The sequence below is a fragment of the Ricinus communis genome, chromosome 3 (genome assembly GCF_019578655.1).
Source record: "Ricinus communis isolate WT05 ecotype wild-type chromosome 3, ASM1957865v1, whole genome shotgun sequence".
In the NCBI taxonomy this organism is placed as follows: Eukaryota; Viridiplantae; Streptophyta; class Magnoliopsida; order Malpighiales; family Euphorbiaceae; genus Ricinus; species Ricinus communis.
The window spans coordinates 30,197,625-30,267,136 of NC_063258.1; the positions used below are offsets into that span (position 1 = coordinate 30,197,625).

Sequence of the window (69,512 nt, forward strand, 5' to 3'; positions counted from 1 at the left end):
AATCACATAATTCATCGCTCAACACGTGTATTTGTATAAAATAGTCGACTAGCATTTCATACTTCAATATTTATTTATCAGATACCTCTACTTGCTAAATTGATTATACATAAATATCGGAGTGCTGACTTAGCATATATATAACTCAAGGCAGACTTAAAAAATCAAAAATAAAATTTGACGCACTTTAATTTAATCCTCAATTCTTTTAAATGTCTTTTTTGATCCCTCTAAATATTTTTATTATTCCATGATTTATGTAATATTTCTTTTTAATCTCTATAATTGGTTTTAACTATTTTTTTATATTTTTAGAAAATAATATTTTTTAAAATATTTTTTAATATATATTTATTTAGGTGTAGAATTTTGAATAATATGTTTATTTGGAGAAAATTAAATAAGAGAGCAAAATATCTTTTACTTGTTTGTTTGCTTGTTTAATAACAAACACATTTTATTTAAATTTATACGTAAATAAATATATTATTGAAAAGTTTAAAAGTCAATAAGATAATTTAGAAAATATAAAATATTTAAAAAATTATAAGAGTTAAAGAAAAATCTTATATAAATTTTATGGAATAATGGAAAAAAATTTAAAGGATTAAAAAGTATTTTTATAAAACTATAAGGATTAAATTAAATTCTTGTTATAATAATGATAACTGCTTCAGCTATTTTTTTTTTTCAATTTTAAGTGTGCGTGAGTTACATACGTGTCAAATCAACACTCGAGTGTTTACATATTATTAATTTAATAAGTAAAAGTGTCTAATAAATAAATTGTAAAATATGAAGTGCTAATTGACTATTTTGTACCGATATAGATATTTAATGATATATTTTACCAAATGCCTAATATAGTCATTTTCTAAAGTTTAAAAATAAAATAAATAAATAAAACATAAATTGAAGTATCACTTAATTTGTTATTTAGTTTTAATGTAATTATAAAATTATAATTTAATTTATTTCAAGTTTTGAATTTTAATTATTCTTTAATTTAGTTATTTTTATTTTTTAAAATAGTAAATATATTATATTTTTTCTTATTTAATCAATATTTTTTCATTAGCATTAGATTTAATTACAGGTTAAATTATTCACTCAATTAATTTTTATAATATATTTAAATTTGCTTTTATATGATGTATATATTTTATAAATATTATGATTTTTTTACTATAAAAATATATTTTTGTATAAATATGTACTTTTATATATTAAATTTTTTAAAAAAATACATTAAAATCAATAAAAATAATATAATTATATTGTTCTTATTAAAAATAAAAATTAATAAAAACTGTAAATTGAATAAGTTAAGAAAACCAAATTTTTAATATTTTAATACAATAAAATAAATAAACAAAACATAAATTTAATAAAAAATTTAAAAAACGTATTTCTGATATTTCTTAAAAAAAAAAAAAAAAAAGCCTCTTTTAGGCCATTGGCTCGACAAGTTGGGGCGCAGATTGAAATTAAAATCAATTCTAATTAGCCTACTGCAACTTGAAATTTGAATAAATCTACATATTATTCCTGTGATAAAACTGAAATATAATTAATAATTAATAATTAATATAAAATTAAAATTTAAAAAAGTTTATGAGTAAATGAAAACCAAGTGCAAACTTAATAATTGTTTTATGATTAGTATTGTAATTTCAGGAGTTAATTTAGTTCATATGATTCTCTTTGTATAAATACTACCAGCAGCCTTTACCCCTGAATTGATTGAAAAGAAAGCCTCGGGTGTATCAAGAAAATACCATATTTTTACTTCTAATTTTAAGTTATTGATAAAATAGTCAAAATTCTCACATCTTCAACCCCCAAGAATCTTGCCACCCAACACTCCCTTCCCTTCCAATTTACCACATTCATTCAATCTTATTTTTCTTTTCTTTTCTGGGTTGCAAAACCAACTACGCCATTATTTTGTTTTTATTCGATCAATCATGTTGATTGTACACAAAAATTAAAAATAGAAATTGCAAAGAAAGATAATTTAAATTGTGTTTCACAATTGAACCATATATATTTACAGTTTTACAGTCAAACACATTGATAATGTAACTTATTATTATTATTATTATTATTATTATTATACCAGTTATAACAAAATTAAAATGACTTTAAAACATATCTTATCTTAGATAGACGAATTAAAAACGAAAAGAAATGCTAACAAATGCAAGGTCAATTCAAATCCAAGTCACAGGCATTGACATAATCCTCATGTATTAGAAAGAAAAAGGAAAGACGATCCCATGTGTACAGGTTCACTTGCGCTCTCTGTTTTCCCCGTTGGCCTGTTCCGTTAGAGTTGCGTTGCGTTTTCACAATTAACATGTCAGGGACCAAATATATAAAGGTTGAAAAATTAAATTAGATATAACTTTAGAAAGCCATTATATTGAGACGAAAACAAGAGATGGGCACAATCTCAAAATTAATTTGGCATCAACAACAAAGTGTCCACACTAATAAATTATTACATACGCGATGTGGTACCACCTCTACAGAATATATTCTTATATCAAATCACTTTATATCAATTTATTTAATTACATTTTTTCCTGCAATAACTTACATAAATTGAGATTAAATCTTTTTATAGTAAATGAAGTTTATTTTTTCATAAAATATATAATTATAATTTTTTTGGTTACCGTAATTAAGCAAATTTATTTAACTACCATAAATAGAAATAAAGGAGTTGCACTGAAAGAAAATTGTAGCTGGCACTTAATTTTAGCCATACCAACCTATCAATTCAATGACAATTAAGAAGACAATACGTAATTAGGAGGCGAATGGGATGCAGACCTGCCATGCATAATACTATCATTCAACGCTATCACAATATTTGTTATGGTATTGTTTATTTTAAAGGGTATAAATTTTATAATAAGAAATATTTTAGAAATTCTTTTATTTAAATTTAATATATTTTTTATATTATTATTATTATTTACTTCTATATTTTTATAAATATTAACAGTTTAATTTTTTTAATAATTTATATAAATAAAAAAAAAATAAAAGATATAAAAAATGCATTAGTATGCTCGCACTGCTTCACAAAATTTTGTAAACTAATGATAAAAGGTTTTGGACGATGATAATTAATGATAAAATCAGTGAAGATAAAATCCGAAATTTGGACGGTGAAGATGAAATGAAAAGCATCGCGGTAACGATGATAACGAACGCAGGGAACAGTAGGGTAGGCGAAAATTGACTTGTCAAAATAGAAAAATTAGAAATAGCGTAGGCAGCAGTGTTGGAGGGAATGGGGTGAGCGGTTAATTTTAATTAAGTGGTGGTGTGTTGTTTTGTTAGTACTGGTAGCTTGACGAGGAAGTGTGCGCGATCAAGTGCGTAGGTTAAGCGAATCTTCTCTTCTCTATTTACAAAAAGATGGATAAAAATAAATCAATAAAAAAAGGCGCACGTTAAGCCAGTAGTAGATGTAAATACAAAGAAAAAACAAAAACAGACCTTTAAAAAAATTAAAAAAAAAAAAAAAGAAGAAGAAGAAGAAGAAGAAGAAGAAGAAGAAGGAAATTTGTTTTGGAATCGTTAATGATCGATGTCGAAGATGAAACATCTACTAAGAAAATTACATATCGGCGGCGGAATCAATGACCACCAGCGATTAGCGGAGACGACGGCGGCGACTACTGCTACTCGACCGGTTGTTAACCCTAGCGCCGCGGCATCTTCTTCAATTGCGGCGGTTGAATCATCATCATCATCATCATCGCCGCCGCTAGCCGTGGTGGATGGGAGTAGTATTAGCAGTAGCGGTGGTGGTGCTGCGGATTTTAGTTTATTAGAAGAGGAGTTTCAGGTACAATTAGCTTTGGCAATTAGTGTTTCGGATCCGGATATGCGTACGGATCCTGAATCTGCTCAGATCGACGCAGCTAAGAGGATTAGCCTTGGTTGCCCTGTGTCTTCAGTTTCTGTTAGCGATGCTGTTAATCAGTCTCTCTCGCTGCGTTATTGGGTAAGATTGATTGTCAATATATATTGCCTCATTTTAGGTGTAAAAAAAAAAAATTATTTCAACGAGTTAAAGTTAATGTGTTTATTATTATTATTTTTTTGAAATCTGGATCTCATGCGGGTACGATTTGTATTTTCATTTCCTGTTGTAAATCAGTTTGATTCTGAATTTATCATTGGTTTATCATTTTAGACTCGCTTGGGACCTGTAATTAGTTGGCTTTTTCTTATCTTTTCCAGAGCACATTATGTTTTAATGTTTTGTAGAGAATTAGAATATATATTGTTTTGTACTTAAGTTGGAGCATTCTGATTGTGGAGCTGCTTAAACTTGGTGTAAACCTTAATTTTACCTTTTTCGCTACTTCATTTACTACAGAGGTATGATTGATTTTTGTGAATTGAGTTTCACTATGGATCTCATTTCCAATGTTTATTTTGCTCCATAGAAATTTTCCTTAACTGTTATGTGGATGAAGTGCAATTAAAATTTTTCTTGTTTTAGTTTATGTTTTATGGACTTATTTTGGCATGTAATATAGAAGTGTTCGGTGTCAGGAATATGATTAGTTAAAATCCATATTGAGCAGAGTAGTGAAATAGCTTCGATAGAGCTTATGGGAAGTAATTAATGACTGGCATTTTGAAGGAACATGATAGTATTTCCATGTGTTGAAAACATAAATCCGTCATATTTTCTATGTGGTTTACCATGCGGAGGCTTTCATTGGCCTCTGCTTCAGACTAGTTTTAAGCTATGATGCTTATGAGAACTGAAAGTGGTAATCAAGCATTTTATTGAATCTCTTCATATCTGTTGTATCAGCTCCTAACCTTATTTCAAATATCTTTTGTATTTTGTCCCAACGAAAAGCTCTAATATGGGATTCACTTAATCTGAAGAGGAATGGAAATTTAGTTGTTGACCAACAGGTTATGTAAAATTCGAATATGAGGGCGCGTATGCTTTTTCTATTTGTTTTGCATGTCTTTCAGTTAATTAGGAGGTTGGCTTTGGGAGGTTGCATACATGTAGATATTATTATGTGAAAGAATTTCTATTTGACCACACAAAAAATACAAAAGAAACAATCTAGGACTCGAGCTTTTAGTTTCATTCTTTAACCTGCTACTCCCTAGTGAAAATAAATGGATCACGTTTTTGACATTTTTATTAGAACTTTCCCTACCAAGTTTATGTTTATCTAGTGAAAATGTATTTGTTACCTATCCAATTAATCACTAATTTTCAAATGTGTTTCATGCAGAGCTATAATGTTGTAAATTATAATGACAAGGTGATGGATGGCTTTTATGATGTGTATTGCATTTCCTCAAATTCTGTCATCCAAGGGAAGATGCCATTATTAGTGGATCTACAAGCAATATCCATTTTGGATAATGTTGATTATGAAGTGGTATTGGTAAACCGCTTTATGGATCCCGAATTGCGAGAGCTTGAGAGAAAAGCTTATATCATGTCCCTGGAGCAACGAGTCTCTGACGGCTTGCCTTTAAATGGATTAATTCAGAAACTGGCTGATCTTGTTGTTGATAGAATGGGCGGTCCAGTTGGTGATGCTGATGAGATATCGACAAGGTGGACCAAGAGAAGTTATGAGTTACGGAATGCTCTGAATTCCATTGTTATTCCCCTTGGACGTCTTGATGTAGGACTTTCACGCCATAGGGCTTTGCTTTTTAAGGTTGTGAGATCTCTTTTAACTCATGGTAATAAATGAAACTGGCTGATTAATAAAGCTTGTGAACTCCTTGACTTAAAATGAGGCATCTTGTTTATTTCAAATTTTCAATCATCATAATGTAATTGCAATTTGCGAGAAACAGTTATTATCCTTTTCAACTTCTCTAGGTCCTTTCAAAGGATTATCTGCTCAAAATTAACTATTTCAGTCTTGTGGTGTTAGGTGCTAGCTGATAGAATTAATCTTCCATGCATGCTGGTTAAGGGGAGTTACTACACTGGTACTGATGATGGAGCTGTAAATCTGATTAGGATTGATAATGAAAGGTGATTGTCTTTTTACTTGATCTTTTTTCTTTTAAATTGTAATTTAGTGTTTAGTGAAGCATGTATTTTGAATTGGTGTTTGTAGTGTATGCTGTATATCGTTGTCAAATTAAGAATCGAAATTCTTATTTGTGAATAAAAAATCAAAACCTAAAATTTAATATGGATTCTTAAACCATTTAGCTATGATGTAGCTCCATGTAAAACAAACATGTAAATAAAAATTTGAGATATGTGGATCATTTCTTAGGATCATACGGCCAAGTCTCGCTTATAAAGTAATCAAGGTTTAAGTCCTCAACATGATCAATTCTCTTAAAATAAGAAAAGTTTATATAAATCAAATAAACATTGAAAGGCATATTTATATGATAACATGTACTATTAGTCTACCATTTATGTAGTGCAAAAAGAATTGTAAGCCTACACTAGGGTGGATCTTGGAATAATTGGGGAAGATTATAATAGGATAGAAGATGCAAATGCATGCAATCTTAAGACTTATTCAGTTAAGTTTACTATTTAGCTCAGTGTAGATTTTTGCTTTTTTTAATAATAATAATCTGACTTCAAATACTTGGGGAAAGTTGTAGTGGTTTCATTTACAATGATTTTGAAGTTAAATTGAGTGCTAAATCTTCTGGGTCCTATGAATGTGATAAAGAAAAAAATTGATTGAATCAGTCGAATTGTATTGATTTTCCCAATTCACTAGCAAACTGCTTGATTGGGCCATGATTCAAGTACATGGCATTTCACTATTCAAATTGCTAGGATAGGGAATCAAATCAAGTTGTAAGATTTGAATTGAGAACCATGCGGTTCTAACAACTGTGGTTCTATAAATACTCTATGTATGATCTTTTCGTATATATTGTGACCACAGCTGGATTCTGTGTTCTAACTTGGCAAACATTTTCATCATGTCTAAGGTGCACTTTATTAGAAACATTTGAAGAATATCTAATATTACTTTTTCAAGACATGCTGGTGCAAACTATCATTCTTAGTCAAATGTCAATTCATCATCATTTGTATACTTATTTCAAAAAAAAAAATTTGTTTTTATCTCTGCTGTCTTAATGTTTGGATCTGCTATATGTTATTCACTTATTCGCCTTCTTCCTAATAAAGTATAATGGGAATTTTCTTGTTGCTTATATGTTTGTTGCATTGACATGATGCAGTGAGTATATCATTGATCTGATGGGTGCTCCTGGAACACTGATTCCCGCTGAGTTACCCAGCAGCCATCTCTTAAACACTGGATTTGATGCGAGGGGCTTTGCTGATCTTACTGAAACAGCCAAACGTTCTTCTTTGTTACTTGGTGAAGAATCTAGGGATATAGCAGTTTCACCTCATCTGAATAGAGTTTACCATCTCGGAGCCTCAAGGACTGAAGAGGATTTGTTTCTAGGCATTAAAACAAATGAAGCTCACACAAGCCTAGTTGAGAAAAACCAAATTGAGACATTTGAACAGGAGTTTGCTAAGTTTTTCCCATCATCTCACAAACCACATCATAACTCATTAGGTACTGGAAGGCCATCATTGGCAGAAAACATTAAAGTAAAAAATGTCTCTAAGTATGTTATCTCTGCTGCAAAAGATCCTGAATTTGCGCAGAAATTACATGCTGTTCTGTTAGAGAGTGGTGCATCACCACCTCCAGATTTATTTTCAGATACAAACCAGCAGGTCATGGGTGAAGGGAAGGCTCTTGAACAAATTTATCTGAAAAATGGCGTAAATCCAGGTGATGGACGTTATTGTCATTTGGGTAAGTCATTGGCAAGGCATATGCAGTCCCATGAATCCTTGACTACTGAGGATGCACTTAACAATGGTAGATGTAATGCTGAGCAAGGATGGACTGCTGACAGGACAGCTAAACAACAGAGAGAAATGGAAGTGGAGTTCCTGAAATCTAAAGCGTTTTTGTCCTCTGATGCGTCAAGTGACGGACCTTTACTTGTTGAGAATAGAATCAAACAAGAATTGCAGATAGGTGCTATAGGTGCAGATACTATTCATAATGATCCACTAGTAATGGTTGGAAGGCCGATGCATGGGAATCAAATTCATGAACCTTCTTTACCATCAGCAGTTGACTCTTGTCAGTTGCAATCTGAAGATGCCTTGGACTGTGATGATGATAACCGATGCTTCCAAGAGAAGCTGGGGAGAAACTTTAACATGGAAACAGGCAAAGAATCTGCTATGAAGTTGATCGGAACGTCCAACAGTGCTCTGCATATTTCTTGCAATGGTTACAGTGAGAAAATTCACCCAATGCTGGGGGAGGTTGCTGAATGGGAAATCCCATGGGAGGATTTGCAGATTGGTGAACGTATTGGTATAGGTAAGAATCATTCTTATGGAGATATTCAACTGTGATGTTAAAAAGGAAAGCAACTGTTGGAGATTCATGCAATAATATCAGCTTTTGAATTTGATACTAGTGCTAGGAGTTCTTTCTGGCTTCCAACTTTTCGTGTAGCTGCCTTTAGAGTAATGGTTTCTTTAATAGTAGTTTTTTTTGTTCAAAATACTTACTCCGTAGAAATCATTCTTATTTTTCTGATTTGCAAAGAGGGGCTTCAGAGCTGACCATTGTGAAGGCATATATACTTCTTATATGTGGAAAAAAAATACTTAAAGCGGATTTTCTTGAGAGTGCATAAAAGTTGGATTAATTATAGTGTTATTATGAAACATGTAGTTTGCATTAGGACTACCAACTTCATGGTCCATTTTGGTTAGTCTTAAGTCATTCTGTACAGAAGTATAATTATGTATGAATTAGTGATTCAACTTTCTTTGTTTTTTCAAAAAGTTGGCCTCTGCATTTCATTCAACTTTTATTTTTATTTTTATTTTTAAGCACTACCCACATATGTCTGGGAATATAGTTCTTATTTGTTGACCATATGGTTAATGGTAACTGAATTTAAACGATTGCAATTTGAGAAGGGAAAGAAACTGAAATATTCATTTTACTTCCACTCGTATTTAAATCATTCATCAAAATTTGGAGTGATACCTTTTAGAGAGACGTGCGTGTCCATTATGGTAAAGCATATGTTGGTTGGTTGTCCCACCAAACAAGGCAGGCATGCTTGCAATAAGGTTAGATAATGCCATTGAAAGGCAAACCACCTTTTCTATACACGGGTTCCCAATAGGGTATCTATTTTGTTAAAGCTTTCGTTGGTATTCTATCTTACCCAATCTAATAGTTTGCTAAGCTATTATGTTTTTGGATGGTCTTGAAATCCCTAGTTGAGAAGATATGGTAATCCAGTTAACATATTAGTCAATGGCATCTCGTCATTTCTTGTTAAGCAGATATTTGATTTAATTTTTATAGATGCAACTAGTATTAGTGTGCTATATGTGTGTGTGTGACTGCTATGTGCTTTTTCAATAATAGTCTTATGTGATTTCAAAATAAAAATAATAGTCTTAAGTAACATATTGTGATGCAGGTTCATATGGTGAGGTGTACCATGCAGATTGGAATGGCACTGTAAGTTATATCCTTTAACAAAGTATAATTATTCAATCATAGGCATATTATAATATATTACTGGCCGCAGTTATGATAATATGTTTAAGAATTTTGGTGATACGGGCATTCTTCTTCTATATAGGCACATTAATTGGTTTTGAAATTGCCACGATTAATATTTATTGCATTTCTGCAATGATAGTGATCCATTATAGCAAGTCTATAACATCTTTGGTAATGCCTCTGCAATAAGTTTCACAAGGAATTATTGATTTAGTTAGCAAGAGCATGGGGCTTGCTGTCTGAAATTTTAGCTTATGACAGGAAATCTAATGGATTGACTATTTTATTTCTAAAAGCATTGTTGTTTATCTTGATGTCAAATAATTTTTTCTGCATGACAGGAAGTTGCTGTAAAGAAATTTTTAGATCAAGATTTATCTGGAGATGCATTGGTTCAGTTCAAATGTGAAGTAAGCACCTTTATTAGCTTTCTACGTTGTACACTTTTATATGACAACTGTCTGATCATATAATTGTGGTTTTTTAATAATTGAATTGACTCTCATCAATTGCTTTATGCAGGCTGAAATCATGTTAAGATTAAGACATCCTAATGTTGTTCTGTTCATGGGAGCAGTTACTCGGCCCCCACACCTGTCAATACTGACAGAATTCTTGCCCAGGTTTCTTTCTATCTCTCTTTATTTCTCCCTATCTCCCTTTCTCTCTATCACAAACTACTGGTGGATCTATGGCATGATTCTGTTCTTGGGAGCAGTTAGTTAGCCCCCATACATTGTTCATAATAGTCTTATTATGAGCTGAATCAATGTTATGGTGAAAGCTTTAAGTGTTATTCTTGACAAAGATTGTGAATTTAATCTTGGTTGTTCTCAGATTTTGCATGTTGATTTATACCCAATATTTATGCAATGTGTGATCGCAGTCAAATCTCAGGTCATTCTCTACTCTGCAGATCACATGTAAAAGTGTATATTAGTCTTAGATATGTAATATAATATCATTTCAAAGGAAAGTGAAGTCTAATGGTTAATAATGCAATTAGAGGTAATTGTAGGAGATGTTTTGGAGTTTCATTATCGTCCTAGTTTCTGCCTCGGAATCTTTTCAATGAAAATTAGTTGCCATCGTGTTAATTAATAAATTGCTTGCTTTTGTTCTTATCATGTTCCGTACTTATTGGTGTGCAGAGGGAGTCTATATAGGTTACTGCATCGTCCTAATCCACAAATTGATGAAAAGAGGCGAATGCGGATGGCTCTTGATGTGGTACCAGTCAGAATTTCTCTTCTGGTCATTTTGTTTTAGCTCATTCTATTTTCCGGCATTCTATCAAGTAAAATGGTCTTGTGCAGGCCAAGGGAATGAATTACTTGCACACAAGCCATCCTCCCATCGTGCATCGGGATTTAAAGTCTCCAAATCTCCTTGTTGACAAAAATTGGGTTGTTAAGGTTAAAATCTAAATTCTCCCTCTCAAATTATCCCCCAGCTGTGCTAATTTTTTAATGAGATCAGAGTTGACCTAAATTGTTTTTTTGCTGGAGGAAGTAATGGATATTATTTTCCCAAACATGCTTGCATACTTCTTTCCGCAGGTCTGCGATTTTGGATTGTCGCGCTTGAAGCACCATACTTTCCTGTCTTCAAAGTCTACTGCTGGAACGGTAAGACTTCATCATACAAGTCTGATGGGTTTTCTCTTATTATTCTCATATTATTCTTTTTAACCAAATAACAAGTGAGAACTCTGCTTTTGCACTGTAGCCTGAATGGATGGCACCAGAAGTCCTAAGGAATGAACCAGCAAATGAGAAGTAAGTGAAATTAACACTCATGCACATCATACTTGATACTGATAGGCGTGGCTGGACATGGCGTTTTTTTGGAACATTCACTGAAGCATGTTTGTCATACAACTGGAATTGCTCCCTTTCAGATGTGATGTATACAGTTTTGGTATGATCTTATGGGAGTTGGCCACCTGTCAAATCCCTTGGAAAGGCTTGAACCCGATGCAGGTTGTGGGAGCTGTGGGATTCCAGAATAAACGGCTTGAGATTCCAGAGGACGTTGATCCAGCAATTGCTGAGATAATAAATGATTGTTGGCAAAGGTAAGTTGTAGACTTGGCTATTATTTTCCTCACGAATTTGGGTATGCTATGATGATCAGCTTGGATTGCTTCTGCAGGGAGCCAGACTTGCGGCCCTCTTTTTCACAACTTATATCACAGCTACGTCACATTCAACGTTTACGTGTTGAAAGATCATAGCATACAAATCAAACAACAGAGTGACCGGATCAGTGCTACTGCAGTTTAAGTTGGTTCTCTGCTCGAAGAGCTGGAGCAACCACATAAGTCTCTTTTCTATTTGATGCAAAGTAAGAGAATTACTGGACGGCGATGTGTTGGTTCAATCAAAGTGGGGACTAAGCACAAGACCGTCAGTTCAGCAGAGCGGAAATCCTCATTATAAAACTGCACAAGTGCAGTGGAGGATATCATTGGAAAGTTGCTTTTAGTAGCATAAATAATTAGTATCATTAATCTTACTTGTAAGAAATCCTAAAAAAAGGAAAGTGAAAAAGAAAAAGAAAAAGAAAGAGAAAGAGAAAATAATTTTTCAATTTAATTTTCTTCTTCTGTGGAGGTCTTGTTTGGGTAAGCAATCCCAACTCCGGAATTGTATACATGTGATCCCTGCAGGTCATTGTGGAAAAGTAAAAAAAGAGAAGAAAAAAGAAACCAAAAAAAAAAAAAAAAAACAAGTGAAGAATTATCTTGATAAAGTGTTTATATTTATCTGATATTTTGCTTCTTTTCTTTTGGCAGATTTTTGCATTTGTTCTGAAATCTTGTAATAATTAACTGTGAATTCCAGTGTGGATTATTGTAGTTGCCTTTGTAAACTGAAGCAACAAAATTTATCAAACAAAAATCAGATTGAAAATGGTTTCTTGGTGCACGAATGGTTCTCAATTCACCAGACTACGTTATAGGGCCAAGTAGTTGCCTTCGTGAACTTGTCATCATCTAGTGGGCAGCTCACTATTTTTATCGATCTTGGCCATTGATCATGCGGCTAAGCACTGGAGTTGCTGTCTATGAATAAAGCGATGTGCATCTTATCAATACCTAAAATAAAAGAACGGAATATTTAACTTCTCTTTTTTAAAAAAAAATTTAGCAGTATCAACTTTCTCAAAGTCCAATTTGGATTGAACAGGTGATCAAAAAACAGAGTTAGCCATGGGAATTTTAGACCTTCACTTATCACCTAAACCACTTCCAATCTTCTTTTTCCCTTCCACGCCCAACCTCCTCTCACCAATCTTCCCCTTCTCTAAACCAAAATTTAACCAGCGCCACTGCAGAAACCTAATCCCTAAACTACCCTTATCGTCATTTAGAAACGGTAGCAACACACCATCTGAAACAGAGTGCCCTGTCCCACTAGAACAACAGCCCATAAACGAGTACCAGAGTCTCTCCACCTCCTTCCCATTTTCTTGGCCTGCTAGTAACATTGTTGAGTATTGCTCTCGTTTGTTCGTTACTGGCGCTTCTTTTGCACTATTTATCGGATTACCTGTTGCTTGGTTTGGTTCTGTTAGGCCAGAATCTGAGCCATTTAAACCAATTATTGCAGCTGCTTCAAGTGGGATTCTTCTTGTTAGTCTTGCTGTTGTGAGAATGTATCTGGGTTGGGCTTATGTTGGTAATCGATTGCTCAGTGCCACTGTTGAATGTAATTCTCTCTGTTTCTTTTCTTGCACTTCATATTGGCTATTTTTCATCTTTAATTGAATGATGGGCAGCTTTTTTATCTCTCTTTTGTTGCAGACGAAGAGACTGGATGGTATGATGGTCAGGTACATAAATTTTTTTAATCTTCCTTGGATTGTTCCATGCGCTTTTCGTCACTTTTTCTATGCCCAGATGCCATGACGAAATCTAGCGTTGGCCTTTTTTAGCTTTTCTTTTAGCAATTCAACTTTAAAGCCAATGCCATCCTACAAACTAACCAAAATTAAATCGATGGTTTGGATTTGCCATTTGTTTCAATAAGTCAATGCTCTCCATTTGTTGTAGTATCATCAAAGACTTGTGATTTCTCAGACCAACAGACATAAGGCGATATCCGAGTACACAGGCCGAGCAGTTGCGCCATTGGACTAGCCCATGAAAGTAGATTGCTTGAGGTGTACATAAAGTTGGTTCTAGATGCCACTTGACCAATTGTTTAAACCCAAAAGAAAAAATAAGTTATTTACTGTGATTGTTGAATGTTCCCCACTAGATTTCCCTTAAAACTGCACAACAAACAGTTGCGCAAATTTAGGACATCCAAGTAACTTCAAGAAAATGTCAGAATGGATTCATGTGTCTTGGCTGGCTAAGTTGTAGGGTCCAGAATGCAGGCTTGGTTCAAGCTTCTTCCATATTCCCCACACGTTAAAAATAAAACATTGTTGTCAAGTAGATCTAGTACTTACATATATATTGCATACTTGTTCTGAAAATAAATTGAATCTACTAAACAGATATGGGTGAAGACAGCTGAAGTTTTGGCACGAGATCGACTTCTTGGTTCGTTTTCAGTAAGTGCATTATTTTAGAGTGTTTTCCGTTGCTATTGATAGTGGAGAATTTGGAGACTAATGGCCTCTTTCTATCAAGCTAAGGAAATTAACAATAGAACTAATTGAAGTTCCTTATTTTCTATTTCTTATATAGGTTAAGCCTGTACTGAGCAGATTAAAGTACACTCTTCTAACTCTTGCAACCTTATTACTTGGATGTGTTGTTCTCTTCATCAATATTGAAGGAGCACAAAAGGGCGTATATGTAACATCTGAAGCAACTAGAGATAGAACTATACCTGGAGTTTACAACGATGATTCAGCCAGATCATTTGAGCCAGATGCATTCTGCGGTGAGCCAGATCTTTCATAGTTGCCAAAGATTAAGCAGTTGTTAATACTTTGTATAGGTTAGCATAAATTTATTAGCTTATTCTAGCTACATATCTAATTATGTACAGGTTTACAGGTGGCCTGCGGCCATATCTTGCATACTGTAAGATATTCTTCCATATGGTGGAAGAATATTGTGAACATATTGACAAGTGAAATAGCATTGAAATTTACTCACCTCTCTCTTGTTTGTCTTCACGTCATAGATGCTTTGTCATGGGTTGCCATTCAATAGAGTGGGCTACCTGGATTCAGGTTATGTGTCTTGATTTTGGAGAAAATGTTAAATAAACTCAGTTTACCAAGTCATCTATAGGTAAATTGAATTAAATATTGATATGTCATAAGTGATGTATTTGTATTGATTGGTTAATACAAATGTAATAACTAACAGATGATACCACATATGTTGTTGCACAATTGGTTTTATCTACGAATCATGTGGTAGAGTAAGAATTTCTCACTAATTTGATTAGCATAATGATAATAAGGCATTCTATGGATAAGTTACAGACCTTCGAGTCGTGCAGAACCCTTTATCCTATGTGTTAAGTGGGTTTAATGTATGTTGTGGGTTGATTGATGTGCTATATCACGGGATGAAAACTATATCTAATCTTGGGGGTGGATTGGGTTATAGACTTCAGGGATGATTTGCTTCTAATCTATTGCTTGAGATTATCAAACTATCAAATACCATTCCATCTTGGTTGCTAATTTTTATTTTATGGTTAAAGGTCCCACGGGCACAGACCTTTAGTCGTGATTATATATGTAAAAGTATAAAAAGATATGATACATTGTATCTATTGGCTTTCCCCTTCTTTTAAACTATTCGGCAGTTGATATGAACTTGACAATATGGAGTGATTATGAGTTCACTCCTGCTAACAGGCATGGATACAAACATGGGAAACGATATATATATAAAAAATATAAATGATGGTTAAACCATTAGGGTTTAATTCCTTAAAAGATGGCTCGATAATCTGTGGCGTCATGCGCCGCCAGCTTACAACTGCAGCCCACCTCTCGGGATAGGCCATTCTGTCTGAATCCATTGTATGCTGCATTCTTTTTGTTTTTTCTGGTAGAACTCGGCAAACATCATGGAGCACTGAAAAGGCTGCAATAAGAGGGGTGTGGTCGAAGCAGACAACCCATTTTGTTCATGGGTGTGCAAATAGCTTTAATATAAAAGCATGTCTGGAGATATGGGTTGAAACTTGTAGATATGTCCATGATGGACCAGGTTGGATTCAACTGTCTTTGCAGGCATGAGCTTTGTCCTATCAGGAATCTTACTAAATTTTCTTTACTATATATTCATTCTTTGCCTACGTCAATTCTTCCATCATCCAATCAATATAGTTGGTTATCCAACACGTCAAGAAACAGAAAAAGAAAAGTACCCATGAGAAAAATTTTGATACTTAGTGATCTTAGTCTTTTCTTTAAAAAGAAAATTTGTCAAGATTTTTGGAAACTTTGATTCTTTTATACTAGCAGATCATTGCTTTAATTTTAGATGATAAGGATTGAAATTTCGTAACAATCATGTGAGCCTTTAGACCGGAAATTGATACTTTATTTTATATTTAATAAATATATAATAAATTTTTTATATTTTTTATTTAATTGATATTTAAAAATAAAAAACTTAAAACTATTATTGCTTTAATATAAATATTTTATTAGATTTAAATGAAATATTTTATTTTTTTATATATAAATATTTTTTAAAATACTTTTTATTATAGAAGTTATACATTTTAAATAAAGAACATCATTGGAAATGCTCTTATAGTATAATATATAATTGTTTTTGAGAAATGTAATCAGAAATAAATAAATAAATGATTAATTTAATGAAATTGTTTTAAAAATAGAGGCGGGAATCCCCAATTTTAAATTTCTAGGAGAGTATCCATATATTCATTATATAATCTTGAGTCAGACAACCTTTTCGTTCAGATAAAACACCAAACATTGCATTTCACTTATGTTTTAGATTTCTACTTTTTCTTATCCATGAAAAATGTTAGTAATTTTGTAGTTTTCCCATTTTTCTCAGTCTTCCTTTTCAAGTTAGTATTTTGAAAAATAATATTAAGTTTTCAAAAGTGTTTTTTCAACTTTAACTTTTATATATATATTTTTTTGTTGAATTTGAAAAACTATTTTTGTAAATTACACTCTTTCTTCAAAATTGAATTTAGAAAAAGCAGTAAATAAATTGTTTTAAAAACTAATATATTAACTCAAAAAATTCATATATATTTTTCAATATTCAACAATAATTTAAATACATTTTTAAAATGAAATTTTGTTAGATTTTTTCTTTTATCAAAGTAGCTTCAAAATACATTTGCCATTGAAGATTAAATGGTTAAATGTAAATTTAGATTATTTAACATGTGCGGTTGAATGGTTAAATTTTATAAAAAAATTTTAAAAAAATAAGACCAAAGTGTGTTTAAGTGTTTGCTTTATTTAGATGTATTTAATTTTTTTATCTTTTATTTTATTTTATAGTGTTTTGTACAATAAAATAGACAATACCAAATTAATTAATTATAAACTTTACAGTATAATTTTATTAAAAAATTTATTAATTTCAATAAAAACTTATAATTTTTGTTAGTTTTTAAAATAAAAAAAAATTAAAGCCTTTTTCAAATTAATTTAATAAAATACAAAAAGAATTATATTTTATTTTATTTCTAAAAATAGCAAATAAATAAAAAAAATATTTTTATTTTTCATTTAAAATTTTCTTAGATAGAAAGATGATCAAATAGCAATCCTCCTCCGTGCAATGGTTGGGCAGACAGAGCTGCCCATCTTTTTTTCAGACACTGCTTGCTCGGTATATTTAGACGGTAATTAACGCATTTCAAGTCAAAAATATATGATTAAATCTTGGATCCTTACTTTTTTAATAATTTATTAGGCTTTATATATTTAAAAACTATTTATTTTCATAAGATGAAATTTAGAAATTTATAATTTATTCTAATAAAAAATAATTTTTGTTCATAAAACTGTAGATTTTTTATTATTATAATTTAATACATAATTAAAATATAAAAGCACAAACTGAAATTTATTGAATAGTTTATAAAATTACTTAAGGAATTCCTATTTAAAAATAAAGGGTTGAGAAAAGTATCTGTAGAGTAAGGATGCAAAAGAAAAAGATCTTATAATTACTCAAACACAAAGTGGGGTCCACTATGGAAAGCTAAACGCAGGAATGGTTCAATGCACCTTTCCACAGTAACAACATCAATATTAATATTTATATATATAATTATTTTCCATATTTATCTATTAAACGCCGACTTATATTATTATTTTTATATGTGAAAAGTTGAAGCATCCAAATTCACCGCTATAAAATCAAAATCAAACCTAAAATCCCAAGATTAGAGCTTTTGTTTATTGCTCGTTACAAATCAATTGGTAAAGTTTATTATTTTTGGTAAAAATATAATATTATAAATCACTAAGTTTTTAATCAATAAAAACATTGTATTTAATAATAACATTTTTCCTCAATTTAAGATTATAATTTCTTTACCCATTTTAAATTAACTTACTTTTTTAAATTTGTAATTTAGTGTTCTAAGAAATATTAATATATCAGTTAAAGATTTATATTTTTTAATTCACGTATGAGTGAATAATTTTTGAACGGTGAGTTCTAATTTCGCCACTGCCATTAAAGCAGTCTTCTTCAATCTTCAGGCTGCGTGGGTATCTCTGCTTCTCTACACACCATGTACACAATCAACAACGCTCTTAATAATACCCACTTCATCAGAAAAAGCTTTCTCGTAATTCTTATTCTCTGAGTTTGTGATTTCTTGTCAAGTTCTTTTTCCTCTTCTTTTATCTTTATACAGCCCAATCTTTTGCTTCCTCTGCAAATCGCTTCTCTTTAAAGGTAAGTATACATTATTTCTTTTGTTTTATTATTAATTTCTTTTTCGTGTTAGTGCATTAAATGATCTTTCGTATGTTATGAGGAGTCTTCTGGGTTCTCTTTGATTGCTTATACAGTGTAAGGTTCACTTACAGATATGGAAACTTTAAGGCTCTCTTATCTATTTTTTTTTCTTCTCTCTTTTTTTCTGCTGCGAGTCAAAAAATCCGGTTTCCCAGCTACTATAAAGGTAGAGCATTTGTTTGGTTATTAGGTAATTCTGTAGAGAAAGTTGTCTGATTCATCGATCATCTAGCTAGTTTTTTTGTTTTAGAGTCTATCTGTAACTAGAATTGGATTATATGGTTTGTGCATTTGATAAGGCTTTTATTTTGCACAGGCTGTTCTTTTTCTTGAAAAGATATATTAGAATTGGAAAATGACAATGCTGGGCAGCATTTGCATGAATCCCTTGAACAAAAAGCTTCTTTCTTGCTTTAGAAATTTCTAATTTCCGTGGAGAATTATTATTTGAATGCTCTAAATTCACCATGCTTTTAGTTAAATGGAGATCTTCTTGCATGCAATTGATTTCTATCTAAGACAGAGGTAGCTTAGTATAGAGTTAGGATCATTATGTTTCTGGTTTTTCAAATTGTAAAAATCATTGTTTGATCATAAGTAGAGATCAGGAGTTTGAATTATGCAGCTTATATACAAAATGGAGCATTGGTTCCATTTTTGTAAATATTGTAATGATTATAAATAGGGATTTCTTTCTTCTATACGGAATGAGATTATTATGGTTCTAGTTTGATTTTTTTATTCAAATTTTCACTACCCAGTGCTATCTGAGATAGAGTGATGTAGTGAGTTGTTGACTTTTACTTTGAAATTGCAATTTTAGGAAGGATTGTTGTCTGTATCTAGATGGTTTGGCTATATTTGATCTTAGAAGATTTTGTGCCTTTTTCTTTCCCCAACCCAATTGGAGGAAAAAGGATACTGATACAAGAAAATCTTATATTTGGTATGTATGCAAGATCTAGTTTCGAAATTTCCCAATTTGAAATTATTTAGCAGGAACGTGGACTGTGTTCCAAAATTTAAACAAAGAAACCAGTCAGGTAAGAGCAACGAGAACAAGTAATGGACTCAAGGCTCGGTATCAAAAAATTAATCAATATTATAATTGACATATTGATAATGTAATGGATCTTAGTCTAATAAGTAGATTGTAAAGTATTTATGCACTGCAACCCACAGAACAAGAAAAGACTATTGGCCATGCTTATCAAGAGAAATGGAACTGAAGATGAAGTAATTGGATGTGATGTGTTTTTAATCTTTTGAATTAATGCTGTATTAATAGGTATTTTAAATTTAGTTATCACCTTATGTGTATGCAGAGTTTCCTTTTAGAAGGGACTAAGCTGTGTGTTTCTCTTTACTTGATTAAATTACGCAGGTCTATTATGTCTGAGGGTGTCGTTTGATTTATTATTGACCTTTCGCTATAGAAAGTGGCTCAAAGCCATATGCCGCGTGGAAGATTTCCAGTAATGGATATAAAAGGAGCTTCTGACGTTGAGAATTTGAAATCTGCATCAGGATTTCAGCATGAATTTTGGCCACTGGATGAAGTTGATCTAAGAAAAGCAAAGTTTCCATGCTGTCTAGTTTGGACTCCACTCCCAGTTGTCTCATGGTTGGCACCTTTCATTGGGCATGTTGGCATTTGCAGGGAGGACGGAACTATCTTAGACTTTTCTGGATCCAGTTTTGTGAATATTGATGATTTTGCATTTGGTGCAGTGGCTAGATATCTTCAACTTGATAGAGAGCAGGTATAGATCATGAGTGCTTCCTAGTTCACTCTGTTTGTTCTCTCACACACGCATGCAAACTTGCACTTGCTATTGTTAAAGTTGCCATTTATTTGAAAAGGTAATATAGACATGCAAATGGAGGGACTCAAATAGACATTTATTTTCTTTTTAGTCAAAATTAGATATTGAGGAGCCCCCTTGTCTTCTCAAAATAAGATGGCAACTCAAATGAGATTGTGAATGTATAATCTAGCACTTGTTCCTCATTCTTTCATCATTGCTTCATGAAAGAGATGCTATTTGTTTATCTGTTGACGATTTTGTTGTTGTGATGCTTGGGTTGTTAAATCAGTGTTGCTTTCCTCCGAACTTAACTGGGCACACATGCAATCATGGCTATATGCACACGGAGTATGGGACTGCCATGACATGGGATGATGCTCTACAGTCGAGCATGCGCTACTTCGAGCATAAAACCTACAACCTGTTCACTTGCAACTCTCATTCATTTGTTGCCAACTGCCTGAATAGACTTTGTTACCACAGATCAATGGATTGGAACATGGTAAGTGTGGCAGCACTGATACTGTTTAAGGGGCAATGGACTGGCTGGAAATCAGTAATCAGATCATTCCTTCCTTGCATAGGGGTGCTCTGTCTAGGTATTATTTTAGTCGGCTGGCCCTTTTTAATCGGGCTGTTGTCGTTCTCCTTTCTCCTTATAGGGTGGTTTCTCTTGGGTAATTACTGCATGAAATACCTGTTAGAAATTTAGTAATTGTTGAAACTCTGTTTTTGGGTAAAAGCTGAAACAGTGTATTCTTTGCTCATTTTTGAAGTGTTCATAATACATTAATGGCATCATGTACTGGAACTGATTATAGAGTTGTTTCTGAAACGAAACTGAACAATTGACTAATATGGTAATTGGCCCCTTTTTTGCACGAATTTATGAATTCTACAATTTGATTGTTAATCGGACTTTTGAGCGACCATGCAAGGGGCAGTGCTTGCACATTTCAGCCAATCAAGCATTTACAGGACTCATTTTATGTTACGGACACAGGCGCCAATCAAAAAATGCCTTTATCACGCAAGAACAGAAACGTTTTCTCAGAATTGTGTTATCAGTATCTAGAGACTAGAAACTGATCTAATCTTCTTGTTGCACATACATTCTACTGACAGAAAAGCAAAGTTCAACAAGTACCATAATAGCTATTCTAGCCAACTACACATTATGCCCCTGCAGAAGTGTGATTAGGGAGATGAAAATTGCGATACATTATGGAGATCAAGTGCTGCAAACGGGCAACCAGCATTACTTGGCTTATTATTGGGTCCTACATTTCCGAGTATCTAGTACTGTATACATATTGCCTAGAAGAGAATAACGTTGACAAGAATTACAGAAGCTTATGTTACTCGTGTGAGATAGCTCACTGTGGATCATCTTCCCTGCTCATGTCAAAAAGGTTTTAATGCAAAACGTTGCCTCTTATTACAAGACTTCAGGGAGATGCAACTCATGCTCCATACTTGGGGGCCTTCCACAGCTTAAAGGCAACTTCATGGATAAATCTGTCAGCCGGTATTACAAGATTTACACCATGCTGCAAAAATGGAGCTGAGCGTCTTACAAAACATACTACTAGAATAATCTTTAGACATGCAACAAGGAGATATATTAAATGGCGTTAAATGACTATAATAAGAGATTTATGCAAGACTCTGACAATCTAAATTGTACCTCTTTAAATTCTTTATAAGAATATGTCTCTGCAGTATCCTTGCGGGTTACAGCATGCTGCCATTGAGCAATTAGCATCGGACAATGGTGCCTGCTGATCTCAAGTTAGCTGTATCCATAAGAATATGAAAGTATTGCAAGAATCAGCTATATTTTATTTCTTACCTAACATTATCCCGCAGCTTTTCTCCTTTCATTGTGTAACTTTGGCGAGGAACAAGCACGGAAAGATCAGAGTTCATTTCATCTTTGGAAACCAGAACTGATAAATTAGTACTGTCAATCTTAGAGGCATTCCCATAACTCATCACAAGGGACAAGTGCAGGCGAGAACCAATTTCTGAACCAGGTTTTGCATTGTACATTGTCTCTTTAACCATAGAATTGAGATAATGTGCATCACATTCAGTAGCCTCAGAGCTATCACTATTCAATAATTCACTAGCCCCTGTGTGTAAAATTACTAAATCAAATTGACTTGCCTCAATTGTTTTCCCTTCTTGAAAACCAAGCAACTTGAGCAATTCAGAGGTCAGATCCTCAAACGATGATTCATAGTGTGACTTGTGAGTTCCATTTAAACATTTGAACGACAATACAGTGAATCCAAGCTTACTCCCAAAAGATTGCAAAGAGGGGTTGTCTGTAATTATAGCAGCCTTCATTTCCATGAACCTGAATGTGAATTGGTGTTATCTGAATGAAATTAGAATATACTTTTCTCACTGATAATAACTATCACTATATACACAGACACATACAGAAATATCTACATACTGAAACTGCCAATACCTCTGTGATATGGTTGGTATCAAAGTACACTTCTCATTACTCTGAAGTACATCAATAACACGTAAGTATCAGTAAACCTTATCAATAGATAGCACTGTAGTGTTGTTTCTAATAAATATTTAGAAATATCCTACCATTTCTTGATATGCGTCGTATGCGTCCACCAGATGTGCAAATTCCCTAACTATCCTCTCATTTTCACTTTCTGCAATCTAATTTCAAGTAAGCTCCAACATATATATATATATATTTCACTTTCTGCAATCTAATTTCAAGTAAGCTCCAACATATATATATATATATATATATATATATATAAACAGGAGGTATAAAGATTCAGTGCAAATAAAGCACTGAATTCTGGGTTGTAAAATATTGGATTAAATTGTCTAATACAAGCCTAGAAATGAAACAAAAAAACAACGCCTCGATGCTACTGTACAAACATATTTCTACTTTAAATTTCATCAACAGAATTGTTTGAACTTAAAGGACCCATGAAAGCTATTTTCCGAATCAACACAAAAATTATTATGAAAAAAGTTGTGAATCAAAATCAACCTGAAGAAGGGGCGTTGGGGAGGCTCAAAAAACCACAAGAAGCTTTGGAAGCGAGAGAGTGGATATGGGTGTGGGATTCATCGATCAATTGGGCTAATCCGTCGCCGTATAACACTAACGCTCTGCTTGGCTTGTCCGCCATTGCACTCTCCGACTCTCTCTCTGTGTATTTCTTTTTCTTTTTCTTAACACACTCCGGAGTAAAACTGAAAGAGAATAAAAGGAAGGGAATTTCATATTTTAGCAGGCATTTTCCATTTTAAAGGTCATTTTAATTTGAGAATAATATTAATCTATTAATATTCTCTTCAAAAAGAAATAATATAATCTATTAATATTCTTTCAAAAAAAATAAGAATCTATTAATATTATTTTTATAACAATGTTTTAAAAATCCAATCAGTAATTAAATTGACCAGAGTCTGGCTATGCATTCAATCGGTATTGAACCATTGATCTAATCTATGTGATAAAATATTTATTATAAAAAACAAATTAAAACAGTAAATCTTGTTAGAGAGGCAGATAAATCCAGTCAAATCCTTAGTTGATTGGACTCTTAATTCTTAAAGCCTAATCGCACAAAACAAATCGCTAATTCCCAGTTCAACTAATTGAACCTATTGGTTCGATCTGTTTCAAATTTTAAAACATTACTTATTGAAATAACCAAACAAAAAGAAATAATTGATTAATATGAAGTCTTTGAGATTAACTCATAACTATAAGCACATTTTTCTATATTTTATATTCAAATTAGTAAGTCTCTGAATTTCATATGTTTGTTAACTATAAAATCCTCTGTTGGTCTTAGTGTTAATTAACTAAAAAGTTTTAAATTTTATCCTTAAATTTAATATTATTAAAAAATTATATTTACCAGTAAAATTTTTTATTTATAGGGTAATTTACTGGACAAAGGTTACTCCTTAAATTCAGATCACATTACATTGAGATTCAAATTCTAAAAATAAAAAAAAAAATTATATTATAACTCAAAAATATATTTAATCAAAATCTAAAATTTAAAATTTAATTTTAAGTAATAATATAAATATTAATGAATGAAAAATATTTTTAACTAATAAAAAATAAAATTTTGATTTAATTGTTATAAATTTCTAAGTCTTATAATTGTTATTAAATTTAATAAATAAATTTTAAAATTTAAATTTTAATATTAAATTTAATTTTAACTTTCAGAAAATTATTCGCAAAAATTTATGCGAATGAATCCAGTTTGATGCTATTTGTTTTATAAATATTTTTTCCCTATTTAAAGGAAGATTAGTAAATTAGAAAATATACAATACAAAATAGTTATTTTTATATTTACCACAAACATAAAAACACACTTAATAAGTAAAACTCACCAAATGTAAAAACATAAAATAATTTAAGTTCAAGAACTTTCATTATTGAGAGTTAATCATGTTAGCAATTCAACTAAACCTTCTTTATAGACTTTAATCGTATTAAGCGCAACACAAAAACAAGGTTTCCTTTTATTGATAAAGTTCACAAAAAGACCAAATGGAAGTCTAGAATTAACGGCTATATTCTATTGTCCTGAGCTAAACAAATAATTTTCTGACAAAAAAAATAAAAAGAAAAAGAAAAATCAACCGTTATTTAGCGTCGGTAAATATCAAACAATCTATATTCTTAAAACAAAAAGAGTTAAACGCTCCACTAGTATAAGCCAAATAAATTAGTTAAAGCATCCGCTTATCTAAAAGATAATTAGCAGTGAATTCTAATAATGAAAAGAGTCAAAAATAAAAGTAAAACTTAAATTTCAAGGTGGAATGGTATCAAAATAAATTTTATTTGGCAAACTTTTAAGTAATTTATTGTAAATGACAATTTAATAGTACAACAGTTAGCATAAATGCAAATATCTGACACGTAATACTATTGAAATCTAGGACAAAAATTAATCAATAAATGTCCAATCAAAATTATGTATAAAGCCCGTGATCACAACATTCATACAGGTTTCTGGTTTCTCTCAGCCTTGCTTTTTAATGGCTTTTGCTTCATGGCAGGGACGGTTCTATTTGTGTGGTAGGAATCTTTGATCGCCTTTTTCTTTTTTAAAGGAACTGCCACAAGTTTTTTATTACTTTAATTGTGTGGCTTGTAATTGCCTAACTTTATTCTGTCTCTATCAAGAAGGAAAACACACGTGTATGGCTACTATCCAGTGATCGAATGGGTATTGCTATCTTGTCTCCAAAAATTGACAGTTTGAGTTAATACTAATTGCCGATTAAATTACTAATGGCAGACAAACATATGAATGTAGTCAAAATTTTGTGGATATTACATAATCATTCTCGAGAAGTAAAAAGAGACTAATTCACAGCTGTCCAGAGCCCTTTTTTTGGCTGGAATGCCTGGACGGTGGCTTTCTCAATTTAGAAACGTTTTTGCAGGCTGTATGTATTTGTCTCCTCTTCTAAGTAATTATACTAGCATCAATTATGTTCCAGAAATAAAATAAAAATACAAGGCATTACTTAGAACTCTAGCTGCACAGTAATTTATGTGGAAAACATTTCACCATTATTATGATGTGACATCACATAAATTTCAATTATGTATGAGTTTAAGAGAGTTTATAATAATATAAAATTATATAATATTGATTGAAAAATGAGTAATAACTTTGAAAAATGCATTTCAGTGCTAATTATAAATTAAACTGATTCCTAAAATATTATAAGTAGATGACATATTGCCCAAATGTGAAAATTTCGCACTAGATTCAGCAGCTTTAGTTTGCAGGGAGAAAGCCCAAGGCTAACAAATGCAAAATTTTGAGGCAATAGTAGAAGCTTTTTTCTCACTGTACAGATGGGTGCTCAATTAATTCAATAAAATGAAATGCTATACTAAATAATTGACGGATCAATGATAAAGAATCCGTGATCTTCGAAGCTATCACTCTTCTCTTGCTTCTGCTAAATGAGAGCATAGACAGCGGAAAACAGTTCTGAATCTTCTGACATGGATAAAACCTTCAACCAAAATCCTTGGCTGACCGCAAAGCGCGGTTCTTTATGTAAACAGTGCCTTTTTAAACAACTTGTTTTATAAAGGCTAGGGAAAGCTTGAGATTCAATCTTCAACCTCCGTGTGGAAAACAAAACTTGGGAATACAGTGGTTATGTCCCTGCAGGATAATTATTGCATTAATGGTCGATTTTACAGTTTTAAGTAAATGTAGAGGTCAAAACAGCATTGTGGATTCAAGTAGGATGAAATTAAGGAAGCGCATTGCTTACTTTAAATATGGAAGGGTCATATTCTTCAACAGAGAAGGATGTTTTACCACAAAAGCTTTCCATTCATCTTTGTTAATTCTACCATCCTTGTCAGCATCGGCTTCTGCAAAAGTCTGAAGGGAGATTGAAGGTGCTGACTGCTATGAGTTAATTGATACAGAAGATTCAACAAGCACAAGCAAAGAAAACAAAATTTAACTGCTTGCCTTGTCTATAATATCATCAAGTAATTGGTCCGGCAAATCAACATTGGATTCCATCAAAATGGCAATCACCATTTGCCTGACCTGAAATCATTTGGAGGACAGTCAGTTAAAACTCTTGGTACAAATAACAAAAATCATGTTGCTTGTTCCTTTCTGGTAAAAATTGCTTATGAACAAAAATCAGCAAAATATACTCACTTCTTCTCGCTCAATAAACCCAGTTTGTCTCAAATCATACAGCCTAAATGCAACTGCATAAATTAAAAGGCAGAGAGGTGAAATAGACCGTAGAGGAAGTAGCTGTGTGAAACAAATAATCATTAGTGAACTCTTACAATCAATTTTTTCTTCCATAGGAGTACAGGGATGAAACACATTGAGCGCGTGGACAAATTCTTCAAAATCAATGACACCATTTCTTTTCTCATCAAAAAGATCGAAAACCTTTTATGAAAAGAAAAGGAACAGAAATGACAAAACAATATTAGGATAAACATCAAAAATAAAATGCTCGAAATCCACATTATCACTTATTTCCAAAAAGATAAATGAGCTATCATATATAATCCTGAGCGCATAGTTTTTATCATTTGGCTTCTTTCGCATATCTGTTAAGGGAACTTAATTTCTATCAAATATCAGCACTTAAATACATATCTCTACGTGTGTGTGTGTGGCCAGTTCTTATTCACATCCCTGAAATGCATTACTTATTTCTCTCAAATGAGAGCTTATCAATAAGAGACAATCATAATCCATCAAATGCTAGTACAACTGTCAGTCACATTTCAAATCCCATCCCCTTGTTTGGAAAGCCTAAAACTGCATAAATTTAATCCAATGGAACTGTATTTAATCAAATCTCATGTTTGGGAAGTCCATATTTGCTATAAATCAATTCTAACAAGTTGAAAATAACAAGCATTTTAAAAGAATGAAAGCGTACCAAAATTGTAATGCTATTATACATGATTTATCCCAAACAAAGCCATCAAGATCTCAACTGGAGAAACGATGTTTACAATCCTCACACATTTAAAGAATAAACAGAAATTTTCCAGTTCGTTACCCTTGCCAAGAACAGATTCTCGCCGTATGGAGTTTGGAACAATGCTAATTGAAGTTCTTCCTACAAATTAACAAACACAAATGTGGCAGTAAGTTACATACCACTTGAAATACCACAGGATTCTTTCAAGTATTATAATAATAATAAATGACATCCAAGAAATAATTAAAATTGTCCAAAAATTCCTTAAACAGAAAAAAAAAAAAAAAAGAGAGAGAGAAGAAGAAAATTACTTTGTGAATCAATCCGTCGTCAATTATAGAACAACTCAATTTCTTATAGAGCTCGTACAATGCCTCCAGTTCGTTAACAGTAACTGCATCGTTACCATTTAGAAACTATTCGCTAAAAAAGAAAATTTAATCCAAAAGCGAGAGAGAGGAGATAATTACATCGAGATTCATGAGAAAGGCGAACTAAATCATCGAGACGGCAAACAGTTTTCTTAAAGCGAGGTCGATAATCAAAGCAATTACTAACTGCTATTATCAAAACCTCTATTAACGCAGCAAATGGAAGTAACGCTGCGCAGATCCGCTCTCCAATTGACAAAGAACTCGATCCCTGCAAATGTCCTCAAAATGCACATAATTATCAAACATACACGAAACACTTTAATAATAGAATAGAAAAAGAAAATAACTAGAACATACAGAAGAATTGTTGGAGAAATCCATGAGGACAATTCATGAGAACTAATCTATTATCTCTATCTCCAGTAGCGAGTTATTGGTGAGCAAAAGAAAGAAGTAGCCAAATAAGGTGACATTGCGTAAAAATATTGTGTTTCTGGATAATTGGTGAAATGATGTTAGCAAATTATGGTTTACAAGGAAATGGTGGGTGGAAAATAAAGAGGATAGTTGTAGTTAACACGCTCCTTAAGAATACGAGGTAATTTGGGGTTGCCGTAAATAATTTTGCTTTAATAAAGCCTAATATATTAATTGGCACCTGTATTTATCAACAATACTTTTTAGTCCTCAGGACTTAAGTTGGACTTAAGTTAGAGACTTCTTAAATTTTCATAGAGTTAAAAGTATAGGTCTTACGGTGGCTCATCTAAACAATATCTCCCCTTTCTATTTATAAAAATTAAAATCTAAAATTATTAAATGAATAATAATATAACTTAATCGTATGCACTATTAAATTTGAATATTAAATAAATATTATATATATATGTATATAAATTTAAATTTTATATGAATTTATATATATACTAAAAATAGAAATTAAATCGACTTAAATTTAATTGAAACCACAAACTTGATTAAGAAGGTAATTGATAATTAGATTCTATGAAATTAATAAATTAAATATCAACAAAAACAAGAAATAGAAATTAAAATTAAGGAAAAAACACACTATAATAATGCAATTAAACTAAGAAAAGTAATATAAAAAAAGATTAAGCAAAAAAATTAAAATCTAAAATTATTAAATGAATAATAATATAACTTAATGGTATGCACTATTAAATTTGGATATTAAATAAATATTATATATATATGTATATAAATTTAAATTTTATATGAATTTATATATATACTAAAAATATAAATTAAATCGACTTAAATTTAATTGAAACCACAAACTTGATTAAGAAGGTAATTGATAAATTTATTCCAAGACAACACGATTCTCCTTAACGCCTAAACTATTTATTTTTTCCATTATAAGGAGGCCAAGAGCCTCAGAACAATCTAGTACTACAAAGTCTAGAAAAGGATACACCAATCCCATATTGGTTCATCAACGCAACAACGGTACGAGAAGGCACTGAAAGAAAATGGCATTGGCAACCCCAGACTAATATTGATACCCATACTGGCTATGTAGTCAGCACAGCTACTTGCCTTGCCTCTCTGTAGATGTGTTTAACATGCACCGCCCAGTCCCAGGAAGGCTGCAAATGGTTGGTTTCTCTAATTAAAAGCCGTAACCGAAGCTGCAGCTGAATTTCTTTTGCTGCTCAATCAGAATTCCCACCAAAACTTTGTCCCCAAGCTCAACGTGCCTACGACCGCCATTCCAAGCCACAGGAAGGCCGCGAACAGCAACCCAACATTCAGCTGCCAACAACACACTGCACAAATACGAATATTCACCACAAGCTCAGAGTCCCAGGCACCCTGAACTTGCCATTACTAGGTTGCACATCAGTGTTATTTTTCACGCATTCAGCAGGTGGGAGGATTCCAGCATTAAGTGTTATTTTAATTGAATAATCACACAATAAGTAAATTTGACAAAATGACAAGTTCAAATTCAATGTCGAGATATCAATTATTTTTGCTATTTAATTGTATACCGACTTAATGATCGCAGAAAAGATAAGGCAGCACCTAATTAATTGTCAAACTTTTTGACTAACATAAACAATGCATAATATTATTATTTCATGCAGATGAAAACTCAAGTGAAATTATATGAATTAAATATTTAAGAGCATGAATAATCACCTATAATATGAACCTGTAAATTCTTGATCCCAATATTTAACTGGCATCACTACCACGCTTGTCAATAATGTTAATTAAGAATTAACTGGCCACGAAACACCTAAGCAAATAAAATAATTAAATTGGCCGCTAAGTACCAATAATGACATGCAATCATTAGATCGAAATAAGGATAGTAATTTTATACTCGGGGAAAAGTGTAAATAACACCTAATGATTAATTATATAGCAAAAAGTTAATCCACCTGTATCATTTTGGAAAACTCTATTTTTTTATTTATTTTATTTTTGAAAGGGTTAACTACACTAACTATTTTGGTGGGTTTATTTTAATAACTATTTAATTAATTTTAAATTATATTTTGTCAAGTGATAACCCAAATTTTTGTCTGTATCATGCAATAATCTAATAAATTTGAGATTATAAATCCGGACATACATTGCTCATCAATCAATCAGTCCCTTGATTATTAAATCACAAGGAGTAGAGATAAAACTATAATTATATTATTTCCCATCTACCAGTCAAACCCTTTTTGTTGTTAATTATCATAAACAATTATCAAATTGATAAAACTTCAAATTCCAATCAAATTCTCATTCTTATCAACATTCTCTTTTCAAAAGACTGCCATTTGCATTTCACATTGTACATCATTTTTATTCTCACATTCAATTGTATATTTAGCATTTATCATTTAATTGTATATTTAGAAATGACTCTCCTAGGGCAATTGTTGTAACCCCCTATTTTTGCCAGGACTCGGCTTGGACGATCTTTGAGCTAAGTGATTGTGGTTGAAACCATTACATTGCACCTAAAGGAGCACCTTCTTTGCCATGATCAAGCTTCTTCATTACGATCCTCATTTTTCTTCATAGTTTTGCCCTTCTAAATCCGACGAAACCCACAATATTAGAGCTATCATTTTTTTTTTTTTATTTAAGGTTATATTCTCCATTATCTAATACTTAATTAGTTATATACTTATGTTTATGAGTAATTATAATCTGAGATTAAAAAAGTAAAAAATTACTCTAATTAAAAGTTTTTCAACTGTTAAAATTTTCTCTAGTGATTAAAATAAAAGAAAAATAATTTTTTCTTCAACATATTCTTTAAATTTTTCATTCAATTTTTTCTTGCATCATACTGTGTTGTATCTTTTTCTTAGCTACCAGTTTTACTGATGGGAGCTACTTGTTTGTGCTAATTTTCATTCCTTATTTACTATTTATTTGTATGCACTAAAAATAGATATTTATATATGTTTCGTAGTTGGTTTATCTTTTTTATTTTAGATTATTTATATTTGATTTTTTATTTATTATAGAAGTTTTTTTATTCTCTCTTATAATTGTATTTCAATGTTTAAGTTTTAGAAAATATACTCATCTATAAGTTTCATATAACATGGTGGCTCATTAAAAGACTAAAATAATATATTTATCAATCTTAATCTCTAAAATACTTAGTAATTATATATATAATTACTGAAAACTTCATACAATTTAAATGGATAAATGGCCAAATATCTCTTCAAATTTGTAGCTTAGAATCAAATAAGTTTATTTTTAACTATTTTAACAAATATGTCTAGGACTTCTGTTTAAAAGCTAAATAAATCCATACTTTAAAAAAAATTATGAACATATTTACTATATTTTTTATTTAAATTAATTAAATAAAATAAATTTGAACAAATATTAATTTTTAATATTGAAAACTAAATTTTTCTATTTTTATATATTAAAAATCAATTTTCTATTTTATTAAAAAATTAAAATTAGTAATTGTTTTGTCTATATTTTACTAACATCATCAATTTTTTGAAACTATCGTCAACACGGTTCTCATTAATTTTATCGATTTTGGTTAAAATTTAGATCCATTTAGCTTTTAAATATAAATTATAAACTATTTATTAAAATAATTCAAATTAGTCCTCGAATACAAATTCAAGTTTCAAGAAAGTATTTCATCCCCGTCCTAATTTAAACTCCGTAAATGAACGATGTACGTTTTCTTTGAATAAATTTAAACTCAACACCTCAAAATTTTGAAGCAAGTCTAACTCACTATGCTAAACTCACAAATTTAGTGCTCTTAACTAAAGAAATCTGTCTGTTACAAACTATGACACTATGACTTGCCTGATTGGTTATGAGCAATGATTCTATTAAATTCCTCGTCTCTTCTTCTACACACTGGACACTTGTAAGTCCAAAGGTATCCATGACGTTCCCAGCCATAACAATCACCGCCGAGTGAACTTGGAAACTATGGTAAGCCAATACTCTAGTCTATATTGTATTGACAGTCGCCACCATTAAGCTCTCGCATTCTTCATCGCTATATTCGGTCTCGCCAAATGTCGTCTTCAACCACCGCCGATTCTCTTACTCTCCGTCGGAATCGTATCATCTCAAGCAAACTCTATTTCGACATCCCTCTCTCTAAGGTCATTCTCGTCCCTATACTGACAACTCCTCTTTTTTTTTGGAATTTGCGATTGAGTTTGTTTCTGTTAGTAATATTTATGTATTTCTTATCAAACTCAACAGGTTCCGATAATTTACTCGCCGGCTTATGATATATCGTTTCTTGGCATAGAAAAGCTGTAAGAGCTTTTATTAACTATTTTATTATTATAATTATAATGATTTGTTTTGAGTTAGGTTTTTGTTTGGTTTGTATTGCTTTTTTGACTTGGAGTTAGTAAATAAATTAATATTGATATTATGTAGACATCCATTTGATTCGTCGAAATGGGGCCGTGTATGTCGATTTCTAGTTACGGAGGGTGTTTTGGACAAAAATAGTATTGTTGAGCCTCTTGAAGCTTCAAAGGATGATCTCCTTGTGGTAATTTCTTTATCTGTTGCTTTTAGACATGGCTGTCGTAATTAGTAATTTGTTGAAAGAACAAATAAGTGATGTAGGGAAAGAGCAGAGCTGATTTATGCTTGGCTTGTTGTTGCAAGGCGAGTGATGAAAACAGGCTTGTTGATGCAAAATTATTGATGATAATGGATAAGGGTGTGTAACAGATGTTAATTATTTGATTCTTAATTATCTTGAACAGGTCCATTTGGAGTCATACTTGAGTAGTCTAAGGAGCAGTGCAAATGTTGCCACAATAATTGAGGTGATGTGCTGATTCTTCCTTTTGCCTGACTTCTTCTACTTGATTACCAGTCTGTATTAAATATTACGGATCTGTTAGCATGAAATGTGTCCAATCAAATATCTCAAGAGAAATTTTAGCGTGGTACAGTTTTTAATATGAGTTTTAGTTTTTTGAGATGAATACATGTTTGTCATGTGCTTTAGTAGTTTTATAGATCATGCAGCTGCAATCTGCATGCCCTCTTTTTAAGTTGCTGATTTAGAGTATGATAATACAGGTTCCTCCAGTTTCTTTATTTCCTAATTGTCTTGTGCAGCAGAAAGTTCTTTTCCCATTTCGCAAACAGGTTCAATCATCATCTGTTTCCTATATGTAAATACAAGTTTTTAGTCTCTGAGAATGTTCTGATTTAATTATACTTCAGGTAGGAGGAACCATCTTAGCAGCTAAGCTTGCAAAAGAGCGAGGATGGGCCATAAATGTTGGGGGAGGGTTCCATCACTGTTCTAGCGGAAAGGGAGGCGGATTTTGTGCTTATGCAGACATTTCGCTTTGCATACATTTTGCCTTTGTCCGGTTGAGAATATCAAGGTAATGAATGCAGCTCACATGAAATAGAGACAATAAACTTTTTATATTGGTAATTGAGCCTCCAGTCACAATTACTTCTGATGGATGGCCTTTTGTACTCATTATCTACAACAACTTACAGGGTGATGATAATTGACCTTGATGCGCATCAAGGGAATGGTCATGAAATGGATTTTTATGATGACAGTAAGGTTACATACTTTTCCTCATGGTTATTGAGTTTAATGTTCTTTCTTGATTTGACTGATTGCTTTTGATGTTTTTACTGGAAGACCGGATCTATATTCTGGATATGTACAACCCTGGAATATATCCATTGGTAAGTTGCATATGGTCAAACTTGGATTATTCTTTTCTTTCCTCCTTTTTAAGAGATATATATGCCTATTCGTATGGCTTTCATTTGTTTCAACATCACTGCTATCATCAGATAAAAATGATCTGTTTACTCTGTATGACTGTTACTCTATTGGTTCTTACCATTTGATTATTTCTTTGACAGGATTATGAAGCCAGAAACTATATTGATCAGAAGGTTGAAATAGCGGTAAGCTTTCTATCTGGGTTATAGTTTTTGTTTCTTTGTTCTTTCCATTCTTGTTCCAATATTTTATGTTATTTCTTCCTGTAATTCAACAGAGTGGGACCAGAACAGATGAGTACTTGAGGGAACTAGATGAAGCGCTTGAGGTATACAGTTCTACCTGCTTCACTTCAGTACGCTGTGCCTCCTATTAATGTTTTTTCCATCTAAATTGAAGATGAGCTTCTAAATGTGCTTTTTAACAAGGAAATCCTATTGACTAAGAGAAGCACTCACGTGCCATGTGCAGTTTTTATCTTCTCTACTTTATCTGCCTTAATTAGGATTTAGGTGCTTGTCATTTTTCATCTGGCACCTCTTTGCCGCATTTGGGGCCTGGAATAACTTCTGTGTACTCTCATATTCTTAAATGCGATATATGTGATATGGTCTGCTCCTACAGTATTTTCTTATTTTTTAGTTTAAATGCTTTCAGTATGACAAGTTAACAATTATTTGATGTGAATAACAGGTTGCTGATCAAAAGTTTGATCCTGAGTTGGTGGTCTATAATGCTGGCACTGATATCCTAGATGGAGATCCATTAGGCAGGCTAAAGGTACTAACATGTGTATTTGTTTCTACTGAAAACAATGATCTAAATTGATCTACAATCCTTGCTTTTATTTTTTCTGGAATAATTTCAGCAAGTAGTTCAAGGAGATGACTTGTATCAACTGTATCGATACCATTTCCTTTCCAGTTGTTATTGATGGAAGTGTAAACATGTTAGATGCAAAAAAGCTACAAGTTTATTAGGGTTGAGCACAAATCAATTCAATACGGTTATCATTAAAGAACTAACACCATACCAAACTTTGTTCATTTTAAAAGGGCCCAGAACCATACCAGATATAAATGGCATATTGAATCAATTTTTCAATTAGGTACAAGCCGATTATTTGGTGCCGTTCTGTTACTTGCACAAGCTGGTTAAATTATTTTAATAACTTTTGTTTTGAAGAGTCATTTAATAATTATTTTTTTATCATATAAAATAAAATCGGTTTCACAATTCGGTCTTGCTATGGTTTTGGTGTGATTATCGCTAAGTAACTAATACTATATCATAATAGTAAAAATATTTTTGGTTCGATGCGGTTCGGTACTAAAATTTTCGATTCTTTCTATTTTGGTATTTGTCAGAGCAGTTTTCAGTTCGGATTGGAAAATCCAAGATCCGTGTTCAGCCCTAGGTTTAATATTTGGTGAGAGGTTAAAAGGAAGAAAGACTCTTGGAAAGGAGGCACTTAAGCTTATGATGTTGCTGATTTCATACATGGAAAATTTGCAGTACCCTGTTTTTTCTACTATCATAAAGGATACTAAGCAGTGATGAAAACTTTATTATGTTTATGCTTGCCTGGTGCAGATTAGTCCTGATGGAATAACTGCTAGGGATGAGAAGGTTTTCAGGTTTGCCCGTGAAAAGAATGCCCCTCTTGTCATGCTGACATCAGGTCCTGAGATTTTCCTAAATGTCTGCTAATTAGTGTCTACAATATCAGCAGTTGTGTGCACCTTTTGTTTGTGCTCACTTAGGTGTCTAAAGTTTTAACTTCCGCAGCCTGTGAATTTAGAGGCTTGGCTCTTAGCAAAGGAGTATCTGTTAATCTTTGTGCTTTTTCTTTTGCCATTTGGCGGACTGAGTCTCAGTCACTTAAACTACTCTGCTTTACTCACAGAGAAGTACCCCTTTGTTACATCCATCATATAAGGCAAATTAACAGTTGCTTGAATTGCATAATGGTCCCAGAAAATTTATTTCTTTATTGGACATATGAAACCTGAAACTTTGCAGAGGCACAGCACTTGGGTCCTTTAGATCTACAAGCATCTTTGCCATGTGTAGTACGTTGAATTGGCAAGTAGCTGGGGTTTTCACTAGTTCCTTATTTTCTCTGGAAAGAAGTAACATTCTATCCAGTGACCTATTAGGTTTCTTTTGTAGCTGTGAAGAGGAAATGAACCTCTCTTCTTTTTATCTGTCGGAATAGATTTGAACACTGCGGAGTTTGTTCTGTATCATTGACTCAGTAATCTATTTCTGATTCTTATGTTCGACTGATTATATTCAAATCTTTAGAGCTTCTTGGATTTGGAGATGACAGTTTGATTTCTTTTGCCCCTTATTTTAATTCAGGTGGTTATATGAAGACCAGTGCCAGAGTTATTGCAGATTCTATAGTAAATCTCTCGAGAAAGTGCTTGATTGATCTAAACAGTTCCAGGTAAATATTGAACTGCTTTCTCTTTTTGTTGCTTTACTCATGAGAGGCTAAATGGGCACAGCTAATACTGGCATAGATTTCTGGATTTTTGTCTGTATAATGAGCCTGTTTTGCTCACAACTATTCTGATGGTTGTGAGAACATAAGTAGGCAGCTAAAAAGAAAAATGTGTCCAGCAAAGTAGGGTCTTTTACAGAGAACAGCATAATGTATATCGATCAGTTTTAGCTTGTAAGCATGCTGTAATCATCCGAGTACATGGTAAAGCTTCACTGTTTAATTTCAGAGAGAGTCATTGCTATTGATCTCATTTTTCAAACCTAGTTTAAGTTGTATCAGTAACAGCGAGTATTTTGTTAGTACAAATAAAAAGTTTGGGAACCGTGGTGAAACTTAGTGGTGAGTTTATCAATAATGACCAAGACGAAAGCCAGATTTCACAACTGTGCAGATGATCCAAGAAGCCAAAATGCAAGTATTGTCTCAGCTGTGATGAAGCTTTGTCAAAACTTCCTCCCAAGTATTTCGATATACAGTTGCATAAACTGAAAGGAACGCGATGGATGCTTAGTGAGCCAAACACTATCTACTTTGCCTTGAAATGTTGGCCCAATAAGCTGTTAAATTTGGGAATTATGATGAAACCATGATGTTAGAAGATGAAAAGGACTTTATGAGGTATTGATTTGAGAAGAGGATATCAGCCTAGTCCGTCAAGATTGGAACGGTAAATTCTTCATCAGAACTAGAACAGAAGCACAATGAATATAAGGTAGCTGGTGCCTGGTGAGGGGTTGCTATCAATGTCGGCAAAACTCAACTCGAGGGTCCTACAGTGGTATTTGGTTGCAATTGAGTCAATGATGCGCCAGCTTCCAGTGATGCATATGAAATTATTGCTACAGTGGTATGGATTAGCTCTCTTGCCTTTGGTAATGGGTATTAAAAAATAAAGATAGTTCCTTCGCAAAAGAAACGATAATTTACAAGATCAAGGCAGAGAAGACTCCCTTTCTCTATCTCTGTTTGGACTTGAGGTATTTGCAAAAGGAAGTAATATAAATAATTCAAGTTAAAAATAAGAATAGAACAAAGACAGTTGGTATGCAAGCCATAGTAGAAAATCTTCAATCTGACATCGATCAAGATCATATGATAGATCTCAATTCACCTCTTTAATTACTACTACTACTACTCTATAAATACTTCTCTTGAATAAATCCAGAGACTTTTGTCCTGATGAGATTGGCATTCTGTGATTTACCCTATTTCTTTATTTTCAAATGGGAACTAACCCCATGACGAACCAAACTCCACGCAAACAAACAGTCCTTCTAAATGTCATTTTTAATTTATATTTTTCCAGAGACGTCCAAAAAGCATTTTCAACATATGTTTAGAAATTATTTTCATTTCAGCAATAAAAGAAATTATTTCCATTTACTCAAAAGGAGTAAAGGTAGCATGTGTTAAATAAAAAATAGCATTATTAGCAATCTAAATTAGTAAATTGAATTTATTAAGGAATTTATTCCCTTTGCAAATATATTCAAATTAGAATAGAATTCATTAGCAAATAAACTTTTTATATTTAGAATGTTTAATAATAACTAAAACAAATATTGTGTTTGAATACTTTATAATTAAACAAATTAGAGAAAAGAATATAAGAAAAAAAATTAGATGAAACGGTAAAATTTTAGCTTTATAAAGTGTAAAATTATAGAAAGAAAGATTTATTTGAAAATTTTATTTATTTTGTTTGAATTTAATTTAATGTTAAATAATTTTATAAATTTAATTATATATAATATTATTTTGTTATTGTAACTAAATTTAAAATATTACATTTACAGATAAATTTTATAAAATTTTATAAATTATTTCAATTAAATTAATATGAATATTAATTTTATATTTTTATAATAAAAATAAAAAAATAATTATTTTTTATTGTGTAGTTTATCCGTTGGATTTTTCTATAAATAAAAGAAAATTAATTTCAAATTTTCTCGTCTAGAATAAAAGTAATAAAGAAAAGCAAAATTACAGTATAAAAAATAATTGTCCCATGTCAAATCGCACTGTCATCTTCCCATTTAAAGTTAGTTGGTAAACCGTTATATGACTACATTAACAATTATGAATCTAAGACGAAGTCCCTCGTCTTAAACTGAAACTTAAATGTCCCCCTCTTAATTACCAAAATATATAGGGCAAAGTACAAAAAATAAAACCAAATATTTATGGACCTTATTCCATCTCATAATACCAAAATATATTGTATAAGCATGTGAGATGTTTCTATTTTTATGCAGTAAGGGATCAAACATTCATCAGCACCATGAATATGACCAAACAATAAGTATAATATTAAGTATTGGTTAAATCATTGTCTCTAATATGCAATACATTTGGTCTGAAATGTGGCAGTGTTTTATCGGAGACGACTTAGCATCAAATATCATTTGAAAAATATTATTTATTTATTATTTTTAGATATTGGAATAAAGTTGTGTTAAAATCAGAAACAATCAAAATTAAAGTTTGCTACAAATAAAAAATTTCACTCTAATACAATAAAGTTGTTTTTATAGAGTTTTCATATTACTATAAGAAAAACCTTTAAAGTATTAAAAGGGACATTATGGTTTTACTTTTTAACAATTTTGTGATGATTTTAAGTACTTTTAAGGTTTATTAATTCGTTTGTTAAAAGAAGCTGAAATGATAATAATATTGCTGATATATGTCATCAACACTCAACAATAATTATATAACAAAATGGTTTTATTTTGTAGTTTCTCCAAAAATATATATATAAACATTCAAAGTTTTTAACCTTTTTATTATTATTATGTCATATAATGAATTAATTTTTAAAATTATGAAAAACACCATTAGTTAATTTTTTATTTTTTATTTTATACAAAATTGATAAAAAGAAAGATTTACGAAACTAAAACCCAACTAAAACCACAACAAAGAAAATGACATAATTTCGTGGACAATAATTGCGGTTGACGTATCTAACCTTGTGCGGGCTACAATTAAGCAGTTGAAAGCCAGGCTATAGCTTAGCTTTATTTTGCTCGATTTATTAAGACTCTATTTTGACTCTTCTCTTCTTCTTCCTTCATTTGGTTTCTCTTTCTTCTCTACTTAGTTCACTGCTGCTCTTCGTCATTATCGAGAGCAGTTAATATATTTTATTTACTTTTGCTTCATTTTACATTTGTCTAAATCTTGCAATGTTGATGAAAACTCTTTTTCTTCGCTGCCTCATTCTGTTTCTCCTGTTTTTCGCTTCGTTCTCGCTTGCTCACGAACTCGCGGAGTCAGATCAGCTCGAGCTCACCAGCAACGATACAGCTGTCTCAAATGCCTCTCTATCTAAACTTAAAGAAGGCACTTTCGCTAAAATCATTGACGATGCTCTTCAGAGAGAGTTTCCTGAATCTGAAAATGAACAAAACGACGGTTCTCTCTCTTTCTCTATTTTTCCTTCTTTTTTTTTTTTAATCTTTTAAAATTTTCCATAGATTACTAACTTAATTAATCCAGCTTAATTGAAATTCTGATAACTTAAGTTGTTTTAGTTTTGATTTTGAGATTTCATTTTATCTATTTAAACTTTCAGGTTAAGTATATCTTTTTGTACTGTATTTAAGATCTGAACGACTTGTAAGGATGCATTGACTTCGCTGGGCAGTGATTAATAAAGTTTGATTTTGAATCTAATTATGAAGTGAAACGGAGTATTGAATTTGATTCTAGAACTGAAAATTTTCAGATAACGATTTTTAGTTCTTAATGCTCTAACTGATGCTAAAGCATATACAGTTTGCAACTGCAAATCTAAAGTTAATAACAGTCTAGCAATTTAATTTTGATAGGTCTGACCATTCTCTTTCCCACTTCTTTCTTATTTTGCAGCAACTGATTCTGGAAGCTTCAATAACAGTGTAGCTGAGAAACAGGTCAGTGATATTTCTTTTCAAATTTTAAGTAACAGTGGCTATGACACGAAAGATTGAATTATGACTGTAAGAGCATAAAATAAAAAGTGTATAGTTAGTGATTGAGTTACTTTGTAGGTCCGAGTTCATGTTTGACAGTTTATAATGGTTTTAGTGATTGAGTTACTTTATAGGTCCGTGTTCAAGTTTTCACAGTTTTTAATCTTTTAACTAGAATTTTCATTGTTATGTTTAATATACTGATCCATTCTTCTGACATATAAGCAATTCGATTTCTGATCTTAAGTCCTGCTACATTGAGATATGCTGGCACTGATTCAGTGTCTTGTCTCACTTTGTTGCTATCATATATTTGTTCTTCGGGGAAGGTTTGATCTGGTTTCCTTAACAAGAAAACATGCCTTATTTCAGATCATCGATGCCCTCTTTTCTAGGTTCATTTTTATCATATTTCTGTTTGAAGTTTGCTGATCATATCTTCTTTATATCTTTTACCTTGCTCAGGCAGTTTTGGAAACTGTTGCCAGAGTTAAACCAAAGAAAAATGACACGAAAGAGGAAAAGTATAAGATCCCACTTCATAAAACTAGATTTCTTTGTTTATTTTATTAATACTAAAGTTGACTAGCATATTTAAAAGATATATGAGTTATGATACATTGTCTGAGATGCTCCCTTTCTGAGTCCTATTGTAGGTCATTTAAACTCCACCATGTGTTCAATTTGGACAATGATAACGGTGCTGAAGATACCCCAACACTTATTGACAGAAAGGTAAGATTATCTCATCAGAAGCTTTGCAGCATTGCTATGGTTGAAACTAAATCCTCTTTTCTATTTTCAGGACAATGTCTTCATCATATCTAATTTTAAATCAAAATATCCAGTGCTGCAGCTAGACTTGAGGTAGACTTCCTAATTCTTGTATTCCACTTAAATGATTTTTATGTACGTAGCTGGTAAGCTGATCTGGACTTATCTACTTATTGCTTTGTAGATTGATATCAGATTTGGTTGTCGTCATTGTATCTGCAACTTGTGGTGGCATTGCGTTTGCTTGTGCTGGACAACCGGTCTGATCATATTTGATCTAAGCTTACTTAATCACACACTGCAATGCTAGAATATAGTTGAAATGTCTGCGCATGCCATTCTCTAAGCAATGTGAGCATATTGTTTCTCGTCAACAGTTTCTAAAGTGGACTTTACAGGTTATTACTGGATATTTGCTGGCGGGATCTGTTATTGGGCCTGGAGGTTTCAGCTTTGTTAGCGAAATGGTCCAAGTATGTGTCTTACTAACTACAAATCATTGAAGAGTACTTTCTTTCATTAAGTCCGCTTTCTGCACGATACATTGTTTACATTAGTATTGTATAAAATATTTTGCAAAGTCCTTGATGCAGCAAACGTTGAGCTGTTATCATGTTAGGATTATTACTGCTTCAGTTTATATCAGAAGTTCTTAGGCTCAACTTTCTGATTCTCTATGCAATTTGATAGTTTAATGTATTTGTGTACCTGACATTAGCAGAAAATCAGAGTTTGCTTTTATGTTGAAACTGTTATAGTATAGTTGAGAGCATTGACTGCAGTTTTAGAGGCCAATAGTCAAATGTTTTGCTCTTTTTGTAATAGTAGCTAAATGAATGTGTTATTTACATTTTGTTTAATGTTTTAATGACTTAAATTGGTAATCTCTTTGCAAAATGTTCATTAGTTTGTAGTCTTGCCATGTCTTACTTTCTGATTGGTCATGTTAGTTTCCCTTTCACATGGCTCATGTCTGTAGGTTGAGACAGTGGCTCAATTTGGTGTTATTTTTCTTCTTTTTGCATTGGGCCTGGAATTCTCAACAAGCAAAGTGAGTTCTTTCTTGTGCTTCTTATTGCTTCTTAAACTGTTGCTGATCTGCAACTCAAATTTGATCATCTTCAATTTCAGCTTCGAGTTGTTCGAGCGGTCGCTGTTCTAGGAGGTCTTCTCCAAATTGTTTTATTTATGTTCCTATGTGGAATTACTGCCATGGTATTTCTTTCAGTTCTTTCAGGAATTTTCTGTCAATATTGTCTTTGCTACTTTCATTTTTCAGTAGAAACCACCTTGATTCATGCATACAGCAATTAGTGTTCAATCAAATCTACAGGAACAAAAGATGGCAGACTGAAATTACATGTAGAAGTGCATGTATAAAAAAGTTGTATAATAGTCTCATTCTTCTGTACTTTGCTTTACTGTTTGATATATTTTTGGCTCTTAGATTCCATTATCAGTAGTTGGCGTGGTAATAGGATCAAAACCCAAATATTGCATGGTGCTTCAGAAATTGCACTTGTCTTGGGCTTATTTGCAACTTGTTATCATGTGATGCCAAATGGAAGCCTTTATTTTATTACAGTGTTTTGAAGTTAAAACATTTTAATCAATCATCCTTGAATCTCGCATTTAGTTTGTTGTTAGTGAGCAACATTATGCTGGAATTCATTCTAAATGTTGTTAGCAAGCCACATGATGCAAGCCCGCAAAGGGCATATTATGCAAAGTTTTTCATTCTAAATGCTGCAGTTCTGACTGGATGCTGTTTGCAGTTATGTGGTGGTAAGCCTTCGGAGGGTGTATTTGTTGGTGCTTTTCTTTCAATGTCTTCAACAGCAGTGGTAATTCAGACCTTCTTTGGATGTGTCACGCACTCCTTTTTTTTCTTTCCTGCTCACACAATCACACTCACGCTCACTTGTGCGCTTATGCACAAATTTATTGTTTAATGCTCGTGAGTCATGATTATTTTGCCCAGGTTTTGAAGTTTTTGATGGAAAAGAATTCTACAAATGCCCTTCATGGACAAGTAACCATTGGCACCCTTATTCTGCAGGTAGTCAGTTCCTCTTCCTTGTAGTGATCCTGCTACCTTGGATCCACTCTGTTAGTGGGATTTTACTACTTTCTTGTACTCAAGTTATCGATTCAAAAGTGTAGTTTCATTTTTCCCTTTTTGTTTCAAACAATTACTTTTGAGCTTGAGAAATTTTTGGCCACCCAGGACTGTGCTGTTGGTTTGCTATTTGCTTTGCTCCCAGTTCTTGGTGGAACATCTGGTGTTCTTCAAGGAGTGATGTCGATGACTAAATTGTAAGTATGAACTTTGCTGTTGGCTAAATATCGAGGAGAAGATTTTTCTTCTTATGTGGCTGACAGACAGCCCAATTGCCTGAAATTAGCAAATATACAAATTCAGGATCTACTAAGTTATCCACTCTTTGGGCAAGTGAGCAATGTCTCTAAATTAGGCAGCTGTTTCTGTATTACCCATTTAAGTGTGGAAATTGAAATTTTCAAGTTTTAAAGAAAGAGCTTTTTCCTTTCTCTCATTCTCTTCCCGTCTCTCATGCTCTACTGTTCTTGATTGAATGTGTCCTGGTATAGTTTGGTAAAAGATTTTGGTCAAATGATTGTTAGCTAATTAATTTAATATCCTGGACTCATATTTTGATTTTTGGTTTACCATTAATTCCATAATGGTAAGAATTTTATGTTTAGAGGAAGAATGCAGATAGAACTGTAGTGTGTTTGGAGCATTACATTGTACCCAACTAGGTAAATAGCAGCATCCCACCTGGTGGAGAGAACTCTGGGTGAAAATCATAAATTGTGAACAATTATTCCTAGACAAAAAACAAAATAGGTTGTTGGGTAGTTTTGTTTCAAAAATAAATGGGTACTTTGCTAGCTTACTCAATGATTTGGTAAGTAGGAGCATCCTGTAAATGATTATTCAAGATGTCCCTCCCTTGTTCCATTAGAAGATTTCTTTACGTTGACTCTGTATCTATTGTAATATTTTTGCTCTTTTCTTTATCAGGTTAGTGGTGTTGATTGCATTTTTAACTGTCTTGTCAATATCATGTCGTACTTGTGTTCCTCGGTTTCTTAAACTGATGATGAGCCTATCCTCACAGGTAATGGTTTAAATGAAGACCTAAAAGTCTTTTAAAGTTAAGATTCTGAAAATGAGCCTCATTACGTTGTTGTATGACAGTAATTTTATTTGTGCAGACCAATGAGCTCTACCAATTAGCAGCAGTAGCATTCTGCTTACTTATAGCCTGGGTTTGTTCTATTTACTTATTCTTGATTTCTCAAGAACTTATGCATCTACTTGTTTATGCCGTACTTTAAGTACCAATCAGCTATCTTCCATTCTGTCCTGTTTTCATGTTGAGATATCAGCTCCAGACAACTTTTCTTTTTAAGCATACTTTTTGATCAGCTGTGATAAAAGCATTTGAATTAGTGAATTGCAAGGTCAAGGTAGATTACTAAAGTGATCTGTACCAAGATGCTACATGGTATTGCAAGCTACTTAAATATATTTGCTTTAGGAAAAATAAAAGGATTGGTATTTGATTCACCTACTGCTTTAGCAAAAGAGCCTCATAAGTGACAAATTAACTTTTGCCCTGTATCCAATTTTCATCTTGGAGGAACTTTTTTGAATTATTCAAGTTGACACTCTTATAAACTTATTCATGTTGCTTAATCAGTGGCGCTCTTATTTAATTTTTCGTATCATTTCAGTGTAGTGACAAGCTAGGCCTAAGTTTAGAATTGGGCTCGTTTGCTGCTGGGGTAATGATATCGACAACTGACCTTGCTCAACATACGCTAGAACAGGTAAGGCTATAGCTAATGTGCATATTTATCTTTGGAAATGGTAGAGATATATTTTTATGTATCTTTATGAATTCTAAACAACAGCTAAGTATGAACCATGATATAACAGAAGCTCTTTGAGGCATTTAAGAAATCAATAAATATGCTTGCATTTAATAAACAGGATGAACCAAGCAGCAAAGTTTCTTCGAGGCTCTTTAGTTCTAAAATTGAAGTTTCACGAGGTGTCCCAAACATAAGTATTGTTTCTTGTGCAGATAGAACCCATTCGGAATATTTTTGCTGCTCTCTTCCTTTCCAGCATTGGAATGCTGATTAACGTTCATTTTCTCTGGAACCATGTTGATATATTGCTAGCATCTGTTATATTAGTCATGATCATCAAGACTACCATAATCACAACAGTCGTAAAGGGATTTGGTTATAACAGCAAGACTGCACTGCTTGTAAGATTTTTTTTTCTTTCTTTTTGGCTAGCTTTTTTTTTCTTCCTCTTTTTCTTTTCCTTCAAAAGAAGAAAAATCTGAGTTTCACCAGCTGAGGAAGCATGTGTATATGTAAACCTTCAGGTTGGAATGTCTTTGGCTCAAATAGGGGAATTTGCTTTCATCCTTCTCAGCCGCGCTTCTAATCTTCATCTAGTTGAGGTTAGGCTCTTGTTGCTCTTGACGATATTTAGAAAGAATATTTCTCTTGTTTGAGAAATGTGAAGTTGCAGATTTCAATTTGTTATATATGTTATCTGTTATTCTCCCTGGTCCTTGTCACTTGTTTCTTAGAGAGAGGATTTTTTCAATCCTAACCTTTAGGAGGATTTGAATTTGCTGCCAGCTATTCTAGAACTAATGCTTTGGCCAATTTCAGGGGAAGGTTTACCTGCTCCTTCTGGGGACAACAGCTCTTAGCCTGGTATGATTGCTACTTGCTAAGATCACTGATTGGTGCCACTTTTGATTGTTGTTAAGCTTATTTTTGTTTTGTGTTTCACCTTCTACATTTTTCTTCTCCTCCTGGAAATGAAGTTAAATGCCAAATAACTCCCATTCATGTTTTCTGAAGTTTTTTCTTTCAATATCCGACTATCTGTGACTAAAGACACTGATCTGACAATGGATGCACTGATATAACAAGTTGTAGAAACAATTGGACATGCATCTTATGGCTATAAGTAATCATGTATTGAACTATAGAGTAATTCTTAATTTTTATGAAAAATGAAAAACTAGCATGTGGGCTTGCAATGCCGGATGGGATAACGGGCATTTGCTTTAAGTAGTCTATGAATCTATTGTAAATAGAATGAAGGCTGTACTTTGAGATTATATGCATCGGGAACATATATAGCCATGCCGGTATTAAAAGGAGGGTGACATTTATCTCTTTTCTGTTGTTTGCTTTTAAGAAGTATCAATATGATAATTGAGTTACGAGGAGGGATTATGAGTGTCTACCTGTTGGTCTGGTTTATTCTGTGTCATTGCTGGCAATTCATCTGCCTAGCAAACTAAATACGTTTATAATTATTGTGGAAGAAATTTGACTTATTTTTTTGAGGTGTTTACTTGCACAAAATACTTTCAGGTAACAACTCCTCTGCTTTTCAAGCTCATCCCTGCCGTGGCACATCTAGGGGTGCTGTTACGGTGGTTTCCACCTGACAGTTCTGTTGAGGTAGGTACCGAGTTAGGAAGCTATTTTGTAGGTCATAGCATTATGTTATTTGTTTCCTGATCTAAATTTATCCCTGAATGGGGTTTTGACTTCCAGATTGGATTCAAAGGAGATAGCTTCCGCTCTGACAGTGGTAAACAGCGGATTACCCTAGTTGTCCAAGGACCTCATGACTCCTAAATTCTGTACATAGATGTTGTGAAAGTGTTGCTTCAAGTTTATTTGACGAGACTCGAGAGTGTGTTGTGCTCTGGTCAGTTTTCCCTGCTGTGCAGTACGAAGTTGCATTTTCTCCCTCAAACAAGGCATTGTTGGAAATTTTGTCTGTTGTATGTTCCTGACTAAACTATTACAATCTAGCCTTGGAAATGCAAGAACAGGGAAAAGGTAATCTAACTGCCATAAGGACTGACATTAAGCTTTCCATGTGATTTAGATAACCATTTTTTCTCTTCCACAAATTCTTTTTTTCCCTCTGTATCATAGTCAAGCTTGAGCTTGTAATTTAGGATCATAGTGCTAAAAACTCTGATTCGATGTTAATGAAATTGTAAATGTCATTGGATGAAACTTATTATTTTATTATTAGATTCTTTTTTAAAAATTTCCGTCTCCATTTTTTTCAAAGAACTCTGCTCTACTTGGAGTCAGTATTCATGTTTGAGTAGTCTTGGTATTTTCTACAATAGAGAATCTTTAGAAACGCTGCACTAAATGGTATTCAGGAAAAAAAAATTTCAAGAAGATGAAGCAGAACCATTAGGCATGTGGAGCAAGACGTTCTTGGGTCCTTCACTGCACTTCTCACTATCTTTGGATAAGTGATTTATTGGAGAGTTCACCTCGATAGGATGAAAGAAAAGTTCCTTGGCATGAGTTCCGATCTCTTCAGTTCAGTTAGTACGTTCCTGAATTTCAATGCTTACAATGACCTGTATTCAGATAATCCTTCATCATCAATGCCTCCAATGACTTCCGATAGCTGAGGACTTATTTTGGCTAATTTTTTATTTATAATTTATAGGCCGGTTTGATATCACTATGTAAGATTTGATATTTTACTATTGGAGATAGGTGGCTCACGAACTGGAGACCTATTACAGACAGTTTCTAACCATGACACATCTGTAGTATGGTGGTTATATGTGATTTTGTAGTTAGAAAATTAATTTTACTTTTTTAATTATTTCTACTTTCTGAACCAAATACAATAGTAAATAAGTTATTGAAAAATTGAATTTTAAGAAGCAACTATAAAAGATAAAGAAAAAGAGAGTTGTTAGGTTGATTGGCTATGGCATTAAAGACATAGAGCCTGAATAACTAAAGAATCTTAATGGGTATTATAGCAAATTAAACTTGCATAAAATCTTCTAAACTTAAAAATTGCATAATCATTTATTGATGTCATTTCTATGTATCAATTAAATTGCCTACACTTCTTCCACTGGATAATATTTGAATGATCTGTCCAAAAACTTTAGATTTGAACTCTCACATGAGTTTGAAATCTTTTGCAAAAAAAAAAAAAAAAGTAAAGAGATGATTAATCCAACTTCATTCTGGCATATATAAATTTAAATTTGTAGGTTAATTGTTCTTTTCTCTGTTTTTTTTTTTTTCCTACTCTTATGCCCTATGCTGTCTCATTTAAACAAGCTTGGAAGTTGATAATCAACAAGAAATTGAAGTGCCGGAAGCCTGTTTTCTTCAGGCTATAATTATTTTACTTCTGTTGTTCTTGGTAGGAAATCTGAACTGTGTACATGTACGAGATGATGTTCTTGACTACAGGCTACAGCTGCCATATGCATTGTATGCATACAGAATATACATAAAGTAGAGTCTTTTAAGTTTTCTTGGAAACAGCGCACCTTTTTAACCACAGCATGTTCAAATATGATTCAAGAACAGTTCAACAGAAGAAGATGAAAAAAATATCTCGAACTTGATCTTCTTCTATGCATCTTGATTTTTCTTACGTTTAATCACCCCACTTTTCTATATATACTTCTTAATGTTTCTTCTCCGTAAGGTCTAGAGTTCGAATTCTTTAGGTTTTCTTCTAATTTACTTAGGCAGATAAAAACCCTTTTTAGTTTGCATTGCTGCATTAAGCATCTGCTAACAAAATAAAGGTTTTTCCTTTTGTTTGCAGTGCATATATATGACCACAGAAATGATTCCATGGTCGTTCAAATGTCACTTTCCTTTAAAAGTTATTGCAGACAATCGTACATTCTATTTGAATTCTAGTGCAGAGACATGATATATATAAACTCACTCGTGTACTATCCAGTAGCTTCTTGTAATTTGGGGTCTTAATTGCTTTCTGAAGAATAGTCAGAGATGGCTCTTGTTTTTAACCAGCATTATTTTATTTATTTTTTAATTAATGTAAGCATAAATGGTAGTCTCAAAACGTCTTCTTTTATAATTACTTTCTCCATCTCTCGAAAAATATGGTCTCTTTTTTTTCTTTTATACTTCAATTTGTTTTTATAATAATTAATTTAGTGAGTAACTATCAAAATTATCTTTCATAAATTAATATAAATAATGTCACACGAATTCCCATTTTATATTTTTAAATTGTAGTTTATGTGGAAATCTGAAGACTCAGTTGTAGATATGGTTGTTGAAAGATAAATTTGAATAGAAGTTAAGTTTGAATAGGTTTAATTAACTTAACTTTAAATAGAATTGTATATCTGTTATAGTTAAGTTGTTAAGTAGCTAACTAGATATAGAACTCTAAGATATATACTTGTATCTTGTAATCAAAAAGAAGAACTCTCGGTTTTTAGGGTTTTTTGCATGTTTTACATGATCTCCGTTTTAGGGTTTTGCATACTTACATGATCTATAGTCTTAGGGTTTTGCATGTTTACAGTTTATAAAAGTTTAATAATAGTAATATTTTTAAAAATAATAATAGAAACATTAACCAAAAGGGATTATTTAGTGTAAAATTCAAGTGTTGTAGGTAACCAGAATAATTGTAAAATCGACGACTGGATAGTTCTTTGTGATGCTATACATTTTCATGGATTGGCTATAAAGTTAGTGGGTTGTATTGGCTAAAATTGAGATGAAAAAAGTAGGGAGAGAGAGCAATGCCAACAGTGGAGACAAAATTAGACAGTAGGGGACACCTGCAGACTGTGTCCTCTACATGAAAATTAATGTATAAATCCAAAGGAATAGCCAAAAGAAAAGGGTTACATTTTCATGTTGGATCATTCTACTGTGTTAGTGTTGTAGCCATTTCCACCACACCTTTTATCTCAGCTTATCCAAACCTGAATTTACCCTTATACTATACCTTCATTCTATTTCTTGTTTCTTTTTCCTCATAGAAGAAAGCAACTTTGATGTGGGTATATATATATATATATATGTATATTCTTGTGTCAACAATTGTCAGATCAAAACTTTGAAATCTTTGAACTCAATATTCTGTATTTCTTCCAGCACCAAAATATAAAAAAGTTTTTATCAAAACCTTGAAATATGCATTTGGGCATTCCCAATTCGTTCATAATAAAGTATCCTAATCTCAATTAATACAGAAATAATCTCCAAATGCAATTTGAGATCTGGAAAATTTTTATCCAACCTTACATATCCTGCAACTTCATATCAAAATTAGGCCTTCATTAGTGTTTATGATCTCGACTGATTCGTTTTATCCAAGTTCTACATTCAAAGAATAATCATCTAAACAGTAATACTTCAATGGATTTGACGTCATGATGCATAAAAGCACCCTTTACTTGAAACACTTAAAACTCCATCAAAGGAATAATAATATGCCAAAATACCACCTAATTGACAATATAAACCTAAAAAGCGAAAGCAACATTAGAATTAGGCGAAATAAACAGCTTAAAAATTAATTATATGATAGTTAAATTAAAGTCAAATACTTAATAGTTAAAGTTAACTGTTTACTGATTCACGCATAGTCATACTATAAATTTAATAATTCACAACTCTGTTTATAGATCTAATAATTGATCATTGAAAAATCATTTAATAATACATTTTCATTAAGTAAAAAGGATAAAAAATTAGAATAAATATAGTAATTTTAGTGAGGATTGGATTCCATGTTAGCAAAAAAAAGAACACTTTTGTATAATGTAAAGATAATGAACATATAATAATAAAATTTGATAAATAATGAGCTTGATTAAATAAACTTGATTAGATTTGATAAATAATGTAAAAATAATAAACGTAATACTAAAATTTGAAAGCGAAAGTATATTTATAAAAATAGAAAAGGTCATAGTAAATGAGATGTTTTTGCTAATGTTAATTAATAGAAGTTTATCTCAAAATATATTGTGGAATTTAGAGAGTTCCAACCCACAAATAAAAGATTGATTATCAAGGGAACGCAAAAAGCTCCAGAGCAGCAAATTTGATTTTTCTAATACATGTCACCTCTCACCAACCTTACTTAAGCAGGAACATGTTCCTTCCATTCTTTTACTTAGCAGTAATCCTTTGCTTAGTCGGCTTAATTTCTGAGAATAATACATAATAAAAGCCTCCTTTATATGGTGAATGAGGAAGTGTTATCTGATGCAATTCTAGTCATTTGGCTGGGAGTTAATTGGTGCTATTAATTATTACTAATAATAAACTTTAATTTAGTCATGTTTCATGCAGTAAAATCCCACTTTGCTGTGAAATGAAAAGCAAAATCCCAGAGATACGCCCATTCATATTTTGACAGAATTTAAGTATAAGTGCTTCTTTGAGATCAAAATCTGTGATTTGAGAATGAGATTGTTGGTATCTGTAATTTCAATCATGTCTCTTGCAATTGCTGTTTGGATTTATCTTTGTAATTGTTGTTAGATAGTCAATTTAGGTAATAAATTGTCATATCCTTTTCTTTTATATATATATATAATTTAATTATTAAGAGTACTTGCATTTTCTTTTACCCTGCTACCTCCATTATTTAAATCATTTAGCAGAACTATATCATGAATTTCCTCTTTCAAAATATTTTTATTCCATTAATATCTCCCACCCATCAACAATATTGTCTTCTTTTTATTATTATAATTTATACGATAATGAAAATCTTTGAACTTACTTTCTTGAGTTTGGTGAAATTTGAGTTTTTATTTTTACAATTCTTAAAATTACCACTAGATTAAGCTACTGATTTTTTTTTTTAATTTAATCTCAATTATGATACCAAATAGATACACCATCACTAAATTAATTAATTATCAAAATTCCATATCTCATATAATGGATATATGCATGGCAAACCCTAATATTACTTATCTTTCCAGTGTTTAATATGGTATTATATGCTTAGTGCATCATCAGCCCTAATCCTATTTGTGTTTTTGGTAATACCAAATAAAATGATGCCATGTGAACAAGATGTTTAGGCAAATAAAAAGTTGAGATAAAATTACTTTCTTTTACAAAGTGCCAATGACAATGAACCTTGCATGTAAGACAATATACAATAATGTACATATCCTGTTATAAAATGACCATAACTCATCTTCTTATCTAACTTTCTCATAATGCAAAAGCATCTTTAGTTAATTGCTTTTGTGGTTGTTGACATAATACACCACTTTTTATGGTTGAAATTGGCTTCATTTCTCATTGTCTATTAATTTTACAGTATGAAAGTGAAATCATATTATTAAATATTGTGAATTTTCTTTACTTTCTCATAAACAGGTAAAAGCCATGTTAACCACATGCATATATACCAATCTTAATTTTTGTGTCCAAAAACATTCTCATCATGACAAGTTTGGTAAGACCCAATTCAGAGATGCTAATCATTTAGTACATGCCAGATTTTAAATTTTTTTAAATCCATGAATATTTGTAAGTAGAATAATTGTTCATAACCAATTTAAAATAATAATAAGTGTAATGATTTAGGATCTGATTTTTAGGAGATTTTAAGTAAATAAATAAACTATTTTATTTCCATATATATTAGGATTAATTTTTATCAATAAAAGATATATAAACATTAGGAAAGGTAATTTAATTTTTCTGTCGATATGTTCCTACCTTAGTCCTATATGTTAGAGATGTGATTGCTTAAACCCTACATTTTAGAGATTAAAGCTCTTTAATTAACAATTATAGGCCTTTCTTTATGCTAAAGCATTAGCCATTATATAATTTTTTTTAAACATCATTATTCCAATCACAATTTCTTTTCCTTTTTGTTTTTCTCGGCTGAATGTGATTTCCAATCACACACTATTTCAACCATACCTGAAATTTAAAGTAGTGGTCTTACCCAAACTATATAATATCCTCAGAATTATCAATAAGTTAGTCCTTTGTTAGTGTTTATGATTGTCACGACCCAAAAAAAAAACAAGATTTCTAAGGTAAAGATAAGTAATAAACAGTGGGTCTTCAGGTTCTTTACCTAACTCTTTATTTATATTCCATATCTTACTATATAATAATAATTGATAACATATTGTTCTCCTGTTTTCAGGCAAACCATATCTGTGGAGTGTAGGCATCTGAAAGCATACTTAGGAGTCGTGGGAAATTTTTTGCTTATAGAGATAACATATAGTTTTTTTTTTTTTTTAATAATGACATTATTATCTTATAAGTGGGATTAAATTAGTAAAGGGCACAAAATAATTATAATGTTGTGAGAAATTGGTCCATTATTTGCTTACTTTACTTTATTATTTTTTGCAATTGTGGTTAGCGGGTACAAACTGGCTAGTTATGCACACATTTTGAAAAGGCTTCTATTTTAGTTTTTTCCTTTCTAATTAAGCACTCGAATGGTGTCAAGGTGATTTTAGTATATTAAGTTAAATTCTCATTTGTAATGTATGATTAAAAAAGTCATTTGCACAATTAGGGTTTTAACGTTAAGGAAGAGTAAAATTCCTATGGACTGATAAAATATCTTCTTCCAATCTTATAATTGTTAAGACAGTTCATACCCATTCATCAGTAACTTAAGAATTAAGTGTTGGTTTAATAGTATAAAAGATAAAGGGTGTAAGGGAATGGACTCTACAACAACATATGATTGCAAAGGAGAAGACTGGAGATAAAAAATTTAATGACAACTGTGTCTTAATTATATCAAAATACTCATATAACATAACATTGGTTTCTTAAGGACATATAAACATAAATGTAGCTTTATGAGACTTGGTGGTCCTCTAGAATGTGGACAAGAGGTAGTGGACCTAAAATAGCCCCTTGTTTTATAAGTTAATTTTCAGCTGCCTGCCTTATGAATAAGGTGGTCTTTCCCCATAATAGAGTACTAATGTAGGCCCCCACCCTATACACCCCACCTTAAGCTTCCTTCGTGAATTGGACAAACAAATTTAAGTAAGCATGGTAGTTTAGCAAAGATTACATAAAATTTTAAAATCACCCATCATTTGTTTTTGCTTCCTAGTTTGCAAGTAACTGCCTATTTTAGCCAAATTTTCAACAAAAATGGTGTTGGTTGATCAACATCATCACCTCAAAAATATCAAATTATAGAGAGAGAGGATTCTTCTCCAATCTTTACGTAATTTTAAGTTTATTTGCTCAAATTTTCAATAACTTTTGGTGGATAATGGACAGTTCCAGTACTGCTTCTTCAACAAACCCATCTTTTTCTTACAATTTCTCATTTCTTTATTCATGCTGCTCCCCATAAACTAAATGTGCCCAAATTTGGAGGGCATAAGTGTATAACCATGGACAACACATTTCTTTATTCTTCTTCTCTCCTTTTAAAGAAAGAAAGGAGAGAAGAGAAGACATGCATGGACTATTCTCCATCAGAATACTACTAATAGAGTAATAGTATAGGACAATATATTTATATACAAATTGAAATAATTCTATATGCTGCTTTCTCCTTGCCTAACCTTTTCTATTGCTGTAAAAGGACACTTCATGGACCATTAGTTTCAGCTTTTAAAGACTACTCTTTAAGATTGCAGCTATCCTAAGAACTATATATACCATTACCAAAGCTAACTAGCTCCTAATATTAATCTAATTACATGTCGCAGTATATATCTATAGACAAAAGAATCCTACTAAACTTCACAAATGATTCAAACGAGAAAGCAAAAAGACTTTCATCACTATACAAGAGGATTAATGCTTTTTTGATGAATTACCAACTGATAATGGATTGATGGTGCATTTTACTTGATAATATGTGAAAAGGAAAGAAAAAAGAGTTCAAGGAACATCCTTTTCTTAATGCTGAAATTATAAGATATATAAACTTAGAAAACAGCCCAGATATAACAATTTTCGAGCAGTGATGTTAAATAGTATTCTTCAAATATTACATTATTTAGTTACACTTTGTGGGTTGTCTGTGTTTCCCAAATATCTTGACATCATGTGATTAGATCATACGGCCTTGGTTTGGCCTAAGCATGTGCACATTTTATATGGATATGATATGGTCAGAAGTAGAATCCTACATACATATATAGCATGTAATTAGCAAAAATATATTCAGTTTTATATGTGTGTATTAATGCTTTGGATAAATTATTGTACGTATGAATGATATGCAAGGTCCCCCCCCCCTCCTTCTCTTTATCTATGTAGCTCATGTACTGGGATAAGCTTTTATTATACATCCAATTCCAAATAGAGAGAGAACTTTTATTTATTTATTTTATTTGATTTATCCTTTTCTCCTTTTGTTTTTAGTGCAAAAATCCAACCAAAAAGAAAGCAAAGCCCATCTTTATATGTATGTATAAAATCACATAGCACATTGATCATGGTGATTTGGTTTTCTATCTTCTTTCTTTGCTTCTTTCTTTCTTTTTATCCCTCTCAATTTTCAAGGTTCATGATAAAAGTTATTGTTTGGAAGGTAGAATAATTGCTATTATATTAGTTTGCGCCGGGAAGAAAGAGAGAAAGGAAGGAAGGAAATGGGAAGGAAATGCTCACATTGTGGGAATGTAGGACATAATTCAAGAACTTGCCACTTTGAGAAAGAAAGTCTCCGGTTATTTGGTGTGAAACTACACTCTAACTCTTCTTCTTCTTCTCATCTTTTCTTGAAGAAGAGTTTTAGTGTGGATTGCTTGTCTTCTTCATCCACTACTACTACACCTCCTCCTCCTCCTCCTCCTTCTTCTTCTTCTTCTTCTTCTACTACTACTACTAGTACTTTTGGAGATAATGTTGATATTAAATTGTCTACTGGCTATCTCTCCGAGGGACTTGCTGCACCTACCCAAGAAATCAGGAAGAAAGGTCAGCTTTTTTATCTTCTTCTTCTTTTTCTTCTGAGTTGAACAATGGAGTCTCAGATATATAAAAATCCATAAACCTGTTGTTCTTCTACTATACATCATTCACCGTATTATACTATGGCCTTCCAATGAAAATTCCCAAGGGTTTTATACATTTTGCTACTATATATTGATATGCTTCAAAATTCCACTCACTAGACACCAAGGAAGAACAAAAAAAAAACTGTACCTAAACATTAAATAATTAATCATCTGAGAGAAATAAAGAAAACAAAAGGTTAGATTTTATGCATATAAGAAACATAAAAAAATGAAAGAGAGAAAACTAATATTTCAGATCTATTTTTATTTCTTTTTTTCCTGTTGAAATTTATGCTACATAATTTTGTTCTTGTATTAGGATTCAAATTTTTGAGTGGGTAATGATTGGTCATTTAGTTTCTTTTCTTCCACTCATACAAATGTAATGATAGTATTGATTAATTTATGCCTATGTGATTTTAGGTGTGCCATGGACTGCAGAAGAGCACCAGATCTTTCTGCTAGGGCTCCAAAAGCTAGGCAAAGGTGACTGGAGAGGCATTTCTAGGAACTTTGTGACTACAAGAACTCCAACACAAGTAGCGAGTCATGCTCAAAAATATTTTCTTAGACAAAACTCCTTCAACAAAAGGAAACGCCGCCCTAGCCTCTTCGATGTAATTGACTCCACTAATCTCTTCTGCATTCTCTATTAATTATCATTTAATCTTTTGCTTTATATTAGTCGTTATGGGCTTCCATTAACTATTGCTTTTTTTATTTTATTTTTCAGATGGAGAGCAGCCAGTCCTCAATTTCCAAGCTAAATGAACGCAACAATTTTTGTGGGTTAGCATTGAAGAACACGGAAGCCTATTCTCCAGGTTCTTACTCCAAAAACTTGGGTTTAACACATCACTTGATATTGCCTACTTGGTTAAATGAACCGCTAATCAGCTCCAGGCCTACTTCTTTTGGTTTAACTAGTCGTAATGTTCAACACTTGGCACCAGATTTAGAGCTAAAACTTGCAGCCCCAGCTTCATTGGACCAAAGTAAATCATGTTCTGATGACTTTCTAATCGGACCGATTAGAGTGACGTGAGGATCATATAGAGAAAAGGTAAATTTTAATTTGAGATATCGGAGTGCTAATCAACAGGACAATACAAAAAATATGTACGTGTGATATTCATATTCGGAATCTTCATATATATTTTTTTAATTTTAAACAAAGTATATGTAATCACTTTATGATTTTACTATTTTATGAGACTGATTATCATAAAGTACCACTTATCTTTTGCATCTTTCAATACAAGTATGAAAATTATGGATTGTTACAGGTCAATCTGTGTCAGTATTATTAAATTGGCTCTCTAGCATGGGTTAGTTATTATTTTGAGATTAGCTTTGAGCAAACCTGAAGTTATCATGGGTCCTAACCAACCACAATACAAACTGTGGCCATTTCTCAAACCTCAATTCAATCACATTTTTCATGACTTTATTGGTCTGGTCAATCGATCTTGTTAATCAGAGGAGCAGACAATGAAGAGTGGTTTTGATTGATGGTGATAATCACACTGAGAAAATAAATAAACAAAAACTAGCTAGTACCTTATTTACTTGATTAATTTTTCTGGCCAAATGACACTGACAAGCTTATTGTTCATGAGATGTAGGCAAGCAACAGAAACAGGTATAAATTAAGGTGGTATATACATTTGAAAACTAAGTCACTATATATTCTGCTAACCTACAAAATGCAAAAAGGGTTACCTTCTTTTAAGTGGTGCTTTGTGATCTATAACTTTCAAAAGCAATAAATTATTTCATGATAATGTTTACATTACTTTAATTAGGAAATAAGAAACCATTTAAAATTTAAAATTTATTTTGATGATGAGTCTTGAGATTGAATTTAGAGACTCCAAGAATATTATTGTTGATGGGCCAGTAGTAGTAATAATGTTTGACTTGATGCAAAACATGGCGAATGATGAAAGTTTTTTCATAATATTGATAGGAATGTGATTGATCACTTGCATGATTTGGTGTCTGTGTATATATAATATATATATATATATATATATATATATGTTTATATTCTAATTTTCCAGAACTGTATAAATAAAAAACTTGAACTAACTAATAAGCTGATGCAAACATAATACAGTTAAGCCCGAAGTTCAAAGAAGAAAAAAACAAAAAATCAGAGAAATGTGCTGAGTCTCGGCTTGAAAGCCCAATTATTTAAATGGAGATGAAACCAGGAGAATGAGTTGAATGACGTTTTGATGGTGGGTCAATAATGAAAAGGCCCATATACCTAATACTAAAAAAGAAGTGCGGAAGAACCAGAGTCAAAACTTAATTGGTAAAAGGAAAAAAAAAGAATAGGGTGAATGAATTGGGTCCACGACTGCGAAAGCATTATGGTGCAGGGATGTATAGTCTCTGTAGCTCCAGGGGATTGTTATGGTGAAGAGAAATGGGCAGATGGTATGGTATGGTGTGGGTATGGGAAGTTGCAGTATTCATGGAGGTCAGACAGAAGGCTAAACAAGGCTAGTTCTCAAGGCCTTGGGTGGAAGAATATAGAGTCTTTTTTCTGGACTTGGGTTAGGTGGGCCATGATTTATAGTATGGCAGAAGTGACGACTGCTTCAGTTTTTTGAGCTGAGATTGAGAGGAGTGATCCCAGTTTCAGGTCATCAGCAAAAAGATATGGAATCTCAATTGATGATCGAACTCCGAAAAGAATATTTTAGTATTCGGGCAAAGAAAAGAAGAATCAAGCAGACCAGTCTTTGTTTTCTTTCCCTTTCTGATACGAGCCATTTAATGGAAGAAGGAGAAGAGCGTCACAAGATTCCCCGCCCAGCAACGATTCGATAGATGTTCATGACAAGTGGACATAACACTAACACTAACTGATTGTCTGTCTGCAGTTCTCGAGGACTCGGATGGTTGATAATAGACCTCTCTCACAGAGCAGGCTTTTCTAGTAGGAAAGCAACCCAACAAAGCAAACCAGAACCAGCTCTGGGACAACACAAGTATATATGCAATAATTAAGTGGAGTTTGATGAGGGATACTCAGTTGATACTAGGCTAATGAATCTACCATCTCCATCTTTAAACCATACCCCCCCATGTTTTTGTTGATAATTTATTGATATGGTGCTTTCAAATTTTAGTATATAGTAATTGTTTTAATTAAAAGTATAATAGTACCCTTTTTATGTTTGCTTCTATAGTTTGTCTATTACGTAAACACATTAAATAACTACCTTTAATTTTAACGAATATATCCTCTCATGAATAAGTATTGTAGAGTATCATCTAAAGAAGATGCAAAATTGTATTTTTAACATTTGTTTGTTTGCTTTTGGAAATTGAATTGTGGGTATACAATATTTGAGAATCAAGATTGCAATTTGAGTATTTGAATTGTGAAAGAGGGATGCTGAATTGGGAATTTCAAGTGCTCTTCACTTCGTAAATTGGGATTGTCGGATGAGTTAAATCCAAACCCTATGCATATGTGAATTTGTTATTCTTTCTTACTTTTTACATGAATGGCAGTGAACGCAACAATGGCAAAGAAGAGAATGCAGCTGAGTTGCAGAGATATGGAATGATGGTGGCCGGAGAGGAGATAATTTTTATAATAGTAGCGGTTGTTGAGAGTAATATTTAAATTAAATTTTGTTCAAATTTTAAAATTAACATAAATGTTATAAATAGTATTAATTAAAAAATTAGATAAAATTCAAGGATTTAAAGTTAGGATAATGAAGCTTAAAATTTATGTGATTGGATGGTTCAATTGTTTCTTACGGACACGAGAAAAATGGAGTTCGTTCTGACTTTCCCCAAACATAGGGCTGGGGCAAAAGACAACACAGATCTCCAAGTTACATTACAGAGAAAAGGACAAAAACTATAGCCTAAGAAAGAAAGAAAGAAAAGAAAAACTGATTGGAAGAAAGCAAAATAAAAAACTTCAAGAGTTCATGTCTGGCTAAAGCGAAGCACCCAAAGGAATAGTTGCTTCAGTGCTTACAATGTACTCATGTATCTACCAGTGTAGAAGAAGAGAAGGACAAAGTGAGGAGCAAGTTATTCCCTTTTTTCTCTCTTCTGCTTTAATTTGTCAGGCTTCAGAAGATCTCACACCAACCTTTTATATATATATATATATATTAGCAATCTTCTCTATGTATGCTCATGGCAATAGAGATTCACCTTCCCTTCTATTCTATTTATATATTTAGAAATGACCACACACCTCTTTGCCACCAGTCTACTGCTGGTAGTATCAGCCATGCTTCGAAATTTTATAACTTATATTAGATAATATGACTTTGCTACTATCATGCATCCTCTATATTTGTTAGTAGCATGTAACAATTTTTATTTCAAGGTGACATTATATATTTAGCGATGAATCGTATTCACCAATAATATTAAATATGAAATCTAAAAAAAAATTTTAATTCTTTCGTTGTTATAAATTTTATTTAGTCTCAAACAACGTGACTATAAAGAAATTTTATTATATATTTTAATTTTATTAGAAACAAAATAAAATTGTGACAATTTTAAGAATATTCTAATAATTAGTAGTTTCTACAAAATAATTTTATTATTAAATTGAATGCTAATATTTTATTATAAAATAGTAATACCATTAAGCAGTAAGGTATTAAAATGTAATTACTTTCGTGGTTATATACTCCTCTAAATATGAAAATGGGTAGCCGCAATTAAGTGTTTTAGCCGTGGACATTAGCATAGTAATGCATATTTAAATATTGGTATTTTAAAAATATATTTATAAAGCTTTTTGCGGAATTTATGTTTTTATAATGTGTGAATTTGGAGCGGAGCAGTGCATATAAATATATACATATATTATATTAAATTCAGTTGTGTATGATTACGTAGAATAAAACAAGTATTTGTAATGTTTATAGGTTGTGGGTGCAGCTTTTGATTTTTATAGTGAGCTGCCTGAGATCACTAATCTGAAAATTGAGACAAAGCTGTGTTCCAGAGATGCATATGTCTCCTTCCCTCATCCATATTATAAACAGACAAAATAAGCTATTAAACAAATTTAAAGATGGGTTAGATGTGTGTTAATTAATAGACTCTTTTACTAGAGTTACATGAGCAAAAAAGAAATATCTATTATCTATCCATTAAATTAGATTTTAAGATTAACTAAATTATAATATATTAATTATTTTGATATAGAAGTAAGTAATTAGGGTGGAAAAGCGGGAGTTAAAGATCACGCGAGAGTTTGTTAGACAAGTCACATGATCCGCGAATCTCCAGCTTACTCCTTTTCAACGATGGCGACTGCTCCCTTCTTTTACCCCCTCTTTGTCTTTTCCTCTCTTTCTTTTACTATTCTCTCCTCTCCCTTTTCTTTCTTTTCCCATTCTCTCCCTTTCAAATTACTATTTTTATACCTTTATTTGCCCTCTTCTCTTTTTACTTGTGGTTTAGGTTAGGTGTATTCAGTTTAATTTTATTGTTATTTTTTTTATGAATATTCTATGATTATTTCTTTTAAGCAATCAATAGAATCTAATTTATTTATATAATTAAAAATTAATTTTAATAATATCTGTCACCTTTATAAATAAGTCTTAATTGATAAAATTTAATATAATTATAAGTCTATAGTATTTAAAATAAATAAAATAATTTTATTTTTAAACAAAATAACCATAAATTCACTATTTTTTTTTTATTATAGGCAAGGTAGAGTAGCCCTCTTTAATCCAAAAAAAAAAAAAAAAGGAGTTAAAGAGTTGCTCAATTACAATTTATCCCAATTATAAAACTTGGTCCTTTGCAAATTCAATAAAAGCAAATTAGAGGAGTAGGGTTGGCAAAAGCTATAGCAAATGGATAATGGTTAATCAGTGTGCAATTAGTTCTGTGGCAGTGCAGGGATTAAAGAGAAAAGGTCGTGGCGCCACCTTTGGTAATTGGTGATATCTTGGTAATAGCATCGTCTTTTGTCATGTTCCCTAAAGATAACCACAACCAACTCTATAATTAAATCTCAAAACTATTAAACTGATGTTATAATCAATCTATTACACACTGCAACTTTCCCACCGCACACTTAATCCATTTTTTTGGATTTTTTCATACTTTCTGTATTTGAAATTTAAGTTAGCTTTTTTATTAAATAAATGTCAAAACTGACTAATTCATAATTATAAAAAGAAAGTTGATTTATCATTTTGTTATTCCCATGAGAAAAACTTAATATTCCTCTTTCCTATTATTATTTCTCCTATTTTGAAGTGAAAAGCATCTAAATCTTTTTTTTTTCTTAGCTGTATGCAAGGTACAAATATAAGGAGATATTATTTAATTTTTTTATTTGAAATGAATTAAAAAAAAATTTATGTTTTATTTTTGCATTTCTTGAGAAATTAATATTTCTTAAAAAAATAGATTTTAAATTAATAATAATATAAATTATTTAAATAAAATACAATTACTAAATATTTAATCCAAATCTATATAAAAATTCATTTCATTTAAATAAAGACAAATAAAATAAAATATTTTGATATTATAAAATATATTAACTTACTAATATAGAATTTATTTAAAAAATTTATCTATTTTATTAGAATTTAATTTAGTTATAACCAATTCCATATAAGTTTAATTATATAAATTTTTTATTTTATATAAAATATATAAATTTTATATTTATAAATAATATATTTTATATATTTTAATAAAATAATACGTTAAATAATTTGTTATTCATAATAAATTATATAAATACTTTAACCCATAAAATTCTTTAAAAACATCCTCCTAATCGATTTAAACATTTAATTAGATAAAAAATAATTTTTAAATAATAAAACAGTAAAATAGAAAAGTTAAGAATCCATAAATATAATTTTTTTTCTGCACTTTTTTTAAGTATAAGGACAAACTCAGTACTGACAAAGTTTGTTAAACAAATGAACTGCCAAGGACATATCTGTCCAAAACAAATTTAATGAAGAAAATATATATCCCCTTACCCTTATAACCTTATTCACATTAGACTCTCTCTTTCTGTTCTTTTCAATGTTCTATCTTGTTATTCTTCATTTTCTTGTTCCTCTTCTTGCATGCTAGAATCTTCTTTAACCCTAACCCTAACAAAATCGTTACAACTCGTGCGCTATGGAACCTAGCAGATCTCCACCACCACAAGGCCTAACCCGAGAAGAATACTCGGAGCTAAAGCCATTAGTAGACACATATCACAAATTCGAACCAACACCTAACACATGCACTTCTTTAATAACTCAACGCATTGATGCGCCATCTCAAGTTGTTTGGCCATTTGTTCGAAGCTTTGAAAACCCACAAAAATACAAGCACTTTATCAAGAGTTGCAATATGAGAGGCGATGGTGGTATTGGCAGCATAAGAGAAGTTACAGTTGTTTCAGGGATACCAGCTTCCACAAGTACTGAAAGGTTAGAAATTTTAGATGATGAAAAACATATATTAAGCTTTAGGGTGGTTGGTGGTGAGCACAGGCTAAATAATTATCGTTCTGTTACTTCTGTTAATGAGTTTATTAACAATGAAGGGAAGGTTTATACAATTGTATTAGAGTCTTATATAGTTGATATACCAGAAGGAAATACTGGCGAGGACACAAAAATGTTTGTTGATACTGTTGTCAAGTTGAATCTTCAAAAGCTGGCTGTTGTAGCCACGGCTTCTCTGCATGGACATGAATAATAATTGTATTGGTGGTGGAGGCGGCAGCGGCGGTGGTGATCTTGATGTTGGTGGCAGTAGCAGCAGAGTGGTGGTGTTGGCGGTGATGATGTCAAGACTCTTGTTGAATATCTCAGTGGTCAGTATAAGCTTTTGCAAGTTGGGTTTTCTTTTTTCTTTTTTCTTTTTAATTAATTATCTATCTTATTCTTCTTGCTCTTCTATTATTATTATTGGTTAGGCAGTTAGTATTGGGATGTATAATTATTTTTTTGTTTCTATAATTTGGTAAATTTCAGTTATATGTCAATGGATTATTGTTTGAACTGTCATAATTTTCTCCACATCAATAAGCATACTCAATTACTATATTATGCTACTGGGGCCACCCGTATCAGAAATTTAATTTGTTCAAATATAGCTAGCCACATATGCAATACACATGCATACAGGTATAGTGACATCTCATCTCCTTGTATTATAGAAATAAGCTGATAATACGGAAGGGAACACTTTTCTTATAAGTTTTCGTGTAGTCTAATATAGAATAAAAAGGTTTGAACTTTCCTATAGAAATGAAATGTCTGACAACTCTGCGCATTTGTCAATGATGAGACTGAAGTATGGTTGCCAGTAAGCGAAGGTAGATTAAAAATAAGGAAATGGGTCTGAATATTAATTAGACTGAAGTATTATATACTTGCGAAAACAAGGATATGATCTGAGTAATATTGTGAATTGTTAGACACTTATATACAATGAAAAATAAGTTGAGAGAAAGAAACAAGGTAAAAATTATGTAAATAGTAGGTGAAGAGGATAGCAGATAGGTGAAACAGCTTTTGGTGAGGGTTCAGTGTCAACCCTAAATTCAAAAGGCAAAGGACAAAGATAAATATGCTTATGGAGACTTGTGAGCAACCTTAAGAAGACATGTGATAAAGAAGCTTGTTCATGGTGGCAATCATATCCGTTACCTTATTCCCAATTTCTTCTTCTTCTTTTAGTGCACAAATCTATCTTGGCCACTTATATCTTTTTGCCTTTTTGTTTTTGTTTTATGTCAATTTGTGCAAAAAGTAGATGATAACAACGCATCAACATTAGTTTGGGTTTGCTTCCACCGCATTTTTATATCTTTCAGTGTTAAGAGGTTCTCCTTATGCCTTCGTAAAGGCTTTACCTAAAGAATGAAAAGAAATGGCTCAGTTCTCTCCGTGATGAACTTGTTCTTAATTGTGACTATTCAAAGGGGAAAAGAAAAAAAAGAAAAAGAAAAAAGACAAGGCTTTGCTTTCTTTCAATTGCTCACTTTTGCCTCTTTTGAGGAAATTAAAGATATTCATAAGCATAGGAACATATGTGAGAGAGAGAGAGAGATGTAAATTTTCACTTCTTATGGAGCACATAAGGATAGCTAGTTTAGTTAGGGAGCTTGCTAATTATTTAATCAAAAGAAAAATGAAGGCAATTTTATTCTCTTTCAAGAAATTTCTACACTCTTTGTTCTAGAAATCCAACAGAGGATAATTTATCAATTCTCATTCTCATAATATAAATATAATTTTCTTCCTTAAAAAAACAAAATAAAAAAGGGTTCAAGATCATTCTTCATTTCTTTGTAGAAAGAAGGATGCATCCGGGTGGTGATAGTTGTTTTGGGTAATCTTTAAAATAGGCCTCCAAGACAATATTGGTCACAAAATGGAGGAGGGACTTATTTGAAGAATAAGGAGACGAATGAATGTTTTTCCTCTCGAAGGAGATTGTGATGATTAGGCTTTGGATGTCTTCGATTGGGTCGACCAATGGGCCTCGCTGCTGACTAGCATGTTGTTATGTAGGCTTCTTTTCACAGTCCCTAATATCATTTTTCTTTCAATTCTTTCTGACCTCCCAAATATCAAATCCCATTTTTAATACAGTCTTTTCTGCCTTATTGTTTCCCATTTGTGATTCAATTTTTACTTGATAAAATCCTCCTTATACTTTTACATCTTGTTTATGCTTAAAGAAAATCTTTTTTAAAAAAGAGAAAGAGAGAGTTTTAGTGGAAAAGAAAATTAAATATAAACAAAAAGAAAGAAGGAGATTTTTGTAATTAAGATGAAATTTCATTCGTTAAGTATTTTGTGTGGATAAAATACTGATCCAAAGACTGAACAGAAGAGACGATTTAAGGCTGCTAGCAGAAGCAAAATAAGAGTTGATGGAATCTAATTATTGGCCTGGCCTACGATTGGATTTTCGATTTTATGACAGTATCAACATGTCAAAACTGCCAGAGTTGCATCCTTTTCTTTTTATTTATTAAGATAAATTTAATTCTCATTCTTTGCAATAAAAATAATAATTCATAAGTGTCGTAAATATAATTTAGAAATTGGAATTACACATTTTAGAATTTTTGCACAAATACAATCATTAATTATTGAGATAAGCTTTTTCACCATATTTTTCAACATGGATGCATTAGTTAGTATATTAAGAAACATGACCGAAATTGTAATTACCAAACTGTAAAACATAAACGCATCTCCCTTTTCTTTTAAAATATTTGTAAGTATAATAATATACATGTTTTGTCATACTCTATTAATCAATCTTAATTTACCTCTATACTATCTTTGCAATAAAAATAATGAAATGAAAATAAAAGTTTTTATGTATTAAATATATAATAATAAAATCTTAATTTAGTTTCAAGGGATAAGAATAGGAGATTTCACAGTAATAAATGTATGAGATTCGTATTTTTAAGATTTTGATTTCAAACACTAAGTGAAATTAAAAAAAATTATATACAATAACAATAATAATTTTCTCAACTCTAAGGTTTAGCAATTTATATGCCAAGGTAAATAAAGGGGATTAACTAAGTAGCATTTAACATATAAATGATTTGGGGCAAATACACATCCATTTGCCAGACTTGATTTTCTGTCTTCGTATGTCTCTGATGCCTCAGATCGACAAAGCCAATTGCCATTGCAATTCTGCAGCAAGCTTTTCTATTTTTCCTGTTTTTGTTTATTCTCCCAACCCTGAACCCTGCATGTGAGTCCGTATAGCTTACGCAAATGTTTCCATTCAGAAATTTATGTCAAAAATCTATTAATATTTTAAAAGTTCACTGCCTCTAAAACTTTCCTTCTTAAAAGTTTTGAAATCTTACCTAAACGTGAGACTTTCTAGAAATCAACATTTTTAATCAACCATAATTGTCCAATCATTCTTTGATTCCAACTTTCTAACATTTCAATATTTTAAGTGTAAAATTCATTGTAGGTCAATTTTCTTTTATATAATGTTATATTGATCCAAATTTTCTTTATGTTAATTCTTATTTGTATTAGAATATGACTCCTCTTTTGCTCAAAGAGTTAGTTTTTTAATTACATTCTATTTTTTTATTTTCTTCGGATTTAGTTTCTATAATTTTAGAATATTGTTAATTATATCCATCTAGATTAATTTTAGAAAGATAATTAATCCTTCTATTTGAGGATTCAAAATATTATTATTTAATATTTAATAATATTATAATATTTATATATTAATTATTAAAACATAATCAATATATTAGCTTTTAAAATGGTGTTTAACAGGTTAAAATATACTTGCAAAATTAAATAGAGTTGTTTCCATGAGTAGGGTCCTGGAAGATGAAGATGCCATAAAAATTATGGGAAGATTTATGGTAGAGGTGAGAAGGACTATAGGCTGATTCTGATGTTTGGAAAGCCTGGATAAGAAATCCGGGATTAGGTTTCTTATCCCTTTTATATGCTCGACTGTAAAGTCATACCTGCTGAACCATGATTTGAGCCGTAAGAGCTGAGGCTCAGGTAAGACCTTCTGGTTGGATTCAAGGATCTTTGAGAAGGAGGAGTTATCCATCCGAACCAGGAAATGATGTCCAATCAAGAAGAATTCAAACTTCCGTATCCCGTTTTTTACCGCCAAAATTTCCTTGTAGATCATGTGATAATGCTTTTCTGAGGAGGAAAATTGACCCGATGCATAACCATATAATTGTTCCTTGTCGTGGAGCTTTTCTAGGAGGATGGCCCCCCATGCATAATCAGATGCATCAGTTTGAAGAATTAGTTCTCCTGTGGACGGGATTGTGAGAGGTGGCGGATTGTGGGCCAGCTCTTTTAACTTTCTGACAGCTGTTGTTTGTTCTGATCCCCACGGAGGAGGGTCCTTCTTAAGCATCTTGAGAGGTGGCACGTGTAACTAGACAAGTGTGGAATGGCCTCTCGAACATAGTTCAAGATTCCAAGGAACTGTTGAATTTGTTTTACTGAAAGATTTTCTTCTGGGAAGTGATGAAGTTCCTTCATCAGATGGGGACCATATATGTATTGGCCATTCTTGAAATGCATACCGAGAAATTCAATTTCGGCCAATAGGTTCTTTTTCGACATGATGCCATATTTCCGAATGATGGCGAAACTGTAACGATTGATGGTGTTCCTCTGCTGTCTCCGAGAATAGGAGAATATCATCGATATAGATCAAAGAAGAGTAAAGGATAGGCCCAAAAATCTCAATCATGGTCTTTTGAAATTGAGATAGGGCCGTCTTGAGCCCAAAGGGCATAAACGATCGGTATTGGGCATTAGGGATACAAAATGCGCTTTGTATCTTTCCCGTCGGATACCTTGCCAAAAGCCCGCTTTCAGGTCAAATTTGGAATAGTAATGGGCCTTTTGGATATGGACTTTGAGATTTGAGATCCGAGGGAGAGGAAATTTATTGTCTTGTAGGAAATGGTTTAAGGGCTTGTAGTCTATGACAAGTCTCTTTTTTCCTCGAATCTTTTCAGACCTTTTTTCCACATAAAAGGCTTGGCAAGCCCATTGTGAAGTAGTGGGTTCAATTAGGCCTTGCTGTAACAGTGTCAAGCATTCTGATCGGGCAAGGGCAAGGTCTGTGGGTGACATTCCCATGTGTGTGGCTTTAGTAGGGTTAATGTCTTCATTAAGTTTGAAGGGGAGGCTGATATAGAATTGTGGATTTTTCCACAGAGGAAGAGGGTGTTGGAAATGTGAATGAGATTCTGGACAAAACTGAAGGAATTTTTCTGTGTGTGGTAGGAATGGTG

The 69,512-nt window shown here is 32.0% G+C and overlaps 9 protein-coding genes across 14 annotated transcripts; 7 read left to right on the plus strand and 2 right to left on the minus strand.

Annotated features, from left to right (window-relative positions):
• Positions 1 to 3,286: 3,286 nt before the first annotated feature.
• LOC8275600 (serine/threonine-protein kinase EDR1) lies at positions 3,287 to 12,492 on the plus strand. Its single transcript, XM_002516401.3, has 13 exons — positions 3,287 to 4,024; positions 5,292 to 5,729; positions 5,952 to 6,055; positions 7,243 to 8,420; positions 9,547 to 9,587; positions 9,974 to 10,042; positions 10,155 to 10,255; positions 10,784 to 10,862; positions 10,949 to 11,047; positions 11,192 to 11,260; positions 11,361 to 11,410; positions 11,533 to 11,709; positions 11,787 to 12,492. The coding sequence occupies exons 1-13, from the start codon at positions 3,605 to 3,607 to the stop codon at positions 11,866 to 11,868; spliced, it is 2,907 nt and encodes a 968-aa protein (XP_002516447.1). The 5' UTR covers positions 3,287 to 3,604; the 3' UTR covers positions 11,869 to 12,492.
• A 204-nt stretch (positions 12,493 to 12,696) lies between these two features.
• On the plus strand, positions 12,697 to 14,993 carry LOC8275601 (uncharacterized protein ycf36). 2 transcript variants are annotated; one of them, XM_002516402.4, is made up of 5 exons: positions 12,697 to 13,345; positions 13,441 to 13,469; positions 14,142 to 14,198; positions 14,335 to 14,533; positions 14,642 to 14,993. In XM_002516402.4, the coding sequence occupies exons 1-5, from the start codon at positions 12,847 to 12,849 to the stop codon at positions 14,806 to 14,808; spliced, it is 951 nt and encodes a 316-aa protein (XP_002516448.2). In that variant the 5' UTR covers positions 12,697 to 12,846; the 3' UTR covers positions 14,809 to 14,993. The 2 variants fall into 2 exon arrangements, with proteins under 2 accessions (XP_002516448.2, XP_025012673.1); XM_025156905.2 differs by having other exon boundaries at positions 14,335 to 14,750.
• Positions 14,994 to 18,160: 3,167 nt separating this feature from the next.
• Positions 18,161 to 21,160, plus strand: LOC8275602 (protein REVERSION-TO-ETHYLENE SENSITIVITY1). Of its 2 annotated transcripts, none has more exons than XM_015717654.3 (3): positions 18,161 to 18,522; positions 20,022 to 20,348; positions 20,683 to 21,160. In XM_015717654.3, exons 2-3 carry the CDS (start codon positions 20,040 to 20,042, stop codon positions 21,103 to 21,105), a joined length of 732 nt encoding a protein of 243 aa, XP_015573140.2. In that variant the 5' UTR covers positions 18,161 to 18,522; positions 20,022 to 20,039; the 3' UTR covers positions 21,106 to 21,160. The 2 variants fall into 2 exon arrangements, with proteins under 2 accessions (XP_015573140.2, XP_015573139.2); XM_015717653.3 differs by having other exon boundaries at positions 18,163 to 18,522; positions 19,970 to 20,348.
• A 460-nt stretch (positions 21,161 to 21,620) lies between these two features.
• On the minus strand, positions 21,621 to 23,698 carry LOC8275603. The gene is made up of 6 exons (XM_002516404.4): positions 23,434 to 23,698; positions 23,007 to 23,077; positions 22,873 to 22,913; positions 22,246 to 22,755; positions 22,081 to 22,171; positions 21,621 to 21,943 (listed from the first exon to the last, which is right to left on the minus strand). The coding sequence occupies exons 1-6, from the start codon at positions 23,573 to 23,575 to the stop codon at positions 21,857 to 21,859; spliced, it is 942 nt and encodes a 313-aa protein (XP_002516450.1). The 5' UTR covers positions 23,576 to 23,698; the 3' UTR covers positions 21,621 to 21,856.
• A 2,475-nt stretch (positions 23,699 to 26,173) lies between these two features.
• Positions 26,174 to 28,860, minus strand: LOC8275604 (calcineurin B-like protein 10). Its single transcript, XM_002516405.4, has 9 exons — positions 28,652 to 28,860; positions 28,391 to 28,562; positions 28,232 to 28,314; positions 27,999 to 28,058; positions 27,265 to 27,373; positions 27,128 to 27,180; positions 26,930 to 27,010; positions 26,724 to 26,836; positions 26,174 to 26,611 (listed from the first exon to the last, which is right to left on the minus strand). The coding sequence occupies exons 1-9, from the start codon at positions 28,673 to 28,675 to the stop codon at positions 26,557 to 26,559; spliced, it is 750 nt and encodes a 249-aa protein (XP_002516451.1). The 5' UTR covers positions 28,676 to 28,860; the 3' UTR covers positions 26,174 to 26,556.
• Positions 28,861 to 32,515: 3,655 nt separating this feature from the next.
• On the plus strand, positions 32,516 to 38,242 carry LOC8275606 (histone deacetylase 2). Its single transcript, XM_015717657.3, is given in 15 exon segments — positions 32,516 to 32,806; positions 32,808 to 32,925; positions 33,029 to 33,084; positions 33,212 to 33,329; positions 33,550 to 33,612; positions 33,872 to 33,940; positions 34,019 to 34,185; positions 34,307 to 34,371; positions 34,458 to 34,504; positions 34,688 to 34,732; positions 34,825 to 34,875; positions 35,241 to 35,327; positions 36,141 to 36,228; positions 36,912 to 36,999; positions 37,434 to 38,242. Coding segments are annotated over 15 exon segments (1,356 nt in total). The 5' UTR covers positions 32,516 to 32,627; the 3' UTR covers positions 37,549 to 38,242.
• A 1,841-nt stretch (positions 38,243 to 40,083) lies between these two features.
• Positions 40,084 to 48,504, plus strand: LOC8275607 (K(+) efflux antiporter 6). 3 transcript variants are annotated; one of them, XR_007215170.1, is made up of 21 exons: positions 40,085 to 40,479; positions 40,936 to 40,979; positions 41,484 to 41,542; positions 41,675 to 41,753; positions 41,824 to 41,885; positions 41,977 to 42,052; positions 42,191 to 42,265; positions 42,772 to 42,843; positions 42,924 to 43,007; positions 43,568 to 43,636; positions 43,774 to 43,851; positions 44,020 to 44,108; positions 44,839 to 44,935; positions 45,033 to 45,086; positions 45,555 to 45,650; positions 45,908 to 46,096; positions 46,220 to 46,297; positions 46,515 to 46,559; positions 47,232 to 47,321; positions 47,418 to 47,708; positions 48,047 to 48,504. XR_007215170.1 is itself a non-coding variant. In XM_048372113.1 (20 exons), the coding sequence occupies exons 1-20, from the start codon at positions 40,251 to 40,253 to the stop codon at positions 47,499 to 47,501; spliced, it is 1,749 nt and encodes a 582-aa protein (XP_048228070.1). In that variant the 5' UTR covers positions 40,085 to 40,250; the 3' UTR covers positions 47,502 to 47,925. The 3 variants fall into 3 exon arrangements, 2 of the variants coding, with proteins under 2 accessions (XP_048228071.1, XP_048228070.1); XM_048372113.1 differs by lacking the exon at positions 48,047 to 48,504 and having other exon boundaries at positions 47,418 to 47,925; XM_048372114.1 differs by lacking the exons at positions 42,772 to 42,843; positions 48,047 to 48,504 and having other exon boundaries at positions 40,084 to 40,479; positions 47,418 to 47,925.
• Positions 48,505 to 56,004: 7,500 nt separating this feature from the next.
• On the plus strand, positions 56,005 to 57,918 carry LOC8275608 (transcription factor KUA1). Of its 2 annotated transcripts, XM_015717625.3 has the most exons (4): positions 56,005 to 56,603; positions 57,107 to 57,300; positions 57,417 to 57,507; positions 57,637 to 57,918. In XM_015717625.3, exons 1-4 carry the CDS (start codon positions 56,276 to 56,278, stop codon positions 57,726 to 57,728), a joined length of 705 nt encoding a protein of 234 aa, XP_015573111.1. In that variant the 5' UTR covers positions 56,005 to 56,275; the 3' UTR covers positions 57,729 to 57,918. The 2 variants fall into 2 exon arrangements, with proteins under 2 accessions (XP_015573111.1, XP_002516455.1); XM_002516409.3 differs by having other exon boundaries at positions 56,014 to 56,603; positions 57,417 to 57,918.
• A 5,794-nt stretch (positions 57,919 to 63,712) lies between these two features.
• LOC8275610 (abscisic acid receptor PYL2) lies at positions 63,713 to 64,778 on the plus strand. The gene has a single exon (XM_002516411.3). It carries the CDS (start codon positions 63,851 to 63,853, stop codon positions 64,418 to 64,420), a length of 570 nt encoding a protein of 189 aa, XP_002516457.1. The 5' UTR covers positions 63,713 to 63,850; the 3' UTR covers positions 64,421 to 64,778.
• The last annotated feature ends 4,734 nt before the right edge of the window (positions 64,779 to 69,512 follow it).

Coding starts and splice junctions, on each gene's coding strand:
- LOC8275600 (XM_002516401.3), top strand. CDS start 3,605: ATGTCGAAGATGAAACATCTACTAAGAAAATTACATATCGGCGGCGGA. Junction 4,025..5,291: donor CTCTCTCGCTGCGTTATTGG/GTAAGATTGATT, acceptor TGTTTCATGCAG/AGCTATAATGTTGTAAATTA. Junction 11,411..11,532: donor AATGAACCAGCAAATGAGAA/GTAAGTGAAATT, acceptor GCTCCCTTTCAG/ATGTGATGTATACAGTTTTG.
- LOC8275601 (XM_002516402.4), top strand. CDS start 12,847: ATGGGAATTTTAGACCTTCACTTATCACCTAAACCACTTCCAATCTTC. Junction 13,346..13,440: donor GCTCAGTGCCACTGTTGAAT/GTAATTCTCTCT, acceptor CTTTTGTTGCAG/ACGAAGAGACTGGATGGTAT. Junction 14,199..14,334: donor GACTTCTTGGTTCGTTTTCA/GTAAGTGCATTA, acceptor TTTCTTATATAG/GTTAAGCCTGTACTGAGCAG.
- LOC8275602 (XM_015717654.3), top strand. CDS start 20,040: ATGCCGCGTGGAAGATTTCCAGTAATGGATATAAAAGGAGCTTCTGAC. Junction 20,349..20,682: donor TTCAACTTGATAGAGAGCAG/GTATAGATCATG, acceptor TTGTTAAATCAG/TGTTGCTTTCCTCCGAACTT.
- LOC8275603 (XM_002516404.4), bottom strand. CDS start 23,575: ATGGCGGACAAGCCAAGCAGAGCGTTAGTGTTATACGGCGACGGATTA. Junction 22,914..23,006: donor ACGACGCATATCAAGAAATG/GTAGGATATTTC, acceptor GATGTACTTCAG/AGTAATGAGAAGTGTACTTT. Junction 22,756..22,872: donor ATACCAACCATATCACAGAG/GTATTGGCAGTT, acceptor ATTCACATTCAG/GTTCATGGAAATGAAGGCTG.
- LOC8275604 (XM_002516405.4), bottom strand. CDS start 28,675: ATGGATTTCTCCAACAATTCTTCT. Junction 28,563..28,651: donor ATTTCTCCAACAATTCTTCT/GTATGTTCTAGT, acceptor GGACATTTGCAG/GGATCGAGTTCTTTGTCAAT. Junction 28,059..28,231: donor ACGACGGATTGATTCACAAA/GTAATTTTCTTC, acceptor GTTAATTTGTAG/GAAGAACTTCAATTAGCATT.
- LOC8275607 (XM_048372113.1), top strand. CDS start 40,251: ATGTTGATGAAAACTCTTTTTCTTCGCTGCCTCATTCTGTTTCTCCTG. Junction 45,087..45,554: donor TCTGCTTACTTATAGCCTGG/GTTTGTTCTATT, acceptor GTATCATTTCAG/TGTAGTGACAAGCTAGGCCT. Junction 46,560..47,231: donor GGACAACAGCTCTTAGCCTG/GTATGATTGCTA, acceptor AAATACTTTCAG/GTAACAACTCCTCTGCTTTT.
- LOC8275608 (XM_002516409.3), top strand. CDS start 56,276: ATGGGAAGGAAATGCTCACATTGTGGGAATGTAGGACATAATTCAAGA. Junction 56,604..57,106: donor CCAAGAAATCAGGAAGAAAG/GTCAGCTTTTTT, acceptor ATGTGATTTTAG/GTGTGCCATGGACTGCAGAA. Junction 57,301..57,416: donor GCCGCCCTAGCCTCTTCGAT/GTAATTGACTCC, acceptor TTTATTTTTCAG/ATGGAGAGCAGCCAGTCCTC.
- LOC8275610 (XM_002516411.3), top strand. CDS start 63,851: ATGGAACCTAGCAGATCTCCACCACCACAAGGCCTAACCCGAGAAGAA.